The sequence below is a fragment of the Leucoraja erinacea genome, chromosome 13, assembly GCF_028641065.1.
Source record: "Leucoraja erinacea ecotype New England chromosome 13, Leri_hhj_1, whole genome shotgun sequence".
NCBI lineage: Eukaryota > Metazoa > Chordata > Chondrichthyes > Rajiformes > Rajidae > Leucoraja > Leucoraja erinaceus.
In genome coordinates, this window is record NC_073389.1 from 27,286,888 (window position 1) to 27,358,976 (window position 72,089).

General features: G+C 44.2%; 1 protein-coding gene across 3 annotated transcripts; it reads left to right on the top strand.

Moving 5' to 3' along the window:
• The first annotated feature begins 14,073 nt into the window (after positions 1-14,073).
• Positions 14,074-55,212, top strand: mab21l3 (mab-21-like 3). 3 transcript variants are annotated; one of them, XM_055644676.1, is made up of 8 exons: positions 14,077-14,239; positions 16,372-16,519; positions 25,145-25,285; positions 34,605-34,676; positions 37,476-37,767; positions 46,590-46,771; positions 51,262-51,456; positions 54,541-55,212. In XM_055644676.1, the coding sequence occupies exons 2-8, from the start codon at positions 16,472-16,474 to the stop codon at positions 54,772-54,774; spliced, it is 1,164 nt and encodes a 387-aa protein (XP_055500651.1). In that variant the 5' UTR covers positions 14,077-14,239; positions 16,372-16,471; the 3' UTR covers positions 54,775-55,212. The 3 variants fall into 3 exon arrangements, with proteins under 3 accessions (XP_055500653.1, XP_055500652.1, XP_055500651.1); XM_055644678.1 differs by lacking the exon at positions 25,145-25,285 and having other exon boundaries at positions 14,074-14,239; XM_055644677.1 differs by lacking the exon at positions 34,605-34,676 and having other exon boundaries at positions 14,075-14,239.
• Positions 55,213-72,089: the final 16,877 nt, after the last annotated feature.

Genomic DNA, 72,089 nt, shown 5'->3' on the forward strand with positions numbered 1-72,089 from the left:
TCAGGAGAATTGAAGGGGGAAAGAGAAATTTAAGAGGATGACTGTCCAGAGGGTTTCCGTGACCAAGTGGTGCCCTCTACCAGGTGTGTTCCTTGCTAGGTTGTATAGGAAATGTACACTTTAGTGTTGGTTTAAATATAGTTTTGTCCAAAGTTGTTTTGAATTGCCAGATTGATGAAAACCTTAAGGGCCTGTCCCACTATACGAGGTAATTCAAGAGTTCTCCCGAGTTCTCCCCTGATTCGAGCTCGTGTAATGTACGTAGCGGGTACGTAGGAGCTCGTAGGAGTAAAAAGTAACCAATTTTTTTAAATCACAAGTATTTTTTTTACTCGTGGACATTTTTCACAGTGTTGAAAAAATGTCATGAGTTTACCGGATTTCCTGAGTACCTACCGTTACTGGTACGAGCCGCTACGTGACATCCACAAGCACCTACGTACCCGCTATGTACATTACACGAGCTCGAATCAGGGGAGAACTCTTGAATTACCTCGTACAGTGGGACAGGCCACCCACAGCAATATATTTGCTTGAGCAAGACGTTGCAAATAAGAGATTGATGCGGATAGGAATTTCTCAATCCAAACTTTACTTTAGAGGTACAGTGTGGAATCAGGCCCTTCAGCCCACCAAGTCTGTGCCGACCAGCAATCACCATGTACACTAGCACTATCCTACACACTAGGGACAAATGTTTACAACTTACCAAAGCCAATTAACCTACAAACGTGCACGTCTTTGCAGTGTGGGAGGAAGTCAAGGCAAGTCACCGGAGGTCTTCCCGGTGATTCCAGGTACAGTACCTGTGATCCTTTGTCGGGTCGGGTGCTCTCCAGCGATCGAGGGAACGCTTGCAGTCGGGGCCACTAGCAGCTTGTCCGTTACGGCGCCGATTTCTGCCGCTTTTCTGATCCAGGTGAGTCGATTGAAGCTGTAAATAATCCTCTTCCGTTGAGCTACTGGCAAAATGTCGCCACAGGCAGGCGCCATCTTTAGAGGATGTACCTGGAGAAAATCCACGTGGTCACAGAGAGAACGTACAAACTCCGTACAGACAGCACCCTTGGGTCCAACTCGGGTATCTGGCTCTGTGAGGCAGCAACTCTACTGTTGCGCCACTATGTAAATCACAGTGCAATGAACGCCTTAACACGTCCAATGTTAACAGCACACGACAGTTGTTTCCCAAGCAAAACACAAGTGCTGGAGGAACTCAGTGGGTCAGGCAGCATCTGTGGAGGGCATAGACAGGCGACGTTTCAGGTCGGAACTTCTTCAGACTGAAATGCCATCCGTCCATTTCCCTCCACATGGAGGCTGCCTGAACTGCTGAGCATTTATATTAATTTTTAAGTCAGTTATGAAGTTCACTCCAGCACCTTGTGTTTTGCTCAAGATTACAGCATCTGCAGTTCCTTGCTTGTGATCCCAGTCTCAGTGTGCTTGTCCACAAATATTCCCCAGTGGTGTCTGATTCTCTTTAACTTAATTATTTTAAAGTAAACACATGCTTACTGAGCTGATAAAGGATATTGATCCAACTGTTCATGTGACTTAGCCCATTAGTGACAAATAGTTTATGCTTTAAAACTTTGTCAAATATAATTAATGCACAGTGAATGTTTTTAAATGACCCAGTTATATACACAGATGCTTAAGATTGTGGTTGACTTTCTCTTCACTTCAGTAGTTTTAGACTTTCAGGTAGAGATAACAGAGCTATCCACAAGGATTAAAAAAAACAACAAAACCTAGCCAGCAAGATATGGTGAGATATGGTTCAGTAGCCTCTGAGAAAGGAGAGAAACCTTCAGGCAAGGTAATAATTAACAGTTTAGTTAGGAATACTGACAAATTGTGGGAGAATTCTGATTACGGTAGGTTAGACTGGAAGCTGCCTGAATGAGACTTGTTGGATGGAATCAACGCTTAAATACTAAGGATTTAAAAAAGAAGTGTGTCGGAAGGAACTGCAGATGCTGGTTTACACCGAAGATAGACACAAAATGCTGGAGTAACTCAGAGGGTCAGGCAACATCTCTGGAGAAAAGAAATAGGTGACGTTTCGGGTTGAGACCCTTCTTCAGCTCCCAGAAAAGGGTCTTATGGCCTTATGAGCATAGAACTGGACAGGTCCTTCGGCCCACAATGTCTGTGCTGAACATAAACTAATCTCCTCTGTCTGCATTTGATCTATATTCCACCATTCCCTGCATATCCATGTGCCTATCCAAAAGCCTCTCAAATGCCACTCTTATATCCGCCTCCACCACCACCCCTGGCAGCACATTCCAGGCCCCCACCACCCTCTGTGTATATAAAAATAACTTGCCAGATTATCAAGTGATTAAAGGCTCATTTTAACACTCTCAGGAACTCAGGAAGCCATTTGTCCAATGATTTTGTGGGTATGTGAAAAGTATGTCAAAAGTAGTTTGTTTGGAGGCTGCTTGTTCATTGTTAGTGAACTTGATGATCAGAGCTGTTAATTCACTGTGACGCTAAAAAATCCATTACCTTCACCCCTCTGGATACGACAGTCACATCGATCAATTATGTGTTCTCAGCGCTCTCCAATAAGAGAAAACTCACCACAGGACAGATAACCGTCGGTAAAATTATGCTATGTTTGTTTTGGGGAATATAGAGAAAGCACCCAATTCACAATGCACAAGCTCACTTGTAAAACATACTACACAGTATATGCTGCTTTAGACTGAAGATAGACAGTTTTCTACATAGTTTGAAGAAGGGTTCAGTCCCGAAACGTCACCCATTCATTTTCTCCAGAGATGCTGCCTGACCCTTTGAGTTACTCCAGCACTTTGTGTCTTTTTTTAGACACAATATACACAAACATGCTGACCAATGATCACCGGTTCACACTAGGTCTATGTTATACCTCTTTCCCCACACCTTAGGAGCAATTTACAGAGGGTCAATTAACCTACAAAGCCGCAAGTCTTTGAAATGTGGGAAGAAATCAGAGCACCTGGAAGAAACCCACACGGCCCTAGAAAGAACGTGCAAACTCCACACAGACAACACCCGAGATCAGGATCGAACCCGGGTCTCCAGCACTGTGAAACAGCAGCTCTACTGTGCCACCCGCATTAGAGAAAAATGATCTGTTAAGTAAAGGGCCTGTCCCAGGAGCATGCGACTCCATGCGGCAAACATGACCTAAAGGGCCGGTCCCACCAGCATGCATCTGCATAATAATAATAATAATAATAATAAATTTTATTTGCGGGCGCCTTTCAAAGTCTCAAGGACACCTTACAGAAAATTAACAAGAGAGAAAAAACATATAGTCGGAGTAAAATAAATAATAAGGACATCACCAATACACAAATTAAAGACAGAATTCGCTCCAAAGACAAAAAATCAAAAACACAATGTGAAGAGAGAGCAGCGGCAGCTAAAGCGCGCCAGCGTCCACTCTCCCTTCCGACAGCCATCTTGGACACAAACTAACATATTCACATTACACACAAAAAATCATCCCCCCACAATGGATACCACTGTGGGGGAAGGCACAATGTCCAATCCCCATCCCCGGTTCGCCCAAAGTCAGGCCTATTGAGGCTTCCGCTATTGCCTCTACGGAGGCCCGATGTTCCTGGCCGTTCTGGCCGGGTGCTGTTGCCCCGGCGTCGGGAGAGTCCTTTCAGCGGCTGGGCCACCTGGAACGGCCGCTTCCTAACTGGGGACCGCGGCTTCCGAAGCCGACAAGGCCGCGCTGGTTTGGAGCTCCCAGGCTCCCGATGTTAAAGTCGGCGCCGCCCGCTCCGCTCTGCTCCGCAGCCCCGCAGTGTTGATCTCGGCGGTCACAGCTCACCGGAGCTCCAGCGCGTCGATCCAGCGCGGCGACCCAGGCAAGGCATCGCCCGCTCCGCTCCGCGATAGCGCTCCAGCGCTGTGCCGCCACCGAAGCCGAGGTGCTGGGCGGTCCCCGCCAGGAAACGGCGCTCCACGCCCGCTGACGAGGACGGGTCAACGGGGCAGCCCAGAGAAAAAGCTGCCTCACCAACCAGGTAGGGACCTAGAAATATTATTACCCCCTACCCCCCTACATTAAAAAGACTATCTCTCCCACAAACAGGGCACAGGACTAACTCAAACTGCAAAAAAAAAAGTGAATTAAACGGATGGCTGCTGGTTAGCAGCCGTTCCCCAAGATGGCTCCTCCCACTCTAACGTGGTCACTTGAGCCGTACGGCCTCGCGGGGCCGGTCCCACTTCGATCGCCGGAGCCGTATGGAGTTGTGCGGAGCTGGTACCGACATCGCGCGGGGCTCCAAAAAACTGACCGTGTTTAAAAATTCCGCGCGGGGACGGCCTGCCGGCCCACGGCCGCCTCGACACCGTGTCACCAACTCGACCTCCGAGCGGCTCCCGCTTCTGGTTTGGTCGCGCTTGCCGCATGCAGGCGCATGCTGGTGGGACTGGCCCTTTAGGTTGCGCTTGCCGCATGCAGGTCGCATGCTCGTGGGACAGGCCTTTAAGTCAGGAACAACTTCTTCCCTTCTGTTATAGGGCTTACAGGTGGAAAGAAACCGTCCCTGAATCTGGAGGTGTGCGTTTTCACATCTTCTATAGCTTTTGTCTAGGGGAGAAGAGGGAGTGGCCACAGTGCAACTCGTCCTTGATTATGCTGCTGTCCTTTCCGAGGCAGCGCGAGGTATAAATGGAGTCAATGGAAAGGACTTTGGTTTGTGTGATGGTCTGGGCTGTGTCCACAATTTTCTGCAATTTCTTGCAGGCTTGAATGGAGATGTTCCCAAACCAAGCTGCGCTGCATCCCGATAAAATTATTTCTCTGGCGCATCTGTAGAAGTGGCTGAGAGTTGTTGGGGTCCTAAGCCTCCTAAGGAAGTAAAGATATTGGTGTGCTTTCTCCAGAGATGCTGCCTGACACGCAGTGTTATTGTAGCACTTCCTGTACTTTTTGTTGTAAACCAGCATCTGCAGTTCCTTGTGTCTACATGTTGCTGCTCCACTGTAAATTCTCCTCAAAAAAGAATTAGCGTTGAACAGCTTCATCTCAAATCCACTTCCCTTGAATGAATTTTTTTTGGGAGGAAGAGAAATTATGCTTTAGCCACCTGTGTTGAGACATAAGCACAAATATTGGCCACCTGTTACATTTATGCCCATGCTCTTAAATCCCTAAAGCAGAATGTGATTGAAAAAGCAATATTTACCAGTTAGCTGCTTGTTAAATTTCCATCACATCACAAGTAGTGTTATGGTGGCGCAGCGGTAGAGTTGCTGCCTCACAGCTCCAGAACTCCAAACCTAAGCTTGGATATTGTCTGTACAGAGATTGCACATTCTCCCCGTGACCACGTGGGCTTTCTCTGGGTGCGCTGGTTTCCTCCCACATCCCAGGTTAATTGGCGTTGGTTAAAACAAAATTAGCTGCCCCCAGTGTGTGGGGTAGACCTAGTGTACGAGGTGATCGTTGGTCAGCGTGGACTCGGTGGGTCAAAGGGCCTGTTTCCGTGCTGCATTCTTAAAATAAAATAAGGGCCAAAAGTGGGCAAATGGTTTAAGATGGGGAATTTTGGTAGGCATGGACGAGTTGTGCTGAAGGGCCTGTATGGCTGTATGTATGGTCTTGTCAGTTGTGACAACATGTCCACACTACTGTTCTCATAATGGGTTGTAGGAATTCAATCATCCTTGCCCTAAATCATCCTTGCAGGGGCTCCTAACGTACATATCTTCAGCCAGATCACTATATCCTCTTTTGTAGATTTTTTAATCAGTGACTCTAATTATAACAACTCTTGAGAAATCAACAAAGTTGCACATTAGATTTGAATTCACAATTCTCTGTTTTTAACATTGTAGTTCCTTGATATTAAATAAACCCTCCTACTCACCAAATTTAATTCAAACTCAAGTTTTATTGGCAGGAGAGGACAAAAACAATACTTGTCTCGGGGTCCAGTTTTACACAGCACATCTCTCTCTCTCTCTCTCTCTCTCTCTCCCTCTTTCTGCCGCCATCCGGGCCGCTGATCGTGACTCAGCCCGTCGGTGAAACCCTATGGTACATGTACTTGAACTGACTTCTGGCTTACTGGCGCCTGCCTTTACACAGGTAAGAAATCAGGTGTTGAAATAACCGCCAGTAAGTCCTGGCCAATAGTGCTGCTCCCAAATTTAAACTATAACCAATAGCATCCCAGCAAGCCCCCCCACCCACCCCACCGCCCACTTTTGCGAATGAAGCGCTATCAGCCACAAACTGGCGCGTAAAGCAATACACAGTGACAGACATGGGGCACAAATCAATACGCACAGCGCTACAGACTTGGCACGTAAAGGTAATACACACAGCGCTGCCGGTTTGGCATGCAAAGGTTTTAACTGCGCTGTCGGCTTTAAACACAGCACTATGGCCGCAGCGCTATGGGCTTTAAACACAGCGCTATAAACACAGCGCTATGGGCTTTAAACACAGCGCTATAAACACAGCGCTATGGGCTTTAAACACCGCTATAAACACAGCACTATGGGCTTTAAACACAGCGCTATAAACACAGCGCTATGGGCTTTAAACACAGCGCTATAAACACAGCGCTATGGGCTTTAAACACAGCGCTATAAACACAGCGCTATGGGCTTTAAACACAGCACGATGGTCGCAGCGCTATGGGTAACAGACTGTTCGGGAAATTTCTCGTATAACAGTGGGGTTTTAGTTTTAGAAATGCAGCGCAGAAACAGGCCCATCGGCCCACTGAGACTGCACCGACCAGCGATCCCCGTACATTAACACTACCCTACACACGTTAGGGACAATTTACTCGTACACCAAGCAAATTAACCTACAAACCTATACGTCTTTGGAGTGTAGGAGGAAACTGAAGATTTTGGAGAAAACCCACGTGGTCACGGGGTGAACGTACAAACTCCATACAGACAGCACTCGTAGTCGGGATCTAATCCGGGTCTCTGGCGCCGTAACGCAGCAACTACCGCTGCGCCACCATGGCCCACCGAGTCATAGTTATAAACGTGGAAACAAGCCCTAAGCCGACCAGGATGCCTCATCTACACTAGTGCCACCTGCCTGTGTTTGGCCTACATCGCTCTAAACCCATCTTATCTATGTACCATAGAGTCATGTCAAGTCAAGTCAAGTCAAGTTTATTTGTCACATACACATACGAGATGTGCAGTGAAATAAAAGTGGCAATGCTCGCAGACTTTTGTGCAAAAGACAAACAACCAAACAACTATAAACACAATCATAACACACATTTTCTTTTACATAATAAATAATGGAAGGAAAAACGTTCAGTAGAGTTAGTCCCTGGTGAGATAGGCGTTTACAGTCCGAATGGCCTCTGGGAAGAAACTCCTTCTCAACCTCTCCGTTCTCACCGTATGGCAACGGAGGCGTTTGCCTGACCGTAGCAGCTGGAACAGTCTGTTGCAGTGGTGGAAGGGGTCTATCATGATATTGTTTGCTCTGGAGTTGCACCTCCTGATGTATAGTTCCTGCAGGGGGGCAAGTGAAGTTCCCATAGTGCGTTCGGCCGAACGCACTACTCTCTGCAGAGCCTTCTTGTCCTTGGCAGAGCAATTCCCAAACCAGATGTTCCCGGACAAGATGCTTTCCACCGCCGCTGCGCAGAAGCACTGGAGGATCCTCGGAGACACTGTGAATTTCCTCAATTGCCTGAGGTGGTAAAGGCGCTGCCTTGCCTTACGAGTGCTGAGGCGTGTGATGCCCATGTCATACCCTCGGAGATGTGGACTCCCAGATATTTAAAACAGTTCACCCTATCCACAGGATCCCCATTTATCCTCAATGGAGTGTACGTCCTCGGATGCCCTCCTAAAGTCCATGCTCCTTCGTTTTTTTGATGTTCAAGAGGAGGCTGTTATCCTGGCACCAGAGTGCTAGACCAGCCACCTCCTCCCGGTAGGCCTTCTCATCATTGTCTGAGATCAGGCCCACCACCACAGTGTCATCAGCAAACTTAATTATTGAGTTGGAGCTGAACCTAGCCACACAGTCATGTGTGTACAGGGAGTACAATAGGGGGCTGAGGACGCAACCCTGGGGCGATCCTGTGCTCAGGGCGAGGGATTTCGATGTATTCCCTCTCATCTTGACTACCTGGGGCCTGGCGGTGAGAAAGTCCAGGACCCAGGCACACAGGGAGGTGTTGAGCCCCAATTCCATTAGCTTCCCGGCCAGTCTGGTGGGGACTATCGTGTTGAAGGCTGAACTGTAGTCTATGAACAGCATCCTCACGTAGCCCCCCTTCTGGCTGTCCAGATGGGAGAGAGCGGTGTGCAAGACCTGGGAGACCGCATCGTCCGTGGATCTGTTCGGACGGTATGCGAACTGCAACGGGTCCATGTTCCGAGGGAGGAAGGCGCAGATGTGATTCTTCACCAGCCTCTCAAAGCATTTCATGACTACCGAGGTAAGGGCCACCGGACGGTAGTCATTCAGACAGGCTGGGGAGGCATTTTTTGGTACCGGTACAATGATGGATTTTTTGAAGCAGGCAGGGACCACGGACTTGTCCAGGGAGAGGTTGAATAATGTAGTGAGCACTGGAGCTAGCTGCGTAGCACAGGACTTGAGTACTCGCCCCGAGATGCCATCGGGGCCTGCAGCTTTTCTCGTGTTCACCCGTGTCAGAACCCTCCTCACGTCGTGCTCGGACAGTGAGAATGTGTGCACATTCCTCCCTTCAGCTTCGGTAGCCAGCCCGCTGGCGGTATTGTCGATAGTCGGCAGACCTGGAGTGGTATTGCCCCTCTCGAAACGAGCGTAAAAGGAGTTCAGGTCATCAGCTAGGGAGGTGCCGGCACTTGCGGATGAGGGAGGGGTGCTCCGGTAGTTGGTTACAATCCGTAGCCCCTGCCACAGGCTTCTGGTGTCCTGCTGCTCCATCTGTAACTCCATCTTGTCTCTGTACCTTCTCTTTGCGTCCTTCACCGCCCTTCGCAGTCGGTACGACTCTGCCTTGTAGACGTCCATGTTTCCTGATGCCAGGCCCGAGTTGTAGGCAGCGGTGCGAGCATTCAAGGCCACACGAACAGACCTGTCTACCCAGGGTTTTTGGTTCGGAAAGATGCTTACCCTTACCGTGGGGACGATGCAGCGTGGAAACAGGGCCTTCGGTTCAACTTGCCCACACTGATCAATGTGCCCATCTACACTTGCCCCACCACACTGTTTTTGGCCATATCCCTCTTAACCCATCCTATTCATGCACCTGTCCAAATGTTTTTAAATGTTGGCTTTAACGTTATTTAATTTAACACAAACAATTTTACATCTGACAAAATTATTTCTCCCTCTGACCCTTCTTCAGACTGTTAGAAAAGAAGTCTTTCTTTAAGCTTGTTGGGGGAAGAGGATCACAGAGAGAGTGCTGTGATCACAAACTGTATATAAGTTCATATCTTCATCAGTTCGTAAGTTCTAGGAGCAGAATTAGGCCATTCAGCCCATCAAGTCTACTCTGCCATTCAATCATGGTTGATCTACCTATCCCTCTCACCCTATTCTTCAGCCTTCTCCCCATAACCCCTGACACTAATCAAGAATCTGTCAATCTCTGCTTTAAAAATATACACAGCCTTTTATGGCAATGAATTCCACAGATTCACCACACTCTGACTAAAGAAATCCGTCCTCATCTGCTTTCTAATGCCCCTGTCCCACTTAGGAAACCTGAACGGAAACCTCTGGAGACTTTGCGCCCCACCCAAGGTTTCCTTGCGGTTCCCGGAGGTTTTTGTCAGTCTGCCTACCTGCTTCTACTACCTGCAACCTCCAGCAACCACCTGCAACCTCCGGGAATGTTTTATTCTCTCACGTTCCATTAGAAAACTAAAATCCTTATGCCCCTGTCCCACTTAGAAAACCTGAACGAAACCTCTGGAGACTTTGCGCCCCACCCAAGGTTTCCGTGCGGTTCCCGGAGATTCCCGGAGCTTTTTGTCAGTCTCCCTACCTGCTTCCACTACCTGCAACCTCCGGCAACCACCTGCAACCTCCAGGAACCGCACGGAAACCTTGGCTGGGGCGCAAAGTCTCCAGAGGTTTCTATTCACGTTTCCCAAGTGGGATAGGGGCATTACTTGCAGCAGCACAACAGAATATGTAAACATAGTACACTGTTAACAATGTTATAAATGAGAAAACAAAACAGTGTATATTTATATATGAATTTATAACTGTATAAATATAAATATATATGTGTGTGTGTGTAAATATAAGTATAAATATAATATAACTATTTATAAATGTATAAATATAAATATATATGTGTGTGTGTGTATAATATATATATACCCACACACACGCACACACAATTTCCCTCCTGGGATTAAGAAAGTTCTATCCTATAGCATGTGTGTAGGAAGGAACTGCAGATGCTTGTTTAAACCGAAGATAGACACAAAAAGCTGGAGTAACTCAACAGGTCAGACAGAATCTCTGGACAAAAGGAAAATATTATGTTTTGGGTTGGATCTGAAAAAGGTTCCTGCACACCTTTGTAATGTGGAAGGAAACAAGAGCACCCGGAGAAAACCCATGCGATCAAAGGGAAAAGGAGCAAACTCCATACAGACAGCACTCATATTCAGGATCAATTCCGGGTCTCTGGCACTTTTAGGCAGCAACTTTATGTCCAATGTACTGCCCCATAGTTTTGAACTGAATTAAAACATACAGTAGCTGTAAATGGATAAGTTTTTTTTAGTAACCAAAGTTATCAACGTATAATATTTTGTGTGTTGGAAAACAAAATATAGTTGCACAGCTGGTAGACTTGCTGCCTCGCACGCCAAAGATCTGTGTTCGATCCTGTCCTCGGGCACTCGGGTATTGAATTTGCACATTCTCCCTGCAAGCGTGTGGATTTCCTCCCACATCGAAAAGATGCATTGACTTTGTAGGTTAACTTGTCTCTGAAAAATTGCCCCTAATGTGTAGGGAGTGGGTGAGGAAAGTGGGATAACAGAACTTGTGTGAATGGACGGTAGACAAAAAAGCTGGAGAAAATCAGCGGGTGAGGCAGCATTTATGGAGCGAAGGAATAGGCAACGTTTCAGATCGAGACCCTTCTTCAGACTGATGTCGGGAGGGGGGGGGGGGGGGGGGGCGGCCAGGAAAAAGAAAGGAAGAGGCTGTGGGAGAGCTGGGAATGGGAGGGAAAGGGGAGAAAGCAAGTACTACCTGAAATTGTAGAAGCCGATGTTCATAACGTTGGGGTGTAAACTACCCAAGCGAAATATGAGGTGCTGTTCCTCCAATTTGCAGTGGGCCTCACTGCCCATGGAGGAGGCCCAGGACAGAAAGGTCGGATTTGGAATGGGAGGGGGAGTTGAAGTGCTGAGCCACCGGGAGATCAGGTTGGTTAATGCGAACTGAGAGGAGGTGTTGTGCGAAGCGATCCCTAAGCCTGCACTTGGTCTCACCGAGGTTGATCATACGCTGAATAATCCAACCACATTTTTGTTTGGAAGTGGAAAGAAATAATAGAAATTGCATTCATTGCAACGTGTAACAAGAGTTGAGATACTGTATTGTAATTTTGCTGCATGTCATTGTGGTATATATCATGTCTTGATTGGTGAATATGTTTAGTTTGTGACTTTATTTGAAGGAGAAACAATATGTGAATGCTTCATTGAGCTTAATTCCGACTGGTAGCTACGCACTTCATCCGAGCACATTATCGCACGTGTCATGCAAGCCGTCTTAAATGACCACCTAAACTGTCATTTGGCAACCTAAAAAGCTGCCTAGGTTGCCAGGCTGGCATCAGGGAAAAAGCCCTAGTCTACACCTCGGACATGAGATATAACTCAGACTCCTGCCAACTGTGGAAGTTCTTGCATGACTGCAATAGTGGGCTGCATTAGTGAGGGGAGGGAAGCTGAATACAGGTGTAGTCAACGACTTTGTTGAGGGGTGAGGGTTAAATCACTTGCAGCTCAACACCAATAAGAGTAAGGAGTTAGTGGTGGACTTTAGGAGGAGATGAACACCCCTGTCCCCTGTCTCCATCAATGGTGTGGATGTGCAGTTTACCAAGGAGTACAAATATCTTGGAGTGTACCTGGACAGTAAACTGGACTGATCTAGGAATGCTGAGGCCTTGTACAAGAAGGGACAGAGCCGGCTGTATTTTTTGAGAAGGCTCCGCTCCTTCAACGTCTACAGTAAGATGCTGCAGATGTTCTACTAATCAGTGGTAGCCAGTGCCATCTACTTTGCTGTCGTGTGCTGGGGCAGCAGGGCAAAGGACGCAGACGCCAACATGATTAACATGCTCATCAAGAAGGCTGACTCCGTCCTTGGAGCGGAGTTTGATTCATGGGAGGTGGTCTTGGAGGGGAGGGTGCTTCTCAAACTTCAGAGCATCTTAGACAATACAGCTCACCGCCTCCATGACACACTGGTTAACCTGTGGAGCACCTTCAGCAACAGACTGGTTCCACCAAGATGCAGGACAGAACACCATAGGAAATCCCTTTATCCTGTGGCTATCAAACTACAACTCCTCGCCCTTCTGCCGTGGGGTAGACTGACTTCCCCCACCCCCTCCCCCCAATCTTTGCACATCCCCAATCCTTGCTACTCGTTACTTTAATTTCATGTATTTTTTGTTTCATGACTGTTGGTAGATCAATTTCCCTCCTGCAATTAGTAAAGATCTATTGTATTGCATCAGTATGGTATACAGTGGATCTTAGCTTCATGCAAACAAGGAATTTAATTGCACCTGTTGTATGTGACAATAAACTAAACTGAACTGATCAGAATGCTGGAGAATTCTGTTTGCTTACCTTCTGTTCTGCACACTGAGTAGAGATTTACATTTCAAATGTATATTTTGTTCTTTCAATCTGATTTGTCGGTAATGCATTCATTTCTAAGTAAACACTTAGCTTTAGGTGATAGGGGCAAAGTTTAAAGGAGATGTGCGGGTGAATTTGTTTACACTGAGGGTGGTGAGTGCCTGGAACGCGCTGCCCGGGGTGGTGGTGGAGGCAGGTACAATAGTGGCATTTAAAAGACTTGGATAGACGGAATGGAGGCTTGTGGGTTATGTGCAGGTGGATAAGTGATGGGCTTGCTATCATGTTTGGTGCATATTGTGGACAGATGGACGGACCTGTTCTTGAGCTCTACTGTTCTATATACTTAGCTTTAAATACATTCCAAGTAAGAAATTACTGAAGAACTGGCCCAAAATGTCATCAATCCACTTTCTCCAGAAATGCTGCCTGACCCGCTGCATTACTCCAGCACTCTGTGTCTTTTTTTGATCACCAGCATCTGCAGTTTCTTGTGTCTACTTCTCTAAGAAATATACTTTTTTTTTGCAAATGTTTACACAAAATGACTATACAGTGAGGATTATTTTAATAGGCTGCTGACGAATAAATACTTTTTTTTGTTGAATAAATACAGAAAATAAAATTTGCTATTTTATAATGAATGGATAAGCCAACCCAAAGTTTGTAAAATCATAATATGACCAAGAAACTGGAAGAACTTATACCTTACCATAGATTAAATAATTTTGCTTAATTTTTGAAACTCTTGATCAAACCTCCGAAAATGAAAATTTTAAAAGGTTTTCAGGTGACTGTATTTGAATGAAATTAATCTTATTGACTGACCTGGTGGTATGTAATTCATGGAAGGGCGGTTCCTGACACTGAGATCCCGGCACTAGAGATAAAGTGGTGCGTTATCAAAATACGAGCTGGGCGGTTTCCCCTGTTCAAAAGAGGCAAGTGCAGAAATTAATTCCTGGAGAAGTTTAAAATTATGAAAAACGGTGCAGTTAAAACACACACTGTTTAATATGGATCATCAAACCCACTTTATTTTTAAATTAATCTGCAGGAATTTAGAGTTTAAAGGGCATTCTGAGAACCTGGGGATTTGCAGAAGTGACGGCACGTCGGATTAATCCGTTAACTGCCCATACCCCCCCCCCCCCCCCCCCCCCATCCCGATGCACCGCAGCCAGGGTGGAAAGTGTTTATTGCTTGCAGCGACCCTTCGTGTTTATTGCTGATATTGGCCGGGCGCTAGGACCCGGCGGAACTCGATGGCCAGAGTTCTGTCAGTCAAAGTGGTCGGGGCTTTATGCGTTGTAGTCTTTGGTGGTGAAAGATACTCGGGTGGAGGGTAGAGTAACTCCAAATACCCACAGCATTCACGGTAAGACTGCATTTTGTCCAACGGCACGGGAGATTAAACTCCAAGAGATAAGTTCTTTGCATTTATAGAGGGAAGGGCAGGGGATCACAGTAACATAACCTTACACGGTGGAGTTGGATTATAATGATAGCGGAATGATGAATATCAAAGTTAACGTGATCAGACATTGCAGGAAGGATGCACAGACTTGGGAGAGGGTGCAGAGGAGGTTTACCAGAATGCTGGCTGAATTAGGGGGTATTAGCTACAAAGTTGGACAGACTTGGATTGTTTTCTCTGGAATGCTGGCGGCTGAGGGGAGACCTTTATATTACTGAGTGAACTATATAAAACATATGAGAGGCATAGAGAGGGTAGACACAGAAACTTTCCCCCTGGAAATATAAACTACCAGAGGGCATAGCTTGAAGGTGAGATGAGCAAAGTTTAATACAGATGTGCGGGGCAAGTTTTTTAGCACAGAGGGTGGAGGGTGCCTGGAATGTGCTGCTGTGGTGTCGGTGGAGGCAGATATGATAGTGGTGTCTAAGAGACTTTAGATATGCACATGGATATGCAGGAAATGGAGAATATATGGATGATGTGCAGGCAGGTAAGAGTTATCTTGGCATCATGTTCGGCACAGACATTGTGGGCTGAAGGGCCTGTTCTCGTGATGTACTGTTCTATGTTCTGCTTTAAAAAGGTAGAAAGCAGTAGAGGGGTATTACATGGTATGGTGAAATGGAATGGAGAGATAACAATGGAGAAACAACAGGACGAACAGTGAAATTGTTATAAAACAGAAAGGCCAAGTGAAGAATCTTAACTAAAAACTGAGTTGCTGCCTTACAGTGCCCTAGTAACCCGAGTTCAATCCTGACTATGGGTGTTGTCTGTACTGCGTTTGTATGTTCTCCCTGTGACTTGCGTGGGGGGGGGATTTCTCCCGGAAGCTCCGGTTTCCTTCCACATTCCAAAGACATGCATGTTTGTAGGTTGATACGTTTCTGTAAATTGTCCGTAGTGTGTAGGTGGGCCGAAGGGCCTGATTCCACGCTGCATCTCCAACCTACACTAAACTAAGGAGCATTTTTATAGCATCTCCCAGGATGTGAATAGGAGAGGAATTGAATGATGTTTGTAAGTTCTAGGAGCAGAATTAGGCCATTCTGCTCATCAAGTCTACTCCGCCATTCAATCATGGCTGATCTATCTATCCCCCTTAGCCCCATTCTCCTGCCTTCTCCCCATAACCCCTGATACCCTTACCAATACATTTAGTTTAGTTTAGAGATACAGTGCGGAAACAGATCCTTCAGTCCACCAAGTCTGCGCTGACCAGCGATCCCCGCACACTTAATACAATACAATACAATTTATTTGTTATCATTTGAACCTCGAGGTTCAAACGAAATTTGGTTTCTGCAGTCATACACACAAGAAAAAAAACCAAGACACAACTCAATTTACAAAAACATCCATCACAGTGAATCTTCTCCTCACTGTGATGGAAGGCAAAGTCTTATCTCTCCCCTGCACTCCTCCCGATGTCAGAGTCAAAGCCCCCGGCGGGCGATGGTAAGTGTCCCGCGGCCATTAAAGCAGCGCCGGGCGATGCAAGGCCACGCTCCGGGTCTTGGTGTTGGAGCCCCCAGCGGGCGCTAACAAGTCCCACGGCCGTTAAAGCCGCGCCGGGCGATGTAAGGCCCTGCTCCAGGTACTTTTCAACCCCGCAACTCGGGCGGGAGAAGTCGCCATTGCGGAAACCCCGAAAAGCGGTCTCCCACCAGGGACGCGGCCGTGGGCTCCAACACTATCCTTTACATACTAGGAACAATTTACAATTATACCAAGCCAATTAACCTACAAACCTGTATGTCTTTGGAGTGTGGGAGAAAACTCACGCAGGTTACGGGGGGAACGTACAAACTCCGTACATCTAGCACCTGTAGTCAGGATCGAACCCAGTTCTCTGGCACTGTAAGGCAGCAACTCTACCACTGCACCACTGAGGTGCTATTTATATTGTGTATAATACAATATAAATTTGCAGATAAGCTTAAATGATAGAGGAAAAAATTATACTGGAACAAGGAAGTATACAAACTAGACCAAGGAAACTATAACAGCTTGGGTTTTTATTTCTAAAGGGGCACTCAGTGAGAGTGGAGCTACCTGGGACATGGGCTATGGACTACAAGTATAAAGGCCGACTATACTGAGCAGCAGGAGTGAAGAGCTCTGACGGAAATGGTTGAACTTACAGAAGAGGATCTTGCCTTTTACCTCCAGAATCAGGTTGGTGGAGAATTCTGTGGGAAGTCAACACAAAAAGCACCACCAGATATTCATGGTTGAAAGGGAAAGATTTTTAAGAGCCATGTCATAAGTGATAGGAGCAGAATTAGGCCATTTGGCCCATCAAGTCTACTCCGCCATTCAATCAAGACTGATCTATCTCTCTCTCTCCTGACCCCATTCTCCTGCCTTCTCCCCACAACCCCTGACACCCGTACTTATCAAGGATCTGTCATTCTCTGCCTTAAAAATATCCATTGACTTGGTCTCCACAGACTCATCACCCTCTGACTAAAGAAATCCCTCCTCATCTCCTTCCTAAAGAAACGTCTTTTAATTCTGAGGCAACGACCTAGACATTCCCACCAGTGGAAACATTCTCTCCACATCCACTCTATCCATGCCTTTCACTATTCGGCATGTTTCAATGAGGTCCCCCCTTCATTCTAAACTCCAGCGAGTACAGGCCCAGTGCCGTCAAACACTCATCATATGTTAAACCAATCACCCCCAGGATCATTCTCGTAAACCTCCTCTGGACCCTCTCCAGAGCCAGCACATTCTTCAGATGTGGTGGCCAAAATTGCTTACGATACTCCAAATGCGGCCTGACTAGCACCTTATAGAGAATCGGCATTTCATCTCCGTTTTTATATTGTAGCCCTCTTAAACTAAATGATAGCATTTACTCTATGAATTGCTTTTGTTTTAGGTGTATATGATCATGAGGGGAATAGATGTAAATACAGAATCAGAGGTGGGCAACTGCTGTCTTTCTCTGACTTGGACATTGCAGCAGGAGGAGGGAGAGAGAGGAAGGATGAAGCTATAGAAGGATTGATCAAGTGCATGATGAAGATAGACACAAAGTGCTGAAATAACTCAGCGGGTCAGGTAGCATCACTGGAGAAAAAGAATGGGCGATGTTTTTCGGGTCATGTCCTTTCTTCAGACGCTCATGAACAAGCCCTGAGGAAGCTGAAGAGCTGAGACTAATATAGATCAGCAAGCTTTGGCTGAGAAAATTAGGTGTATGTCAGGACCAGGGGAGCAGACATTATAAATGATTTGTTAATGGAAAGGTTTAGACAGGATGCTGGCTAGCAGAGTTAAGGAATAACCAAGTGGCGGGCTGGTGCAAGGACACAGACCAATGAGACCGGCTACGGGTCAATTTATTTTACACAGAGGGCGGTGTGTGCCTGGAACTTGCTGCCAGGGGTGGTGGTGGAGGCAGATATTGCTCTTGTTTCCTTCCACATTCCAAAGGTGTGCAGGAACCTTTTTCAGACCCAACCCAAAATGTAATATTTTCCTTTTGTCTAGAGATTTTGTCTGACCTGTTGAGTTACTCCAGCTTTTTGTGACTATCTTCAGTTTAAACCAGCATCTGCAGTTCCTTCCTACACACACAATACTATACGATAGAACTGTCTTAATCCCAGGAGGGAAATTGTGCCCGCCTGGGACTTGGACATCGGGAGAGACATGGAGAACAGGGGAGAGAAAAGACTTTGCCTTCCATCACAGTGGGTTCACTGTGATGGATGTTTGTGTGAATTAAATTGTGTGTATGTCTGTAGGAAATTGTCTTTGTTTGTATGGCTGTGGAAACGGTATTTTGTTTGAGCCTCACTGAGGCTCAAATGACAATAAATGGTATTGTATTGTATTGTGTGTGTGGGTATATATATTATACACATTCATTTGGGTGATCGGTGGTCAGCGTAGACTAGGTGGGCCGAAGGCCCTGTTTCCACGCTGTATCTTTAAATTAAACTAAAAACACTAAATCCAGATGGAGTCTAAAGAAGGATCTCTACCCAAACCGTCACCCAATTTCTTCTATCCAGAGATGCTGGCTGCTCCATGGAGTTCCCCCACAGAATTAAAGCATGGAATAGTCTTCATCCTACCATAGTTACCCAACCAGACGGAACTAAATTGAAGGTAGCTCTTTTTTCCCCCCCAAGAACCCTTTTTTGCTTAAGTCCAAGTCAAGAGTCAAGAGGGTTTTATTGTCATGTGTCCCAGATAGGACAATGAAATTCTTGCTTGCTGCAGCACAACAGAATATGTAAACATAATACAGAACAGGAGATAAAAGTTCAGTGTGTCTATATATCATAGACCATATATATACACACAATAAATACACAGATAACGTGCAATAGACTGTTATTGTTCAGAGTTTGGAGTTTGGTGGTGGACCCTCCACCATCTCCAGTTTAAATTCCATTTAGAATATTTTTGGAGGACCAGGAAACCAAGAAGCAAGAGTTACTCCAGGGAGTTACTCCAGCTCCAGGGAGTGATCCTGCGTTGGTTTTCAGCGGTCGCGGCGAGGTGGCGACCGGACAGCAATGGCATCCAGATATCCCACCATGCAAAGGGAGGGAGAAAGTGCCCAGCGCCAACCAGTTGCCGTGGCAGTGCGCATGTGCAGGGCGGCCGATGATGTGCTGGCCATGGTTGTGCAGGGGAGGATGTGCAGGCCATGGCAGAGCGCATGTGCAAAGCGACCGGCCATGCCGGTGGATGAGGAGCGGCGGAGAGCGGAGACCCGGCGGCCCGGACACGGATGGTGGGCGGAAACGGAGAGTGACAGAGAGAGAGATAGAGAGGGGGGCAGCTCAGAGTTGAACGGCAACCGTTAATTTTGAGCCCTGTCATACCTGACTAATCTTGGCTTTTTGTATAGGTGGCCAAAGTAATGATCTGATATCTAACAAAATTACTTGTATGGACTTCCAGAGAATATTTGATATCACCTTTATAAGACACTATTGACAAAAATAGATAAAAGGAGAAATTTACTGTTCCTTGAAATCTGGTGTAATAATGGTAGTTGGGTAACTACATCTGTGGAGAGATAAACCATTGATGTTTCAGGTTATGGTCCATGTTAGGCAAGCAACTGTCCATGTTGGGTATTTGGTTGAGTCAGAGATAGCTCGAAGTAGAGAGGGACACAAAGTGCTGGAGTAACGCAAGGGGTCAGGCAGCATCTCTGGAGATGAATTGATTTGTGATCTGCACGAAAAATCTCCATGAAAACCTTGACTATTTAATGCAAGTACTAATAACTTGGATTTTTGGGAAAAACTGTGGAAAAATTCCATACATTGTCTATGCCTTCAGTTGTGTTATACTCAGTAGTGTTCACACCTGTCTTTAAACAAGACACCCTGGTCATTCGTTGCCCCCCTGGGGTGATATTCCATCCCCTATTGTCGTGTTTCTCGTAAGGTCAGCGTTTAACATCCATCGCAAACAATTCTTCAGCTGAGTAGCTTGACATGTTCCTTTGTCACATAAAGGCTGAACTGGGTAAGGATGTCAAATTTCCTTTCCTGCAGTGTATTAGTGAAACTGTGGGATATTTTATGACAATCAATTGAGGCGGCACAGTGATGCTGCGGTAGGGATGCTGCCTTACAGAGCTGGAGACCCGGGTTTGATCCGGACTACGGGAGCTGTCTGTATGGATTTTGGACGTTCTTCCCCGTGACCGCATTAGGTTTTCTCCGGGTGCTCCGGATTCCCTCCCACATTCCAAAGACGTGCAGGTTTGTAGGTTAATTGGCTTCAATAAATTGTCCCTAGTGTGTAGGATTGAACTAATGTACGGGTGATTGTTGGTCGGCACGGACTTGGTGGGCTGAAGGGCCTGTTTCCGCGCTCTATGTCTAAAACTAAAACTAAAAACGGAGTACGGGAGCTGTCTGTACAAAGTTTGTACATTCCCCTTGTGACCGCATGGGTTTTCTCCAGGTGCTCCGGTTTCCCCCACCACATTCCACATTCCAGTTTGTAGGTTAATTGGCCTGGGTAGATTGTCCCTAATGTGTAGGATTTAAGTAGTGTACGGATGATCATTGTTGTGTGGACTCGTTGGTCCGAATGGCCTGTTTCTGCCCTGTGTCTCTAAACTAAACTAACGTGAAAAAACAATAAAAGGTTGAATTATGACATTTATTGTCAATCTATGTGTCGCAGATTAGCCTTGCAATATCTCATTTGGTGTTAATGCATAAACAAGCTGTGACTTTTGACACAGCTCTTTTAACTCGTAGAGTGAGACGATTGAGATTTTTGCGTTGAATGAAATTGTTCATAGTAACTTATTAACAGTGTAAAATGTTACTCATTTAAACCCCTCCGAGACAACTGATTTTGAGCTTGCTCTGCCCAATGAACCTCAGACATGCAGGTACAAACATACAAGATGGTGAGTACGTTTGTCTCTGCCTTACAATAGTGCCGTGTATTTTTTATAAAGCATCATTTGTACTGAAAAAATATACTTTTCAAACACGAAGGAGATCGATTTAAAAAAATATTTTGATCGGTATTTTGCATGTGGATATAGAGCTCCTTTAAAGGCAGCAGTCATATGATCACCCTCAAAGATGCCAGTCAGTTAGTGATATGTAACATGTAAAAAATTCATAGAGACACAAAGAACTGCAGATGCTTTTTTAAAACTAAAAAACAAGATACAACGTGCTGGGGTAACTCAACGGTCAGGCAGCATCTTTGGAGAGAAAGGAATAGGTAACATTTCGGGTCGAGATCCTTCTTGACCGGTTCCAATCTCTTTTCCAACAAATGCTTAAACAAAGTCCTTTCAAACGCACTGCTGCCCCCTTCCTATGCTCCCTATAAATGCAGTGGTCCCTGTATTAGCAAGCTTCACTTAAACTCAAGTAAGGCACAAAGTGCTGGAGAATTCAGCTGCTCAGGCAGCATCTGTGAAGGGCAACAGACAGACAACGTTTTGGAATGGGACTCTTCTTCAGTTCCGTGATTGGCAGGGGAAGCAGGACACTGAGACCTTGGTGCACGGAAGCTGAGAGGAGGATGCTGGAGGTGATGGACAGTGTGTTTGCGGTGGTCACGGGTGGTGGTGTTGACGGAGATGGCCGGGGGAGGCCCTACAGTAGCTGGGTGAGCGAGCGGATTGAGCGCAGCTTGCGGCAGGTGCACGGAGCGGCGGTGGAAGTAGCCAGCAGCACCACGCTGGGCCAGGCGACCCCCACTTCATTGATCCAGTGCCGCCCAGACACCAGGTCTTAAAGTGAGATATATAGTAAACTAGACTAAGTGGGACCCGTTGGATCCCATGTTCACACGGGAGGGCTGGTCCCCCAACGCAATATTCTACCTCTCCACCAATTCCAATATTGGTGGCCGGTGGGGTGGGGGCGCTTTGTGGAGCGCTAGTATGGGTGTTCTGGGCTGAAGGGACTGGTTTCCGGAGGGCTAGTATAGACATTGTTGGCCAAATGGATTCTTGGGGTGGCAGCTCAGTCACTCAAGCCTGATGTGCTGGCAGCTCACTCACGGCTGGTGGGCTGGCAGTTGACTCACGGCTATGCCTTGAAATTCCATTTCAAGCAAGGTGCAAGGCCACCAAATTCAAGTGCAGTTTCCTACCACTTCAAGCAGGGTGCAAGGCCACCAAATTCAAGTGCAGTTTCATACCACTTCAAGCAGTGTGCAGGACAACGAAATTCAAGTGCAGTTTCATACCAAGCAGGGTGCAAGGCCACCTAATTCAAGTGTAGTTTCTGACCACATCAAGCAGTGTGCAAGGCCGCCAAATTCAAGTGCAGTTTTATACCACTTCAAGCAGGGTGCAAGTCCACCAAATTCAAGTGCAGTTTCATACCATTTCAAGCAGGGTGCAAGGCCACCAAATTCAAGTGCAGTTTCATACCATTTCATGCAGGGTGCAAGGCCACCACGTTCAAATGCAGTTTCATACCATTTCAAGCAGGGTGAAACCACCATAAAACCACACAAAACACCATAAAAACACCACACTCACAGTTCAGTAGACATTCAGTGTGTTCAGTTGATTCACAGCTCAGACAGTCGTGACCTCTCCCTCCCCCATCTTGCAGAGACAGCCACACCCACACTTCTGGGTTTTATAATTCCCTCCCCCTCCCACCAGAAAGGGCGTGGCCTTCATGGCGTGATTGACAGGGGAGAAATTCTCAACATTTTTTAAACACTAATAACACTTTTATTTTTCATTGATGGGAAGAATCCTTTGCACCTGATGAGCAGAGGGGACTGAGTAAGATGGCCAAAAATCACAGCCGTAAGTGGTAGCGTTTTATCTAAAATCAATATACAGTGCAAACAGGAAGTTGTCAAGTTTAGACTTTTAATCGTGCTTCAGTTCAAACCAACCACCACCAACCATTTGCTGTGCTTTTTTCAAATCAACCACATTTTCATTTTCAAACCACATTAAGGGCACTCAAAGTCAGTAAAATCATACTCACAGTTTAGTAGACATGTGTTCAGCGTTATTCACAGCACAGACTGAGATGTGACCCTCTCGCTTCCCCCATCTTGCACCACTGACTGACGCACTCAACACTTTTGGGTTTTATAGTCCCTCCGGAAGGGGCGTGGCCTTCAGGAGAGAGAATGTTAACATTTTGTAAACACTAATAACTTTTTTATTTTTCATCGATGGGAAAAATCCTCTTGTCCTGCGCAACGTAGGGGGACTCTGAGTAAGATGGCCAAAAATCACAGCCGTAAGTGGCAGCATTTTTTCTAAAATCAATATACAGAACAACAGGAAGTGGTCAAGATCAGACTTTTAGTAATATAGATTACACATCTCCTTGGCCCAATATCAAGCTTTTACATAGAAAATAGGTGCAGATGTAGGCCATTCCGCCCTTCGCGCCAGCAGTGCCATTCAATATGATCATGGCTGATCATCCAAAATCCGTACCCCATTTCGATTTTTCCCCATATCCCTTGATTCCCTTAGCCCTAAAGTTAGAGTCTTGGAGCGGCACAGTGATAGAGTTGCTGTTTCACAGGCAGCAATTCTACTACTATGTTAGATCCCGACTATGGCTGCTCTATGTACGAAGTTTGTACATTCTCCGTGTGACTGCATGGGTTTTCTCCAGGTGCTCCAGTTTCTTCCTACACTCCAAAAACATGCTGGTTTGTAAGTTAATTGGCTTCATTAAATAGTGTAAATTGTCCATAGTGTGTAGGATAGTGCTAGTGTTGGGGTGATCGCTGGTCAACGCTGTCTCGGTGGGTCGAAAGGGCCTGTTTCCACACTGTATCCCTAAAGTTTAAAGTAAATAGTAGATTACACTGAAGTACACATGAGTCGCCACATTTCTAACGCCACCTTGTATACTTCAAGTTTCAAAATCCTTAAAAATGTAGAGTCCTGACATTTTCTTAAAGGCCTATAAGCGAGTTCGGTATAACAACTGCACATGCCCAGGTCATGGGTCATTCGGGATAAACACTCTCGCCAGCTGAGCTACTGTGTGTATACGGACCTGCGTATTCATTTCAATGAGATTTATAAATAAATGTATCCGTCAAATATGTCAGTGGTAGGCCACAGCGTACTGCAGGCTGCACAAATCCACAATTGTATCTATTTAAATTATTGCCTTAACGCAAGAATGTCTGGATCCAACCTATCAATTTTCAAATCCCTGGCATTAGCCTGAGTCACAGCCATTCAAAATCAATATTGATTTACACAAATTAAAAGTTGTGTGGTCAACCAATTTGAGACGGTCCTTACATTCCTATCTAAACAACCTTCCTGGATTGAAGGAAACGAAGAGAATGTGCTGTGTGGGGATAGGTTGGAAAGTTCAAATTGGATTTGAACAGGCCGGTTAAACTTTCGAGGTGGGTTGAATTAAATAAAGATGCTGTTGTTTTAACCTCTGAGGTTGGTTCCAGTCTGTCAGGGGACACAGTTGGGAGCCGGGTCCGGGTGACCGGGCGGTGATAATTATGAGAATTTGCACCATTTGAATCGCAGCCAAACTAGAGGCTTCACTCAGGAGTGGGTCGCAGCTCCCCAGCTGACGGGACCTGTTCTTGCTCTCCTTGAAGGTGGTGCCTCCCACCCCAGCGAGTGGACAAACGCGGAGCCAACCCGTAATATGAGTGGGAGCATTTTGTCAGTCAGACTTTGTCGACAGTTGGGGTGGGGGATCTGGGAGAGAGAGCTGGTGATGCTGCACAGACGGAACAGTTTAATAGTGACCCATTAAAATCCGTCCTTCGTCCACTCGGCAACCTGGGCTGATCTAATCGCTAGCTCGCTGTGTGCCGGATCCTAACGCAGAACCTCTACAAAACATTTGGGTTTCGGGTAACACCTCTGCTAACAAAGGCTGGCGAACTGTGCTGGTCAACGTGCACTGGGCGAGATGGCCGGGGGAAGCGCACCGCAAACTTGGAACAGCACAGACCCTCCGCTCAATCTATCCAATACTGAAGGGCAGGCTTTTTGCAGTTAAATGTCTTGTATCAGATTGGCGGCTCATTTCACAGGTCCAATCCTCTACTCAGTTTTCCTCGGAGATGAATCTTTGCCTTAACGGTACATTCACACCACCTGTAGGTAAAGCATCAGCCCACATCACATGGATACAGTCGCTGCCTGCCTCAGATTAAATATATTTTTACAGATAAATTATGAATAAAGATAAGAAAATGTTTTAAACACAAGTAATATCTCCATGTCCACCGATATATTTTGATTCAGGACGTGTTCGTGAGTTCGGGGGGGAGTTAGAATCATCTCACGTCTTTCCATGACAGGTGGACATGCGTCGCCGAAAGGTTTCAAAGATCGAGGAAGAAGTTTACAACATCGTTCAGGAATTGACTTTGGTGATCAGTGGAGAGGACAGCCGTTTCCAGCCTATTTCCCACTCGGGGATTAATAATGACAACACCAAGGTAAATCCCGCTAGTTTTATGGTTGGCTCTGCTATCTGTGAAATTAAAAGCTTCATATAGTATTATAATTGGAACAAGAACGTTGAATACCAGTAAAACGGTGCAGCTGGTAGAGCCGCTGCCTCACACCGCCAGAGATCTCGGGTGCTGTCTGTGTGTCTGGACTTTGCACGTTCTCCCTGTGACTGCGTGGGTTTCCTTCGGTTTCCACACACATCTCAAACACGTGCGGGTTTGTAAGTTAATTGATCTGAGTAAATTGCCACCTAATGTGTAGGGAGCGGATGAGAAGGTGGGATAAATTAGAACTTGTGTGAACGGGTGAAGTCCTGTGTGGACTCAGTGGGCCGAAGGGCCTGTTTCCATGCTGTATATCCCAACTGAACTGCGCGAAACCTAGAAACAATGTGTGGCAAATATCCATGCTATTATCTCCAAACTAAACAAAACTAATCAGTGAACAGTCTCTGTGTACATTTACTGAGTGAGCAGAAATCTATCTATATACTTATAAAACTCTGATCTTGGATGTGTAAACATAGAAACATAGAAAGCCTGTGTAGGTGTGTATGGCTTGTGTATGTGTGTATAATCATACTGCTCGAAAAGACGATGCGTTAATGGTGAAATTTTATATTCCGATAGAGATTTACGCCATGGTCAAAAATCGCCTTATCTGAATATTTCAACCATTATTTCTCGAGTTATTTATGAAAATGTTCACAAATTTCAAATCTTAGCAATTGAAAACCGCTGGCTTTGGCTGATGACGTGATGATGTCACAATGGCTGCACGTTATGTTCACGCGCTGCGAGTCACGTCGCCCGGCTGCACCGCTTGCAAGACCTTTGAAAAAACCACACTCTTCTTGCTCACGCTGCGAGTCATTTGGTCGCCGTCCGCCCCGCTCGCTGAGTTCAAGTCCACCCCCTCCCCTCTCTCTACCCCCTCCCCCCTCCCCTCTCTCTCCCCCCTCTCTCTCTCCTGCCCGCCGCTCGCAAGCCCGGCCGCTGCCGACCACTCCCTGGAGCCTGAAACCTGGAACCGGGAGCTTGAAGCCTGCAGCCTGAAGCCGCCAGTGGGAGCGTTCGGGTACAAGCCCTCCGCTGTGTCGATCCCTCCCCCACCCTCCTGGCTCTGGATTGAAGCCCTTGAACACGCAGTCCTATGGTTGACGCGCGCCCCGCTGTCTGCTCCCTTCCTCCTCTCCCCTCCTCCTCATCTTCCCTCCCCCTCCTTTTTACATATTTCGGTAGGGATTTACCTTATGAGTTCAGAAATCTCTAAATTTGGTCAATTATTTCCCCAAATTTTGTATAAAATTGTTCACAAAACTCACTTTAAAATAAATAATCGCCGCTTGCTAGCTGCTGACGTCACAATGCCCACATGCCCACCTATCGAGGCCAGTCTTCCTCCTGGCCCCGCCCCCCCGCTGTGGACTAAAGCATTGTTTATTTCTTTTATTCATAGCATTGAATTTTATTGTTTCTCTGTGTCTGAGTCCCTCTCCATGACCCTCTCCATGTCCCTCCCCCCCCCGGCCCGGCTCAGCCCTGGATTAAACATCTGCTGTTTTGCACGAGTTAAGTCCCCCCCCCCCCCCCCCCCCCGTTCAATAAAAGGTGCGGAAAGAACGAGCAGGTTCTTCAGATCCCGAGGACACCTGGTTTCTTTTGCGAAGTCACGCCCCTCCCCGCACCCCGCCCAAGTACGCTCGCGCCACGCGCTTCCCGCAGCTGGACTCCCACGCCCGCCCGCCCACTCCAACCCCCCCCACCCGTTCTTCAAAATGCGCAGAAAGAGCGAGCGTTCTGCAGATCCGGAGGTCACCGGAGGTCACAGCAGGTTACAGCCGGCCACCAGAGGCCTCTCCGTCTCCCTCGCCCGATGGTAGAACATGACGGCGGCGGCGACCGTTATCGTCGCACGGGGCACGCAATGAGAAGGTGGCCCTCGCGGCCATTACTCCCTCTGGGAAACCCAGTGCAGCGAATAATGTCACGCCCCTCCCTCCCGCTGTAAACCCAACGCGCTGCGCTGCCAGTCACGACGCTCGCAAATCCTTTGTAAAAAACCTTGCGACCCCACCCCCTCTCTCTCTCTCTCTCTCTCTCTCTCTCTCTCTCTGAAACTAAGGCTGGTGGAAAGTCGGTGGTGGGCCTGTATAAACAAGTTGTTAGAACCAAGAGGTTTTCAGCAAATTATTATTGACTTCTACATTGACCTGGTCATAACTCCTTTATTGGAGTGAAGTTGACATTTCTACTTCTGTTACCTTCTTCCTTTGCGTCACTTGTTGGGCCTGAAATAAGGTGTTGGAACTCTTTGGGAGTTAGAATGGGATAGATTTGGGTGCAAATGTCTGTTTTTAATTATCTCTTTGCACTGCTTTCAGTCCAATCTTGCTGACATTTGTTGCGAATGCAGGTAAACTTTCTCTGTCTCTCCCGTCATTAAGTTGCAGCCCTGAAGTTGTGGTTTTGTAAGAATTGATATCTGAAAATGGCAGGCAATATGTTTATTGCACCATTTTTTCTCCCTGTACCATAAATGTGTAGGAATTTGCAAGACGTTCGCAAAAACCTACATGTTGAACAAGGTTGGGCAAAGTTCAAAGGAGATGTTTTTAGTTTTTACACAGGGGGTGGTGGGTGCTTGGAATGCGCTGTCAGGGGTGGTAATGGCGTTTAAGAGGCTTTTTGATCGGCACGTGGATGTGCAGGATCATGTGCATAAACTAATCAGAGGAACACAAAAATGCTGGAGGAACTCAGCGGGTGCAGCAGCATCTATGGAGCGAAGGAATTCCTTCGCTCCATAGATGCTGCTGCACCCGCTGTGTTTCTGCAGCATTTTTGTGTACCTTTGATTTTTCGGCATCTGCAGTTCCTTCTTAAACAACTAATCAGAGGAGATTAGCTTAACTTGGCATCATGTTTGGCACAGGCATTGCTGATGGGCCTGTTCCTCTGCTGTACCGTTCTATGTACAGTGGCTTGGATCTTTCTGCTTAGCTAGTTTACCACTGAAAAAAGCAAAACCACACTTCTGTCTGGCAATAGTGAACTAGTCAAAACATTCCTTAGACAGCGGCCTTGCTGAGAGAATTTGTGGGTTCTGGCACCCTTCCAGATCCCAGTTTGAGGTGAAGTCCAGTGAGCTCATTTGCAGTATGTACTTATACTGAATAAGCCTGCACTACCTCGCTAATATGTACACAACAGTCAACAATGTTTTCTTAGACTAGGTATGGGAACAGGAATTATTTACTTGAGCTAATCCCAATGTCTCTGGGAAGGAAAGTTTGTCTCGTCTACTTCCCTTTGGCCTTGAGGCTGCATTTTCTGAAACCTCAGGATTTATTCTTCCAAAGTAAGCAAGATTATTTTTCTCAGCACTAATTATTTTTCTAAGCGAGCCACCTTATTCGATGAATTCTGTTAGCAGAGGACTCCATTTTAGCTGAGAAGCCTATTTTAACTACATTAAACCTGTTGAAAAGATAACCAGAAACAGGTTATAACCTTAAAAGGTTTATATATACTTAAAATTAATATCAAAGGTTATATAACATTAACCTATTATATATTAAATAGGTTCAATATATATAACATATTTATAACCTATTAGGTTATATTGTGTTGCTAGTTAGACTTTACATTTAGAGTTACAACGCAGAAACAGGCCCGTCAGCCCACTTAATCCACGACGACCAGTTTGCCCCGTACACGAGCACTATCTTGCACACAAGGGACAATTTACAAAGTTACCAAAGCCAATTTACCTATGAACCTGTACGTCTTTGGAGTGTGGGAGGAAACCAGAGCTTTCGAAGAAAACCCACGCGGTCACAAGGAGAACATACAAACTCCGTACAAACAGCACCTGTAGTCGGGATTGAACTTGGGTCTCTGGTGCTGTAATGACGCGACTCTACCGCTGCTCCACCATGCTGCTGTGCTGCATAACAATAGGTTCGATCGTGTTGCTATGTTCTGCAATAAGCAACTTTTACTTCACCACATTGAAAAAACTACAGCAATACCTTAACAGCATTTTATTCTCTCACTAGTATTCAGAGAGAGGGGGAGACTTATATGTGCTTCCGTTCCCTGGTCTTAGACTTATCCCATTAAGGAATTCCATTCTATATGTTGCCAAGAATGGTCTCAACCCGAAACGTCACCTACCCATGTTTTCCAGTGATGCTGCCTGACCTGCGGAGTTACACCAGCACTTTGTGTATTGACTAGCATCTGCAGTTCCTTGTTTCTACCTGATGCAATACTATCTCCCTTCAGTATTACTGGTCCATTCGTGGTAGAGTAAAGAGTTGAGACATGGTGTTGGTGATATTCCATCCTTGTGGCAAAACTCTCTCTAGTTCCTCACAATCTCCAGCTATTTGTAAGATCAGCAGGGACACAAGATTCAAAGGGGGTTCAAGTAAGAGCTAGGAATCTGATACAAAAACATTTTTTTTCTGGAGCGTTTTTGCGAAAGATACGAAGCATGCAATGGAGGAATTACAGCACAATGGAGCCAAAGGCATTACTCGGTTTTTGAAGAGGAGAGGTAAATGTCAAGGAATGGAGTTCGTTATTTAAGGAAACTTTGAAGTCCTAAATACTAGCTCGATATAGTTCAGTTATTTATGGTCTCAACCAAGGGCAAATCATTCCTTTTTCTGTGGGTTTTTTTCTGAATTCATTTGAACTCCCAGAGCCATGAGAATGATGCTGAAAGCACATGTGATGAAAATTGCTACAATTTAATTTAAATTGGCATGACAATTGAAAAATAACTTGGAACATTGTTATTTCCTATTCCTTCCAGAGTCACGTGATTTTTATTTTGACCAGCATTGAGCTGCTAGGAACAGAATAGGACCAAAAGACTTAGGAGCAGAATTAGGCCATTCAGCCCATCGTAGCTCATCCACAGTGCCCTCCATAATGCTTGGGACAAAGACCCATCATTTAATTATTTGCCTCTGTACTCCACAATTTGAGATTTGTAATAGAAAAAAATCACATGTGGTTAAAGTGCACAAGGCCATTTTTATACATTTTGGTTTCACCATGTAGAAATGACAGCAGTGTTTATACATAGTTCCCCCATTTCAGAGTACCATAATGTTTGGGACACAGCAATGTCATGTAAATGAAAGTAGTCATGTTTAGTATTTTGTTGCATATCCTTTGCATTGCAATGACTGCTTGAAGTCTGCGATTCATGGACATCACCAGTTGCTGGGCGTCTTCTCTGGTGATGCTTTGCCAGGCCTGTATTGCAGCCATCTTTAGCTTATGCTTGTTTTGGGGACTAGTTCTCTTCAGTTTTCTCTTCAGCATATAAAAAGCGTGCTCAATTGGGTTCAGATCGGGTGATTGACTTGGCCACTCAAGAATTGACCAGTTTTTAGCTCCTTTGCTGCTTTAGCGGTATGTTTGGGAACATTGTCTTGCTCTAGAATGAACCGCCGGCCAATGAGATGGAGGCATTTGTTTGGACTCGAGCACATAGGATGTGTCTATACACTTCAGAATTAATTATGCTACTACATCAGCAGTTGTATTATCAATGAAGGTAAGTGAGCCAGTACCTTCAGCAGCCATACATGCCCAGGCCATAACACCCCCACCACCGTGTTTCACAGATGAGGTGGTATGCTTTGGATCTTGGGCAGTTCCTTCTCCATACTTTGCTCTTGCCATCACTCTGATATGTTAATCTTCATCTCATCTGTCCACAAGACCTTTTTCCAGAACTGTGGTTGCTCTTAAGTACTTCTTGGCAAACTGTAACTTGGCCACCTATTTTTGTGGCTAACCAGTGGTTTGCATCTTGCAGTGTAGCCTCTGTATTTCTGTACATGAAGGCTTCTGCGGACAGTGGTCATTGACAAATCCACACCTGACTCCTGAAGAGTGTTTGGGGATTTTTCTTTATTATAGAGAGAATTCGCTGTGCAGCTGTACTTGGCCTGCCAGTTCCTTTGTGATTGGTAAGCTCACCAGTGCTCTCTTATTGATGTTCCAAACAGTTGATTTTGGTAAGCCTACGGTTTTATTCTTGTTCCTCAGTCTCATAATAGCTTCTTTGACTTTCATTGGCACATCTTTGGTCCCCAGTAAAATCTTCCAAAGGTGATGGAAAGACTGGAGTAAAGACTAGGTGCTGAGAGCTCTCTTGTACCTGCATGAAGGAGACAATTAAACACACCTGAGCAATTACAACACCTGTGAAGCCATGTGTCCCAAACATTATGGTGCCCTGAAATGGGGGGACCATGTATAAACACAGCTGTAATTTCTACATGGTGAAACCAAAATGTATGAAAGTGGCCTTTAATAAAATCTGACAATGTGCACTTTAACCACATGTGAATTTTTCTATTACAAATCTCAAATTGTGGAGTACTGAGGCAAATAAATAAATGATGGGTCTTTGTCCCAAACATTATGGAGGGCACTGTATTTTCCCCCACTCAACCCCAATTCTCCTGCCTTCTCCTTGTAACCTTTGACACCCTTACTAATCAAGAACCTATCAATCTCTGCTTAAAAAATATCTAATTACATGGCCTCCACTGCTGTCTATGACAGTGAATTCCACAGATTTGCCACCCAAATTCCTTCTCATCTCCATTTTCAAGACATGTCCTTTTATTCTGTGGTTGGGCCTCTGGTCCTGGACTGGCCCACTACTGGAAACAACAATGAAGAAATGAAGTTGTTTTTTGGTCCCATTAATGTCTACCTAGTATCTATTGGAAGAAGATATCTGTCTGAAGAAGGGTCCTGACCCAACCAAACGTTGCCTACCCATTCCATTCATGATCCATTGAGTTACTTGAGCACTTTGTGTTTTATGTATGATTTCAGCGTCTGTGTCTCTAATATCTGAGTGTTGAGCACAGTTCAAGTCTGTTTGATGTCTGAGTTGATGTGGAAATAATAGCTTGGTATTTCAAAATGTTCTCTTTATGTAATTATTTTTCATCAATTGGAATGTTTGTTATTTTATACAGTTGGCTTGTGATTATTCTAGCACAATAGTTTAAAATCTGACAGAGTCATAGAGTGATACAGTGTGGAAACAGGCCCTTTGTCCCTACTCGCCCACACCGGCCAACAATGGCCCAGCTACCCTAGTCCCACTTGCCTGCGCTTGGTCCATAACCCTCCAAACCTGTCCTATCCATGTACCTGTCCAACTGTTTCTTAAACAATGGGATAGTCCCAGCCTCAACTACTTCCTCTGGCAGCTTGTTCCATACACCCACCACCCTTTGTGTGAAAACGTTACCCCTCGGATTCCTATTATATCCTCTTCACCTTGAACCTATGTCCTCTGATCCTCGATTCCCCTACTCTGGGCAAAAGACTCTGTGCATCTACCCGATCTATTCCTCTCATGATTTTGTATACCTCTATAAGATCTCCCCTCATCCTCCTACGCTCAATGGAATAGAGACCCAGCCTACTCAATCTCTCCCTATAGCTCACACCCCTCTAGTCCTGGCAACATCCTCGTAAATCTTTTCTGAACCCTTTCAAGCTTGACAATATCTTTCCAATATCATGGTGCCCAGCACTGAACACAATATTCTAAATGCGGTCTCACCAACATCTTAAACAACTGCAACATGACCTCCCAACTTCTATACTCATACTCTGACTGATGAAGGCTAAAGTGCCAAAAGCCTTTTTGACCACCTTATCTACCTGCGACTCGACCTTCAAGGAACCATGCACTTCTACTCTTAGATCCCTCTGCTCTACAACACTACCCAAAGGCCTACCATTGACTGTGTAGGTCCTGACCTTGTTCGACGTCCCAAAATGCAACATCTTACACTTCTCTGTATTAAATTCCATCAACATTTCCTCCGCTCACCTGGCCAATCGATCCAGATCCTGCTGCAATCGTTCACAACCATCTTCACTATCTGCAAAACCACTAACTTTTGTATCATCAGCAAACTTGCTAATCTTGCCCTGTATGTTCTCATCCAAATTATTGATGTAGATGACAAACAGTAACGGGCCCAGCACTGAACCCTGAGGCACACCAGTCTGAGAAGCAACCCTCCACCATCACCCTCTGCTTCCTTCCATGGAGCCAATTTGCTATCCATTCAGTTATCTCTCCTTGGATCCCATGAGATCTAACTTTCTAGAGCAGCCTACCATGCGGCACCTTGTTGAACACCTACTAAAGTCCATGTATACAACATCTACAGCACTGCCCTCATCAAAAAACTCAATCAGATTTGTGAGACACGACTTCCCACATAGAAAACCATGTGACTGTCCCTAATCAGCCCTTGCCCATCCAAATGCCTGTATCTCCTATCCCTCAGAATATTCTCCCGTAACTTACCAACTACAGATGTTAAGCTCACCGGCCTATAGTTCCCAGCATTTTCCCAGCAGCCCTTCTTGAAACGAGGCACAACATTTGCCACCCTCCAATCGTCCAGCACCTCTCCTGTATTTAAGGACAACTCGTAACTTTCAATCAGGGCTCCCGCAATTTCCTCTCTAGTTTCCCGCAATGTCCTTGGATATATCTGATCAGGCCCTGGAGATTTGTCTACCTTCAAACCCGTACCTTCAGTACTTCCTCGACGCTAACCCTGACTGCTCTCAAGACACTTCCAGTGACTGCTCCAATTTCCTCCGCCCGACTGTCTTTCTCCTCGGTAAATACAGAGGAGAAATTCTCATTGAGGACCTTGCCCATCTCCTGTGGCTCCACACAGAGGTGACCGCTTTTATTCCTGACAGGTCCCACTCTCTCTCTAGTTACCCTTTTCCCCCTTATGTATTTAAAAAACCTTTTGGGATTGTCTTTTATGCTACCCACCAGAGCTATCTCCTGGCCCCTTTTTGCCCTTCTGATCTCCTGTTTTAGTTTGCTCTTTTTTAAATTCAAATACCATCCAATTATTTGAATTAAAAATGAATAACAATTGGATAAAGTGAATTGGGCAATGTTGAATTGAAGGTATATTGTACAAAGATTTGAAGAAGGAGTTATATGTACATTTGTGCACGTATTTTTGTACATTTTACATAACTATGAGAGATACATTGTTCCGTGTATTAAGTTGTATTGTTTTACTTCGTACATGTGAAGAAAAATTCCATGTTCTCAGTCTCACTGATTTTCTCCCAACACATATAATTTTTCTCTGAATTAATACTACTATTGCTGTTCTGAATTCTCTGATTTTCTTTTCTTTTGAATGCATGGTTTATGTCGACTTTTCTTTCTCTAAACATTATGATTCATTTGTTTTGCTAGGACCAGCTGGCTGTAGTTGCTAAATGGTCAGCTATTCTGTCAGGGAAACGAGTACAGAATGCCTCCATCCAGGTACGTCTCTGGTGATTGCTTCCCATAGCTCTACCCTCTCATCCCAACACTTTCCCACTCTCTCAACTCCAATCCATTATGTGATGCCCTGGAATATTTCCACCTCCTGCCGTCTCTAGATAATACCATCTCTCCCTTGTTTTATCCATATTTCAAGACTTTTTCCACGTCCATATTGTCCAACTATGTTTAAAAAAAACCCACCAAGTGTGCCTGAGTAACTCAGCGATTCAGGCAGCACCTCTGAAGAACGTAGATAGGTGACGTTTCGGGTTGGGAACGTTCTTCAGACCCGAAACGTCACATATCCACGTCCTCTAGAAATGTTGCCTGACCAGCTGATTTACTCCAGCACTTTGTGTATTTTTTTTGTAAACCAGCATCTGCAATTCCTTGTGTCCGTGTTAACAATGCATATCCTACCATTTGTGACAATATTACTTATTTTGGCTGATCTGGTGCTGTTTCCAAAACCCCTTAGATATTTTCAGGTAACAAAACCAATTTCAAAGATAACAGTGATGATAGAAAACAATTATTTATTCACAATGTTCTGCTGGTTTTTCTTTCCCCCCCATTGTGTTTCTGCATGGTTTGACATTAGATTCACAGAGATTGAAGTGAGCATTTCCCAGTACTCATGACATCAAGTTTAGCAGCCAAAATGCTAATTTTAATAGAGCTTTTCAATATGTTTGATGACAGTCCATGCCAACAATAGAGGGATTAGAACAGGGGTGTGACAGCAAAAATAATTTGGCAGCAAAATTGAACACATCTGACGTACATAAAATAAATGCTTAGCAACAAGAACAAAGCGAGATAAGAACAACGTCCGAACAGACTGTGAATAAAACCAAACTTACATTGTCAGCACTGTGGAAACTCCACAACACACGGCTCCTTGTACTCAGTCTCACTGAAACCATCCCGTGCAGGGCTCATTGTAGAGAAGGGTCTACATTCAAAGGAAGTGGGGTACAAAATAATTGTTGCATAATAATGGTATTTTTCCCAATACAAATTTGTCTGTTCACCAGACCTAATTCGATCAGCTGGGTTCTATCAATATAGATAAGCATCTACAACTGAAAGTTGGCTTTACCAACCCTCATTAGATTTAAACACGTTTTGGAAGAATGCTACACAAGACTTAAGGGCCTGTCCCACTTGGGCGTCATTTGCACGTCATGCAGGTGGCACACGAAGATTTTGTGAATCACAAAACCCTGGGGCGCCGCGCGCGACCGCGCGTGACTGCCTACACCACCACGCCTCACCACACGTCATGCGTGTGTAATGCACGCCATGCGAGCGTGACGCGTAAATGATGTCATGTCGTGCGTCGTGACGCGTAAATGATGTAGCGTAAATGATGCACAAATAACGCCCAAGTGGGACAGGCCCTTTATTCTTAACAAGTCCTCAGAGCGGCACAGTGGCGCAGCAGTAGAGTTGCTGCCTCACAGTGCCAGAGACCCGAGTTCGATCCCGACTTCGGGTGAAGTCTGTAGGGAGTTTGTACTTTCTCCCTGTGACCGTGTGGATTTTCACCGGGTGCCCCGGTTTCCTCCCACACTCCAAAGATGTGCAGGTTTGTAGGCTAATTGGCTTCGGTAAGTTGTAAAATAGTCCCTTGTATGTAGGATAGCGCTTGCGCATAGGGTGATTGCTGTTCGGCACGGGCTCGGTGGGCTAAAGGGCCTGTTTCCGCGCTGTATCTCTAGTCTAAAGTCAATCCTGTCAATCAGGACCTAACTACAAGTGGTGTTCAACATGGTTGATTGTCACACCTGAGTCAACGAATAATGGCTACTTAGGTGTGATATCTGGAGGTAGTGACACTCAGTAAAGACTCAGTGATTGGTGAAAGGGTGAATGCAAATTGAAATTCTATTTACATGTGCAGGGAGAATATTGTTAATTTACAGATAGTAATTTATTTTAAAACTATCTCCATGTACTGATCTCCTACTTAACACTCCACTGGCTTACTCTCTCAAACAAGCTAACTATTGATTATTAATGACTACTGACCCAATATCAGTGATATAGAGAGCAAACCCAGACTCACTTCAAACTATTTAGGTCAGATGACTTCTAGTCATTGATGATCAAATTGGGTATAGTCTTTACTAAAACATTTCTGTTTTAATCCTGGTATTATTTCAGACATAAAGTGATGGAGTAACTGAGCAGGTCAGGCAGCATTTCTGGAGAACATGGATAGATGATATGTCGGGTTGGGCTGTTCCGAAGGAGGGTCCCGACACAGAACGTCACCTATCCATGTTTTTCAGGGATGCTGCCTGACCTGCTCAGTTACTCCAGTACTTTGTGTATTAACTAACATCTACAGTTCCTTGTTTTGGACTGTATTGATCAGTTGACTTTTAGTCATTGATGATCTAATTGGACATGGTCTTTACAAAAGCATTTCTGCTAAAATCAAAGTATTATTTAAGGAATAGTTTGTAGTACTGGCCTACTGCCACGTGTGGTGGGTAGGCAGTAGATGGGACTGTTTGGTGAATTTTTGTAACTTTGTCAGTGCTAAAAGTGGCGGCACTTGTGTACTGCTTATGTGAGGTCTGCTATATGATTTTTACTAGGATGCATGCAAAACAAAGCATTTCACTGTACCTAGATACATGTGACAATAAAATATAATTGAATCATTGATTGAATCATTGGTCGTACCCCAACAACAAATCCCTGTGTTAGTATTTCAAATGTCCATGTGGATTGAAACGTTGGAGGGATATCGTAGTTTCCAAGTGGTGTCCTGCTCTCTCTTAGGTTCAGTCACCATCTCAGCTCGTCATCATGGTCCCGGTGAGAGGTCTGGCAGCCTACATGGAACGGAGGGTGCGGCAATGGCGTTATTATACGCTGAGCGGCTCCAAGCTGATCTTGCCGGTCCGAGAGCCCGAGAAGCTGCACCAGTGGCTGGAGGTGGATCAGTTCCTGAAGAGTTCTCCAGAATGGCATCAACCAGATGTCACTATTGAAGGTGACATTGTCCCCTCAAAGGTCATTGGCATCTTCAAAGCCTTGCTTGAGAACACAATCCAGTCTTCGAAATTTCAAGGTAGGCAATCTATCTATATTATTTAATTTAGTTTAGTATTTAGTTTAGTGATGCAGCACGGACATAGGCTCTTTGGCCCACCGAGACCGTGCCGACCAGCAATTGCCACACACTTAAATTATCCTACACACTAGGGACAATTTACAATTTTAACAAGCCAATTAGCCTACAAACCTGTACGTCTTTGGAGTGTGGGTTGAAACCGGAGTACCCGGAGAAAACCCAAGCAAGTCACGGGAGAACGTATAAACTCTGTACAGACAGCACCCGTAGTCAGAATCGAGGCCGGGTCTCTGGCACTGCAAAGGCAACTACTTTACCGCTGAGCCACCGTGCCGCCTACTATTATCATTTGCTTACACATTGACTCTGTAACGCAGGCATTCTTGAGATGAATGATACTCAACAAATGGTTTGATTGTGTCTAAATTCAAATGATCCCCATTGGGTCCACTTGCAAATGAAGCTCGCTTAGCTGAGATGCTGTTGCAGCCACATACCACACTGAGTCCCAGGACATTTCACAGTGAAGAAAGTTGCTAAAATGAAGTTTCAATGGTTTTGTTGGCAGACTTCACTGAAATGCTAATGGATCATCGAATGTTCAGACAGTCATTGTTCTTTGACATTGTGTGGGTGACCTGTCATTTATGTGATCTTTGCTATTCATCGCTAACTTTTCTTTAGTCAAAATTAGTTAGGAAAGTTTTTGAAATGGGATGAGGTGCATTTTTTTTACCTGCTGCAATTTAATTTGAACGTGCCCTGAAATACATGGATCTTGTGTCCTAGTTGGTAACTTCATCTTATCTTTCAGTGTGGTACGCAGTGCCAACTCTGGTACTAATCACAATTTCAAAGTGGGGACACATGATGTCCAGCTGGAAAGGATGCAGAGAAGATTTATGAGGATGTTGCCAGGACTCGAGGGCCTGATCTGTAGGGAGAGGTTGAGTAGGCTAGGACTGTATTCCTTGGAGCACAGGAGGATGAGGGGTGAACTTATAGAGGTGTACAAAATCTGGAGAGGAATAGATCGGGTAAACGCAGTATCTTGCCTAGAGTAGGGGAATCAAGTAGCAGAGGACATAAGTTTAAGGTGAGGAGAGAAACATTTAATAGGAACCTGAGGGGTAACTTTTTTACACAAAGGGTGTTGGGTGTCGGGAATGAGCTGCTGGAGGAGATAGATGTGGCAGGTACTATCACAACGTTTAAGAAACATTTGGACAGGTACATGGATAGGATAGGTTTAGAGGGACATAGGCCAAACACAGGCAGGTGGGACTTATGTAGATGGGCATGTTGGTCGATGTGGGCAAGTTGGGCCGAAGGGTCTGTTTCCATGCTGTATGACTCTATGACGAGGAATTGCAAACACTTAATGGGTCCATCAAATGTAATTTAACATTAGCATGGTCTGCACTTTAGGCAGAAGTCTGACGATAGGTCCCGACTTGAAACATCACTTTATGTCAATTTTTAAATGTTATTTTAAACAGGTTTTACAGAAATATTGGACAACCCTGCCCTGACATCCTTTTACACGTGTTGGAGACACGTATGTGTATGTAGACCTTGAGATTCCCTGAGAAAGCTGGTGCTAAGAAGGTTAGCGATTACCCAGACTGGATGGTGAGGAAATAGACCCACCTTCCTGATTTAAGGGCCTGATTTGAATGCTTGCCCTCTCAGAGGAAGGAGACGTATGAACAAATAGTTTTTTAAAAACAAAAAACTGTCTAGCATTTGTGTATTTTTTTTTCAAATGGCCTTAAAGTATTTCGTTCAGAAGTAAACTCTGAATGTAAATGTGCACAGTTTGAGGCTAGCGATACATTTAAAACATAGTCAGAATTCAGGAGTGAGTAATAGGCAGATCTCTTATATTTTCTTTCTCTGCGTTAATTATTAACATGATTTCACTTAATGTCCAGTGACGGGAGCCCCCTTTGCACTACTGACCCTGTGCTGCTCCTTGCACGTGTTGGAGACACATACATGTATGACAGCCTGGACATGTATAAACATTCTGAAGAAGGGGCTCGACCCGAAACATCACCCATTCCTTCTCTCCAGAGATGCTGCCTGTCCTACTGAGTTACTCTAGCATTTTGTGTCTATCTGTTCCTTACATCTGTTATACATGGCTTGATGTTCCTCTATCCAGAAATCTTTACCATATTGCTACAATATAATATTGTCTGCTCTAGCTGGAAGTATTGTCTTTTGGGTAAACCGTTGTTCAAAGACCACTAAAGGGCTACCAACTCCATAAGTGTTTAATGGTTGGCGTGGTTGAATGGCCTAGTTTTGTGCTGTATCTCTCAATGACACAAGTGGCACTCTTGCGTAGATGTTCTGGATCCCATATCATTTCTTTAAAAGCTCCCAGGAAATGGTAGAGCCCTGGGGAACGTTGTAGAACAGAGTGAACAAGAGATTCAGGTACATGGTTCCAGGAACATGCTGACACAGGTGGGCAGAGAGGTGAAGAAGGTATTTGGCACACTTACTTTCATTGGTCATGGTATTGAGTTCAGGAGTTGGGACATCATGCTGCAGCTATCTAGCCAAGTACTAAAGACCTGTGCTGACCAACTAGCTGGAATATTCAAGGACATTTTCAACATATCACTTCTGCGGTCTGAACCTTCCCACCTGGTTGGCATCTATCGTACCAGTGCCTAAGAAGAGCAAGTGACCTGCCTCAATGACTAATGTCCAGCAGACCTGTCAGGGACCATTCATCAGACTGAAGAAGGAGCAGTCTGAAGAAAGGTCCCAACCTGAAACGTCGCGTCATTTCCCTCCACAGACGCTACCTGACCTGCTGAGTTCCTCCAGCACTCAAGATTCCAGCATCTGCAGTTCCTTGTGTCTACAAAGGTTTGGAGGGATTGGGTCAGGCGTAGGCAAGTAGCATTTGCTCGGTTAGGGATATTGGTTGGCATGGACGAGTTGGGCCGAGGGGCCTGTTTCCGTGCTGTGTTTCTCTATGATACTAAGCAGAGCATTGGCTGTAGCATGCTACAGGATCACCAGAGGTCATGAACAATGTTGTATAAATGCTTTAACAATGAGGTGGTGACCAGTGTATGCACAAGTCAATTATGTACCGTTGGGCTTTTAATGAAGTAATTTAATGGTAGGCTGTAATTAAAGGAATGCTCTGCAGGTAATGTATGTTCAGTATCAAAGATATCATCAGTTAACTGGGAAATAAATTAATATATGTGATCGCAATGTGAGCTGAGGATTTTTTAAATGTTAAATGTTACTGTAATTTGTCAGAGCATTCAAGTAGCCATGTTCAACATGGGAAAGTTTATGCAAATACAGTAAATAATATGAAAAAGTGGAGACAGCATGTACTGTAGTGGAGCAAAGGCTGGTATTCTTAAATGTTGTGTACCCTGATACTTGCGCCCCAATTTATGTGTTAGTAAAGAGTTATGTAGGATGAATTTATTGAAACAGATTGAGGATTGTTCTTCATTATAGCATAATGGCTGCCACGTTACAATATATAGTTCTATAATGGGTGATCAATTACCTCCACTTTACTGGCATGAATGCATAATCCTGAGTGGTTTAAAATTATTTATATACCTTCAATCATCCATTTGTACATGTGGTTCCATCAATACTTTCCATTAATTGTAAATTGCACCATGTTCTACAAATGTAGTTGGTTGTTTGGGAAATCTTCCTATCGATCTTTGTGATCGCTTGTGTTTTACTGCCCTTAGTGTGCCATGACCTTAAGAAGGAATTGGCAGGAGAAGTCAGTATGTGGAACAGATTAATGTGTACTTTGTACTAAAGTAGCATTCAGTGAACACTGAAATTACTGTGACAAAGTATAAATTGCAGTAGTGCCCTCTGTTAACTAAATCTCAGTCATAGAGTGATACAGCGTGGAAACAGGCCCTTCAGCTCAACTTGCCCAAACCGACCAATATGTTCCAGCTATACTAGTCCTACTTGCCTGCATTCGGCCCATATCCTTCGACACCAATCCTATCTATGTACCATCTAATTGTTTCTTAAACATTGCAATAGTCCCTGCCTCAACGACCTCCTCCGGCAGCTCGTTCCATACACCCACCAGCCTTTGTGTTACCCCTCAGATTCCTATAAAATCTTTCCACATTCACCTCAAACCTATGCCCTCTGGTTCTCAATTCCCCTACTCTGGGCAAGAGACTCTGTGTGACCATTCGATCTATTCCTCTCACAATTTTATCACCCCTCATCCTCCTGCGCTCCAGGGAACAGAGTCCGAGCCTGCTCAACCTCTCCCTGTTGGTCAGACCCTCAAGTCCTGGCAACATCCTTGTAAATATTCTCAGTACCCTTTCTAACTTATATGTTTGCTATAACATGGTGCCCACAAATGAACACAATATTCTAAATACAGCCTCAGCAACGTCTTACATAAGACTACATGTTGTCTTGGCTGCTGCCAATTACAGCATCAGGGCAAAATCTGTGTGTACAATAGAAACAAGAAAAAAAAGGACACAAAGTGCTGGAGTAACTCAGCGGGTCTGGCAGCATCCCTGGAGAACATTTATGATGAAGGGTCTTGAACTGAAACATCACCTATCCATGTTCTCCAGAGATGCTGCCTGGCCCGCTGAGTTATAACCATATAACCATATAACAATTACAGCACGGAAACAGGCCATCTCGACCCTTCTAGTCCGTGCCGAACACATAATCTCCCCTAGTCCCATATACCTGCGCTCAGACCATAACCCTCCATTCCCTTCCCATCCATATAACTATCCAATTTATTTTTAAATGATAAAAACGAACTTGCCTCCACCACCTTCACTGGAAGCTCATTCTATACAGCTACCACTGTTATTCCAGTTATTTCCAGCCTTTGTGTCTTTTTTTTTAAATTTTACATATGTTCTGTCTTAAACATGATCTCTGAACAGGTATAAATCTTAAATTTTAAAAAGTGCTGGAGGAAACTCATCAGGTCAGACAGCATCTGTTGAGGGAATGGACAGATCATATTTCAGGTCAGGACCCTCTTTCAGTCTGAAGAAGGGTTACAACCTAAAATATTGAATGTTTAGTTTAGTTTAGAGATACAGCGTGGAAACAGGCCCTTCGGCCCACCAAGTCTGCTCTGACCATCCATCACCCATTCACTAGTTCTATGTTATCCCGCTCTCGCATCCTACAGTTCTGCAATTTACAGAAACTAATTGGTCTATAAACCTACACATCTTTGTGATGTGGGCGGAAACCGGGGCTCCCGTGGAAAACCCACGTGGTCACAGGGAGAACGTACAAACTCTGTACAGACCGCACCCGTAGTCAGGCAAGAGCCTGGGTCTCTGGCGCTGTATAATGCCCCTGTCCCACTTAGGAAACCTGAACGGAAACTTCTGGAGACTTTGCGCCCCACCCAAGGTTTCCGTGCGGCTCCCGGAGGTTTTTGTCAGTCTCCCTACCTGCTTCCACTACCTGCAACCTCCGGCAACCACCTGCAACCTCCGGGAACCGCACGGAAACCTTGGGTGGGGCACAAAGTCTCCAGAGGTTTCCGTTCAGGTTTCTTAAGTGGGACAGGGGCATAAAGGCTGCAGCTCTACCACTATGCCACTGTGCCACCCTCAATGCAGCTGGGAAAATGCTGCTAAACAGCAGTCTGCAAGTTCAGGGTTTTACTTTGGTATGGTACAGTAGTGCCTATGTTTCCCAATAACTTTCTCCACACCCTGATATCATTTTTGATAATAGACTGAATTTTACTTGTCGTTGGTTAGTTCTGATCTGTTCCCCATTCAGTCCACTTGATATATTGTTTCTGATTAGAACAACTGAAAGTGAAATGACTGAGTGAAGCCTGTGCCCACTTTGGTGCGTTTAGTTGCTATGACAACTGCGTTAACTAGGTAAAGGTAAAGCTGAGCTTTGGAAAGGACGGGTCCAAAACAAGAAATCTTCTTCAGATACTAGATATACATTAATGGGACCAAAAAACAACTTCAGTTTTTCATTGTTGTTTCCAGGAGTGGGAGCGTCTAGGACCCGAGGGCACAGCCTCAGAATAAAAGGACGTATCCTTAGAATGGAAATGAGGAGTTTCTTTAGCCAAGGGCGATGAATCTGTGGAATTCATTGTCACAGGTAGCTATGGAGGCCAAGTTAATGAGTATTTTTAAAGCAGAGATTGATAGGTTCTTGATTAGTGAGTGTGTTAAAGTTTACGGGGAGAAGGCAGGAGAATGGGTTTGAGAGGGGAAAATAAATCGGCCATGATTGAATGGTGGAGCAGACGTGATGGGCCGAATGGCCTAATTCTGCTCCTATATGTTTTTGATTACAGGAAATAAAAGTTTATTTTCAGCCGTCTTGTGTTTCAAGCCTTTTTGTTTGAGTAATAGCCTGGCAACGTTGCCGTGAGCACACCAGCGAGCATCTCCAGAAGGAACTTCCAATGGAAATGCTGCCAATTACAGAATGACAGATGGAAATTCATTCCGCCTGTGCGTCTATGCATGGGGGGGCCAGACTGTTTGGCAACTCGCAGATCTCTATTAGTCACCTGTGGTGAGAACTTTGATAATACATAAATGTTGCGCTGGATTAGTTTCTTGTCAGCATCATACACTTATGTTTAATATCATCACCGCTACTGAGCGAGTAGCGATCAGAGGCAAATTGTAACTGATGTAAATTACGCTGAAGATGCGCACAAAGTGCTAGAGCAACTCAGCAGGTCAGGCAGCATCTCTGCAGAAAAGGAACAAGAAAATGTGCCGTCTGAAGAAGGGATCTGACTTGAAACGTCACCTGTTCCTTTTCTCCAGAGATGCTGGCAGACCCGCTGAGTTGCTCCAGCACTTTGTGTCTATTTACCATTATAAATCAGGAACTGCAGTTCCTTCCTACTTAAATTAAGCTGAAGATAGATTAAGCTGTGTTGTTTCGCATTGTAAAAATCCCAGTTTTGCTAAATATGAGCTATTTTGGATTGGGCTCAATGGTCCTGTTATTTTTAATTTCATCAGCTTGCACAACGAGGAAAATTGCATAGCTGCGTAGTCGGAAGAAGGGTCACGACCCAAAATGTCGCTTATCCATTTTCTCCAGAGTTGCTGCCAGACATGCTGAGTTACACCAACATTTTGTGTCTATCATTTGCACAGACACAACTGTTTTGGCACATTTACACCTGTAAAACTTTTGTCTGGGATGAAAAGGAAAGGTAGGCTCTCTAGCTGTCTGCAGGTGAAAATAATTATTAATGTGGCACTGTGTTCGAGTGGCTTGTTTAATTCAAGAGCATGGGAGAGTGGTGTTCTGATGTGCATGTTGAATGCTATAGCGAATGCTTTTAAAGTGCCAGTTTTGGGTACTTGGGGCAGGTTCTATCTCCCCCCCCCCTCCCCACCACCACTCTGGTGTGCACCCCTCTTTCCCCCCATCATGCCCTTCCACCTGCATTCCTTCCTGGTTTTAAATTACTCCTCTCCTCATCTAAACACATTTTTGTCTTATTTTCATCTCTAACAGTTGTCCAGCCATCTGCCATTCAATACCTCTCTCACCTGTATCCACCTATCACTTGCCAGGCTTTGTCCTGGCCCCACCTCTCTTCCATCAGGCTGAAGATGGGTCCCAACCCAAAACGTTGTCCATTCACTCCCTGCGCAGATGCTGCCTGACCGGCTGAGTTCCTCTAGCACTTTTGGTTTTGCACCTGACAGATTAATGTTCTGATTAGTTTAAACCACCTTGAAATAATAATGTATACATCCCTATCTCTTGTGCCAAGTGCAAACAAAAAGATGATTCTGTATATTTCTTTCCTCTAGCTTCACAATTCACAACCTTCAATCCTGTTGTCTCACACCTTCTGTCTTTTCTTCTCTGACTATTGTCCAACTATCTGCCTATCAAAGATCACTCCTCACCTATATCAACCTATTCTACCTAATCTAGACACAAAGTACTGGAGTAACTCAGTGGGACAGGCAGTATCTCTGGAGAAATAAGGATGGGTGATGTTTCGGGTCAGGACCCTTCTCCAGACTGCTGAGTTACACCGGCGCTTTGTGTCTATCTTTGGTAAAAATCCAGCATCTGCAGTTTGTTTCATCAACCTATCACCCGCCAGGCTTTGTCTAACCCCTCCTCTCTTCCATCTTCTCCCTTATCTGTCAACCACCCCCCACCCCCCCCCCCTCTCCTCCACTACAATCTCCTTCACTCCACTGTGGGTGGTCTCGACCCGAAACATCACCTTATCAGTGTTCTCCAAAGATGCTGCCTGCCTGTGTTACTCCAACACATTGCGTCTTCTCACTAAACATTAGCCTACTTAACTGTTAAGAAAATTGGAGGAGCAGCACCTCATATTTCGCTTGCACAGTTTACAGCCCAGCAGTGTTAACGTTGATTTTTCTAATTTCAATGTACTCCTGCATTCTTTCCCCCACTCTCTTCCTGCTCCCCCACCCTAGTCGCCCTATTAGTTCCACTGCTCGCATCCTTGTATCCTTGTCATTAGCACACATTCCCAGCCAACAATGGCCCATTATGAACTCCACCCTTCCTGAGTCCTCTGTTGCTGGCCCTGATTTGTTCTGGCCTTTCCTCGCCTCCAGTCCCCCCCTCCACCTCTATCTTTCAGTCTGACGAAGAGTCCTGACCCGAAACGTCACCTATCCATGTTCTCCAGAGATGCTGCCTGACCCGCTGAGTTACTCCAGCATTTTGTTTCTATCGTCGATATGAACCGACATCTGCAGTTCCTTCCTACACAAGAACATTTCTGTTCTGGCCCACAGGAAAAGTCAATGTCCTGGAGTGTGTCGGCCCCACCATTCGACTTGCTGTGGAAACCACAGAACAACATGTGGAAGCGGAACTGGTACCAGCCATCGAAATCACCAACCACTGGCCGAAAAAGGCACGCTGGCCGCGATTCCTGAAACGATGGCCATCAAAAGAAAAGGCTCGCACTGTTAAGGTATGAAACACCAAAAGCAACGTTCAATAATAATACGATGATGAAAAGTTAAATGGTAAATTGAGTACGAGTTACATAATCAAGAAAGTGGGTGGCACGGTTGCTCAGCGTTAGAGTTGCGGCCTAACAGCGCCAAAGGCCCAGGTTCCATCCTGACTTTGGGTGCTGTCTATACGGAGTTTGTACGTTCTCTCTGTTACTGCATGGATTTACTCCGGGTGCTCCGTTTCCTCCCATATCCTGAAAACTTAAAGGGTTTGTGGGTTTATCTCCCTTCCGTAAATTGTAAATTGTCCCTAGTTTGTAGGATCGGGCTAGTGCACAGGGTGATCGCTGGTCAGCGTGGACTTGGTGGACCAAAGGCCTTGTTTCTCCAAACTAAATTTAAAAAGCTTAGAGTGGATGTGGAGAAGATGTTTCCAGTAGTGGGAGAGTCTAGGACCTGAAGGCACAGCCTCAGATATAAAAGGACATCTTTAGAATGGAGATGAGGAGGAATTTCTTTAGCCAGAGAGTGGTGAATCTGTGGACTTCATTGCTACAGACGGCTGTGGAGGACAAGTCATTGGGTATTTTAAAAGCAGAGATTGATTTAAAGTGGAGAATTTTGATTATAAAGGGCAACAAAGGTTACAGCAGGAGAATGGGGTTGAGAGGGAAAATAGATCGGCCATGATCGAATGGCCTAATTCTGCTCCAATGTGTTACGATCTTATGAACCTAAAGGCATTTTTAATAGTATATGTTTGTGATGTTGGGTTTATGGTGCTTTTGGGAAGGTGGAAGATATTGTTTTGTAAAGAACAAGCTGTGTGAGTTCTCTGATAAGGTTACATCTGTGGCCTATCATTAGTAATCAGGAGAGGTGTTGATGCAAAGGTTCATGAGAGGGGGAACCTAAACAAAGACAAGGGTAAAGCAGGAGGGGGGAGGGATATTTGTAGTGAAATATTCCTACGTTAGGAAGGGACCAGGTATAGGAAGATATAAAGACCAGGTGTAGGTCTGAAATAGGGTCCTGATCTGAAATGTCATCTATGCTTTTTCTCCACAGATGCTGCCTGACCCACTGAGTTACTCCAACATTTTGTGTCTATCTTAAATAATTATTATGTTGGATTATGAATTACTATTGTTATTGGAATGAGGGTCATGTCTTGCAAGTGGGGCAGAATATACCAAAGGAATGTGTTGGAGGAGTCTGGGACAATATCTGTAATATGTGATTTTGACTTTATCGTGATTTTGTTCGACGGCTCACCTTTCTCAATCTGGATAGCAGTGTCCATGTATAAAGGAGGAGGACTTTGCAGAGTAGACTGGACTGGGAATGACCAACTGTCTAAAATTGATGCTTAGTTGATGCTGGTGGGTGTGACCCCTTTTATCTTTTCCATTTTAAAAACATGGAAAATAGGTGCAGGAGTAGGTTCGAGCCTGCACCGCCATTCAATATGCTCATGGCTGATCATCCAACTCAGTATCCTGTACCTGCCTCTCCATACCCCCTGATCCCTTTAGCCCTTTAGCCACATCTAACTCCCTCTTAAATATAGCCAATGTACTGGCCTCAACTACCTTCTGTGGCAGAGAATTCCAGAGATTCACCACTCTCTGTGAAAAATGTTTTCCTCATCTCGGTCCTAAAAGATTTCCCCCTTATCCTTAAACTGTGACCCCTTGTTCTGGACTTCCCCAACATCGGGAACAATCTTCCTGCATTAAGCCTGTCCAACCCCTTAAGAATTTTGTAAGTTTCTATAAGATCCCCCCTCAATCTTCTAAATTCTAGCGAGTACAAGCCGAGTCTATCCAGTCTTTCTTCATTTGGTCTTGATTATTTTATTATTGTCACATGTACCCAGTTACAGTAACGGCTGTTGTATGTGTGCTATCCAATTGCATAACACAAATTTTGAATACAATCGAGCCATCCTTTTAGTCTTCCCTCTGAATCCTTTCTCCACTTTCTCTCCTTTCTCCACTTTCTCTCCTTTCACCACTTTCTCTCCTTTCACCACTTTCTCTCCTTCTCCCTTTCCACTTATCCCGTTCCTTCCAATCCTCTTCTCCCTTCTCCCAAATCTTTCACGGCCTTCTCCCCCTTCCAGTTACTTTTTCCTCTTTCTCCAGCTCACCCCAATCTATGAAGCTCCTCCCATGCCTTGCTTTACAATTCATATCGATCCTGACCATCTGCACTCCGGGAGGTAAGGTATTATGTACAAAAGATGTCTCGGAGCTAAAGGGTACATAGAACCCAGGAAAGATCAGAAGGCAAGATACATCTATCTAGGGATCAGAAAGGCAAATATTGATTACATTTAACTCGGGGTGTTCCGTCGTCACCCATCTCCCATCTGGCAAGAGGTGCATAAATCTGTAAACACACACCTCCAGATTCCGGGTCAATTTCTTCCCAGCTGTTATCAGGCAACTGAACCATCCTCTCACCAGCTCCAGTGTGGTCCTGTCCTCCCATCTACCTCAATGGAGGCATATGAACTATTTTTTACCAGACTTTATACCTTGCTAAATGTTATAAAAATGGCTTGATGGTAATCACGTGTAGTCTTTTCTTTGACTGGATAGCATCAACGGAAAGTTTTTTGCTGAACCACAGTACATGTGACAATAATAAACTAAACTAAACTAATATATATGCCGTAGGTTTGTGGTTCCTAACTTCAGTGCACCATCCAAATTGCACTTGGGATGAGAAAGGTCCCACCCAAAATGTCAGTCTGAAGAAGGGTCCCGACTCGAAATGTCACCTATCCATGTTCTCTAGTGATGCTGCCTGACCCACTGAGTTACTCCAACAATTTGTGTCATTATTGTAGTACATTAGCACATGCAGTTCCTTATTTCTACATTCCAGTTGAGTTGGTAGGGAAGGGACAATTGTCGGTGATTTTAGGAGGTTATGAGTCTTTAATAATATTGCAGTTATTTAGTTAGCAAGTCAACAAAAATAAGTGATGTAATTGCAGACACATGCGACCAGTTTACCTAGGACATCATGACCATCATGATCATGGAGCTAAAGAGCTTGTTTCTGGGCCGTATAATTCTATACTCGCAGGCTAGCCTAAAGGATGGAGAGCAGCCCTCCTAGTTTCCAAAATCTCTCCTCTTGGTCGGCATGAATGATTTGGGCCGAACGACCTGTATAGCTGTATGACTCCGTGATATTAGCATGCTGTTAGTGCTGAGGTAGGAGAGAGAGAGAGAGAATAAGTATTTTTTCAAGTGTGAATAAGTGATTAAAAAAGATTACAAGTCACGCTGATAATGCCAGGAAACACTATGTACAGGTCCACCACTGATTTTCCAGCACCATTGTTTCAAGAGCCTATCTGTTTTGCCGGACCAACAGAGGTCACGGCCTCCGAGAGGAGTTGGATGGGAGGGGGGGGGCAGAGGTACTGGCCTGCAAGGTCAGCCTCGGAAGTCGGCTGTGGGAGCGGATCTGCCGGCTGGGATAGAGTTCCAGAACCCCGGCCTCAAGAGGCAAATTCGACCCACCAATTGGCTGCAGAATTCCCGATAAGGTTGAGATCGGCCGCTTCACCCGGCCTAGGCGCACATTTTTGATAATGTGTCTTTTAAGACACTTGGACAGGTAGACGGACAGGAAAGGTTTAGAGAGACGACACAAGGAACTGCAGATTCTGGTTTACAAAAAAAGACACAAAGTGCCGGAGTGATTCAGCGGATCAAGCAGCATCTCTGAAGAACATGGACAGGTGACGTTTTGGGTTGGGGAAGGTTTAGAGAGATGGGCCAAACTTTGTTAAATGGGACTACCTTAGATTGAACATAGGAATAGAAATACTTTATTGTCGCATGTGACCAGGCACAGTGAGATTGTTTGCTTGCATACATAATGTATACAAATAGCAACCACCTACGGCACTGACAAAAATACAAAGCACTCCGGCTCCCCCTTTTTTTACCCCCCCCCCCCCCCCCCCCCCACCAGTTCCCCCATGTTGGTCAGCATGGATAAGTTGGGTCGAAGGGCCTATTTCTGTCCTGTATGAGTCTATAAGACATTTAGTTTTAGAGATGCAGCATAGCAACAGACCGTTCCGCCACCGAGTCCACGTCAACCAGCGATCCCCACACATTAACACTATCCCATACACGTACTAGGGACAATTTACAATTTTCCCGAAGCCAATTAATCTACAAACCTGTACATTGGAGTGTGGGAGGAACCGGAGCACCGGAGAAAACACACGCAGGTCACGGGGAGAACGTACAAACTTTGTACAGACAAGCACCCTTAGTCAGGATCAAACCTGGGTCTCTGGCACACTAAGGCAACAACAGTACTGCTGTACCACCGTGCCTCCCTTGTTTGTTATGCAACTGCTTATTTTTTGCCAAAGAGTGGAAGGAATTGTTAATATCTGCGTGCCAGACAGTTCCACGGACTGTATTATCTGTATTAACTCAATCCCCATTACTTTCTGTTCTGGCAGTCTTTTGGATTCAATTTATTGGCACGATCAAACTACCACTGGCAGCTCTCGTTCACCCGTGCGGAGCAGGAGCTATTGGAGGATATGGATGAAGATGGTGGCTGCCGTCTAAAGTGTTTACAAGTCATACGAAAGCTGAAGGAAGACCACTGGTGTCCTGGAAATAAACCCGTCATCACTTCCTATCATCTCCAGGTAATCTGGAAGCAGCTTCCAGTTATTCAATGTGCATGTCTTCAACAGCCTCTGTCTTATTCTCACACGTGGATTTAGAGCAAAATGGGGAGCAGTAGAGTCATAAAGCACGGAAACGGGCCCATAGGACTGTTTGGTGAACTTTTGTAACGTTGTCGGTGCCAGAAAGGTGCCGACACACTTGTGTACTGCCTGGGTGAGGTCTGCTGTCTGATATTACCGGGTCGTATGCAAAACAAAGCATTTTACTGTACATGTGACAATAAAGTATAATTGAATCATTGAATTGGTCCAACTTGCCCACGCCGACTAAGATGCCCCATCTACACACTAGTGTCTTAGCTTAACCATAATATTAATAGCTACTAGAGTCACAAGGAGCTGCAGATGCTGGTTTACAAAAATAAAGACACAAAGTGCTGGAGTAATTCAAAGGGTCCTGCTGAGCTACTCCAACACTTGATCTTTTCTATTACTAGTAGATGGTAGATCCCTATTGATGGGTCATGTTTATAAGAATTATTGACCAATTTATATCATCATCACGAGTGGTGGTGGAGGCAGACACAATAGTGGCGTTTACGATATGCACATGGATACGGGGGCATATGGATCACATGCAACCAGAGGAGATTAGTTTAACTTGGCTCATGTTCGACACGGACATTGTAGGCTGAAGGACCTGTTCCTGTGCTGTACTGTTCTATGTTTTACCACTGCCATGAATTATTTCAACTTTTACCATTCAATATTCCAACACGACATTTGGTGCCCTCAAGTGGAAGACTGAATATCTCCTTCATACTTTGTTCATGACTGTCTATGGTCAGGATTACCTTCTTGCATTTGCCAGTGACATTTGGTTTTGTGAGTCATTATCTTTCCTTTGTGCTGATAATCTACTTGTGACCAAAGTTTTAACCTCAATCTGCCTTTTAAGATCCTTGTAGGTTGTTCTACCTCATTGGGAGAATAAAACACAAGGCAAACTAAAGAAAGACGCTGGAGTAACTCAGGGGGGTCAGGCAGCATCTGCGGAGAACAAGGATAGGTGACGTTTCGGATCTGGACCTTTCTTCAGACTGATTGCAGGGAAATGGGAAAGGAAGCTGCAAAACAGGAGGGGCAGGAGAAAGCAGGAGAAATACGTGAATAAGAGACAAACAAGTTCCTTTTACACACTGTACTCACTAACCTGTACAGTGGCTGTCAGTCAAGCATCATTTTCCACTCATTCTCAAGTAAGTCGCAGGCAGACTTGTACGCTCCAGTAGTCTTGAGCTCTGCCGCTGTAAGCAGCTAATAGGAAGCAAGGTCAGGGGTAGACGGGAAGAACTGCAGATGCTGGATTCTTGAGCAAAAAACAAAAATGTGCTGGAGTAACTCAGCGGGTCAGGCAGCATCTGTGGAGAACATGGACAAGTAACGCTTCAGGTTGGGACCCTTCTTCAGGTTGGAGGGAAGAGAGATGTGGGCGGGCCAAAACCATTCAAGTGATAGGTGGATACATGTGAGGGGGTTGATCGTCTCGCCCCCGAAACGTCACCCATTCCTTCTCTCCAGAGATGCTGCCTGAGTTACTCCACCATTTTGCGTCTACCTGCGGGTTGATTAGCAGATAGGTGGACAAACGGCAGAGTTGAAAAGGAGACAAAAAGGCTGCAAAAAATGGAGAATTTATGTGAATTGTGAGGCCAATGATGGAGTCTCATCACCTGTATAAACTGTTGAGGATCTGTAATAGTTCGAAAGTATTTTTGAGATTCAGTTTTGTATAAATTAAGAATGTTGCAAATTTTCTGAATTTTTTTTTTTTTTAATCAAAATTAAATATAAATGCACCGAGCTGAGAAATAAATACAAATTGAAAACAGGGGTAAATGTTGAAAAGTAATTAACAAAATTTGCCCTGCTTGCCTCTCTCTGGCTAACTTATTAGGCCAGAAATTGGCTTTGAAACCAGTGGGGTCTCTGCATTCCCCCATGGGGAGTGGATTGACTTGCGTCTGTCACTCAGCATATCTCAGTCCAGAACCACAATGGGTTCATCTAAGTTGCGGCTTACTGCTATAACGGGAGCTGCATGCCAGCATGATTCGACCCAGTAAATTGAATGTGTGGCTGTCAGGCCTCCCTGTGACTCATTTAGTATTGGTGCCCAGAGACAAATTTCTCCTTGACCTAAAACATTGACACTGTTTCTCTGCCCTTTGATGCTGCCCCTGGCTGTTCTACCCCAGTATGATTGTTTTAGTGTGAGATGAGACGATAGCCCAGAAATGCATCCCCAGTTAATTAAATTGCATTAAATATACTTTACCATTGCTGCTGTGCATCCTATATTACTAGCTATGTATTAATTAACTACAATTATTGCCAATGTAGCCGTCTATTGCACAAAAATAATCAATGTTCAGTCAAATATTTTACTGCTCAGAGATTTGGATTGGAAAGGCTGAATATAGCATTTGGCCATTGGTTTACTGTCATGTGTATCAAGGTAAAGTGAAAACCAATAATACAATCAAGTCAAACTCAAGTACAATAGATAGTTTTGTTTAGGGGTGGCACAGCTGGTAGAGCCACTGCCTCACAGCGCCGGAGACCTGATTTCAATCCAGACCTTGGGTGCTATCTGTACGAAGTTTGTACATTCTCCCTATGACCGTGTGGGTTTACTCCAGACCTTCCTCATTCCAAAGACATGCAGGTTTGTAGTTTAATTGGTTGCAATGTGTAGGATGCAAAACTGGGATAACATAGACCTAACTTGAATGGGTGATCGTTGATTGCTGCAGACTCCCTGGGCTGAAGGGTCATTCTGTATCTGTATCCACTCTGTCTCTCTAAACTAAACTAAACGAAAAACTAAACCCAAAGGTGGACAAGAGAAGATACAGAGTGCAGAAAATAGTTCTCACTAATGTAGCGCATCAGTTCCAGAGACAAAGTCTAATATTGGCAATGGGGTAGAGGTGAATTGGACAGTACTCTCGCTTATGGAAGGACCGTTCAGAGGCCTAAATGTAGGTCGGCAACGCCAGTAAATGAAGAAGTGACAACCAACTACTTTTCTCTTTGCAGACGCTACTATTTTGGACCTGTGAGAAATATCCACGCCCTAAGGATTGGAAAAGGTTCCAGAAAAGTTTTCTGCGGTTGGTGAAGAAACTTCAGAAATGTGTGCTGCAAAGATACCTCCGCCATTACTTTGTAAAGAGCTACAACCTGCTTAAATACGCTAACACAAATGAACTAGATATAACATCTCAGAAAATTAATAACTTCTTAATGAACCCCAGCGTGTTCGTCCATTGAATCCAATAGCGTTTTGGATAGCGTCAAACAAGTGATAGGTTCCACTGCACTAACTGTTAAAATGTTTTAAAACCCCAACGTTTTACCAATCTTATAATTTCATTATTTTTAATACTGGGACAAGCGTGCTAGTAGATTTTAGCCAAATACAAAGTTATTGTACAAATACTTGGGCAAAATCTTTTCCTATATTTGATGAAGATCTGTACCTTCATTAATATTTGAGAGAGAAGCTTAAAGGTTCCTGTTATGCGTTTATTCATTTACATTGCCGCTCACTTTGTTCTGTAAAGTGCCAAAAGATTTAAATGTCTCTGCTTATAATGATTCTTTGCTCTGAACTATTGTTCTTTGAAGAATAACCAGTCATTTCAGATTACGATTTTTATATTTGCTCTTACTGTGTGATGCTCTTTAAAAATAAAAGTATTACTTGCAGCCATTGTTTAGTGTTTAATGAATTGTTCTTTTCCAGGAGCCACCATTTGCCATTTAGATCATGAAATATATAATGTAAATCGAATTAAAGACACATTCTGCACCTCATTCCATAATAAATATTTCTATTCAGCAAAACTTATTGTTTAGCCCAAAGACTTGGATTCTTCCTTGATTATAAAAATGTACCAGTGGTATTGGGCAAAAACAAAGTGCTGAAGGAAGTCAGCGGATTCTTGTGGAGGGAACAAACAGACTTGGGTCAGGGACCCTTCTTCAGACTAACACTTCTTCATTCCCCACACAGATGCTACCTGATCTGCTGAGTTCCTCCTGCAATTGGTGCTTTCATTTAGTTTAACTTCAAGATAGAGCACCCATTCGGCCTACCGAGACCACACTGACCGTTAGTCACCCGTTCGCACTAGGGGAATTTAAAGAGGTCAATTAACCTACAAACCTGCATGTCATGCATGTCTTGACCTCTTGCAGGTTTGTAGGTTAATTGACTTATTTGATGTGGGAGGAAACCCACACGGTCACAATTCCAGCAACTACAGTCTCTTGTGTCACCACTGGCATTGGCATTGGTTTGTTACTGTCCCGTGTAACATGAAACACTGATAAGCTTTTGTTTGTGTGCTCTGCAGTCAATCAAATCATACTATAAGAGTTAAACCACTCACAAGTACAACAGGTAATGCAAAGAGAATAATACCAGGGTGCAGAGTATGGTGTTACAACATTCTTATGTTACAGCCACAAAGAAAAAGTCCAAGGTCCACAATCAGGTAGGTTGGGAGAGCATTAGTATTAAATAATTAATTGAATTTACAAAACTAAAATCAATTGACACTGCTTCTTAAACTGGTATATACCTCTAACTAGCAAAGTAGTTAATGATGAAACGTTGACTGCACTGCAACTCTGGAAGGTTCAGTATTGCTACTATTGTGTTCCACTGTTGGATTCAATGTTCTTTCAGTGGAGAACAAGGGCAATCTCAATGTTTCGAGATTTTTCAAAAGATTTTAGATGTTTTTATGTTTAGTTTAGAGATACAGTGCGGTAACAGGCCCTCCTCCGGCCCAGCGGGTCCACACCGACCAGCGATCCCCACATTAACGCTATCCTACACACACTAAGGACAATTTACACTTATATGAAGCCAATTAACCTACAAAACTGTACGTCTTTGGAGTGTTGGAGGAAACCGAAGATCTCAGGGAAAACCAACGCGGTCACGAGGAGAACGTACAAACTGTACAGACAGCACCCGGATCTCCGGCGCTGCAAGGCAGCAACTTTTCCACTGCGTCACTGTGCCGTCACTGAAAACAAAAAGCATTGTTGTTTAAATGTTGATAATTTGTGGTGCATTTTCATTCTTTCATTCAGTTAAAAGTTTGTGAATGTTACAGGCAGGTTTGGCAGCTGACTAATCCAAAGGAATGCAGTTAAACCTGTCCAGGAACTTATCAGGGAGATCTCTCAACCAGATCCTGTCACGGGATCTGAGAGACCCTCTCTAACTGCCCTCCCTCTGATTTTCAACCATGACCGGGCACAGTCACTTGCCTCTGCCACCATTTTATGCCGTGTGGCTTCCAGCTCCCATTACCAGGCCTCTCAATGTGCACTCAATCAGGATCGAAGGGGCTCAAACAGTCACCCACGTTATTGTGATGCAAGTTTGTGCGTTGCCTCCAGAATTCCCACCCCACCACCCTGAGGGTAAAACAAAGTCCTCCACTCCCTTCCTATCTATTGACTAATTTGTTTAATCCACACTTTTCAATAAATGTCTCTGCTACAGGAAACTGAAAAACTTCCTATTGATGCTGTATCTGTGTCTCATAATTTTAAATGCTTCAGTTATTTTGTACGTGTCCTGTGCCCAAACAAACAAAAGCCAAAGTAATTCAGCCTTGTTAATATCTTCAAAAGGCTCATCTGCAATGTGAGAAGCTTTGTCACATTGTGCCTATGTTCAACACATTAAATGTTCTTCACATACTTATTAAATGTCCCGTCTGACCGGTCTGAAGAATGTTCCAGAAACGTCACCAATCCATGCCCTCCAGAGATGCTGCCTGACCCGCTGACTTTGTGTTAGATCTAATTCATCTTGTCTTGTCATAGGTTTATGTCACCAAACCAGTCGGTGCTTGCATTTGCTGTCCTCTTTATGGCAATAAATGTTCTCATTAATGGATAATAAATGCTTTGAATTTTTATTTTATGCCGATCAATACAGTTTTGGTGTCACAACATATCAAAATAAATAGCCTAAGATCCAAAGCAGGAAAGTACCTTTGTACAAGAAAGGGTCTCATCCTGAAACGTCAGCCATCCATGTTCTCCAGAGATGCTGCCTGACTTACTCCAGCACACTGCGTCCTTCTGTATATTACCAGCATCTGCAGTTTTGTGTTTTTATGCCTGCACGATAATTCCTGGAGAAACTCACTAGGTTGAACATTGCTTTGTTGCCAGTGGTTCTGATTGGAATGGCTAGGACCTTCTAATGAATCAGTCAGAGGCAGCGCTATTATGGCGATTGCAAGCAAGGACTCAAGGATGGTGGAGGCCAGTAAAGTGGCTCCCCTGCATCTCTATAGCTTTGAGTTTAGAGATACACCATGGAAACGGGCACTTGGGTCCATCAAATCCACGCTGACCATCGATTCACACTAGTTCCACGTTATCCCACTTTCTCATCCACTCCCTACACATTAGGTGCAATTTACAGAGGGCCAATTAACCCACAAACCTCCATGCCTTTTTTTTTTCCATACAAAATGATTTTATTCAGAACAAACAAAAATACAAATTAGTAACACAATCAAAGAATGCCCATATTGGCATTCTACAAACAAAGTTATCAAATTAAAATGTTAACATTGTTATCAATAATACACTCGACCTCCTGCGGCGACCAGCGTTCACAGAAGGCCTCCAGAGTCCCCGTGAACCTCCATGCCTTGGGAGTGTGGGTGGAAACCAGAACATCCGGAGGAATCCCATGCAGTTACAGGGGAAACGTGCAAGGAAAACACCCGGGATGAGGATCGAACCTGGGTCTCGGGCGCTGTGATGCAGCAGCTCTATTCCCTTTCCATTTTGGTGCCATTGTGTCCAATGTTTAGTACTGCTAACCATAGGCACATTTTCACTGGTTCTTCATAGTGTTCAGTGGCCCAGACACATGCAACAACAGGAGGGGCATGGTGAAAATGTCATGTCAACAGTCATGGTATAAGGGTCTACAGTTACAATGAGAGACTGAGACTGCTTTGCTTCAAGAAGCCTGAAAGGTCCTTGACAACAGCTTATAACATGAACAGGAGCCAGTACAGAGTGTGCAGGTAGAGGCTTTTCCCATTGATGGCGGGGTTGCAGACTAGTAGACCCAGGTATCACAGGTATAAAATCTATATAATTAAAAGTCTCATCTTGACCACTTCCTGCCTGTTGACTTTAGAAAAGGCGCTACCATATATCGCTATGATTTTTGGCCATCTTACTCACAGTCCTCCTCCGCTGAGCAGGCCCCGATGATTTTTCCCATCGATGAAAAATGAAAAAGTTATGAGTGTTTAAAAAACCTTGAGTGTGCGTGAGTGTGTGTGTATGTGTATGTGTGTGAGTGAGCGAGTAAGTGTGTGTGAGTGGTCTCAGTGACTGAGCTGCCAGCCCAAGAATCCATTCAGCCCACAATGTCCATACTAGCCCTCTGGAAACCAGTCCCTTCGGCCCACAACACCATGCTAGCAGTCCAGAAAGCCCCCCCTCCTCCGCTGGCCAGCAATATTGGAATTGGTGGAGAGGTGGAATATTGCATTGGGGGACCAGCCCTCCCGTGTAATCCTGGGATCCAATGGGTCCCACTTAGTCCAGTAGAGAATTAAGAGTGACACAATGAAAGATCTTTCAATGCAGTCCGTGATTGGCATCTGGATGTATTGTCTGCAAGGATGCAGCAGGTTCTATTGCATTCTATCCATTCTCTTCCTTCAAGTGGGAATTGGATAAACAGATGGCGAGGAAATTTTCACAAAGCAACATATAAGGAGCCGGCAGAGGGATTTAGTCAGTTGCTCTGGCAGAGAGCTTGCATTGATGTGATGGGCTGAATGGTCACCTCTTCCCCTGTCATAACCATTCATTGGTTCTGTAATCTTTCAACACTAACACAGTAGTGGCTTTAGCGCGACTGATCTGCCTGAGCCGCCGCTCAATGCCCCAAGGACAAAATATGGATAAGCACATCGTCACAATTTGTTCCCATGTTCCTTGTATTCTCTCTCTAAACATACCTTGTAATGTAATCTCAAATTATGACATAGGGGGATATTTTTAACCCTATGGATTTAGGGCAAATAATCAGTTAAAATCATCTGGAAGAAGATTTGATGACTTTCCCAGAATTGACAATTGAATTACTGAGTGTTGGTCGAGCAGAAATAAAATACTTCCCTGTTCAGATTACAGCATCCTGTACGTAGAACATGACAAGCTTCCTTTTATACGATTATTAAGATTCAATTATTTTCCCATAAGAATAATAAAACCAGCTATTTGCTTAAGCAATACGCTTCTATTTCAACATCTCCTTCTCTGTTGCAGCTGATGCGTTACCGTGAGAAAATTTAGTGAGTTGCAAAAGTTGGAAAACAAGACTGGATCAAGAAACAACTTGTTTTTATCTTTATGCTATTATGAGCGGCTGCACATTCGAAGGATGTTCCCAGCTGTCACAAAGGCAAGAAACCAGAACGCTTTCAAACCACACCATACTTACACATCCAAAAATGAGACTGAGGTGGTCCCACTAAAATAAGACAAGCCTAATCCATAGGGTTTTTATTTTAGACATTGTGTATCTGCTGGTCCATGTTCAATCCCCGATCTAAAATTAATCCAGGTAATCTAATTTAACAGCTTGGTAACATTGGTTTTGGCAAACTGCGTCATTCATGAAAACATGACTAAACTTGTGACACGGTCTGTTTGACATCCACAGCGGGACACATTTTAATGGGTTATTTTCTCTTTGCCAGTAATGAAGATGAGTTATCAAGATCAATGTAGATCACAATCTTAACGCTGGAGGTGCCTAATAACTTCCAATGAAATAATACAGCTTTTATAGTTTGCTGAACAAAGCGTTGAACCAGAGTGATGACCTCGAAAAGATCATCCACACATTTATCTCCTCCCGCCTAGATTACTGCAACTCTCTTTACACAGGCATCAGCCAATCTTCCCTGTCCCGCCTGCAACTGGTCCAAAACGCCGCAGCGAGACTCCTGACGGGCACCCGAAAAAGGGACCACATCACCCCGATCCTGGCCTCTCTCCACTGGCCCTACAAAGCCCTCAATGGGCTTGCCCCCTCCTACATTAAAAGTCTTCTCACCCACCACTCCACCTCCAGGTCCCTCAGATCGTCCAACTTGGGGCTGCTGAATATCCCGCGGTCTAGGCATAAGCTAAGGGGCGACCACGCCTTTGCGGTTGCAGCTCCTAGACTGTGGAAAAGCATCTCCCTTCCCATCAGAACTGCCCCCTCCATCGGCTCCTTTAAGTCAAGACTAAAAACTTATCTATACTCCCAAGCCTTTCCTGACGTCCACTGAGCGAGGGCTATATATATATATGGATGTAGTTTGTTTGTTTATATTATTCTTATAACAAATGTAAAGCATTTTGGCCAACGAGAGTTGTTTTTTAAATGTGCTATATAAATAAATGTGACTTGACTTGACTTGTGACTTGACCATAAAGAAAATGAGGAAACTAAAGTTGACTCTTAATTGACAGCAGCCTGTGTCGGTCCAAGGTGTTAATACCAAAGAGAGGGACACTTTTAGTCTTTGACATTTCAAACAGCTTTCAATGACTTTTGTATCAACACCCAAAGGGAAAAAAAAAGAAAGATAATACACTTAAGGGTACAGGTATAGTATTAAATAAGCAAAGACCTTAAATAAGCTGGAACCTTGAGCAGGACACAAAGAGATGGAGGAACTCAATAGGTCAGGCAGGATCTGTGGAGGAAATGGACAGGTGACATTTTGGGTCGAGACACTTGTTCAGACTGATTGTAATGGGGGGAGAAAGCTGAAAGAGAGGTGGGGGGCACGGGACAAAGCCTGGCCTATAATAGGTGGTTGCAGTGGCGGACTGGCCAGGGTGTCAGCTTGCCCGATGGCAAGTGGGTCCCTGATGAAGTGGGCCGCCTTTGTCTCCTGGCAACCAATATCTTTAGACCCAGTCCGCCACTGGGTGGTTGGATACAGGTGAGGAGGGTTGGATCGGCAAATGCATGGAGTAAGTAACAAAGGAGACAAAAGAGAGTCAGATAATTATGATAAAAATGAGAAATTAAATAAATGACTGTCTTATGACCAAACCTAAACCCAAACAGAAGTGAAACCCCAATTTATAATCTTATTCTTTTTCAACTTTAATCTGTGCAGATAGCAAATTGTCTGCCTGACTCCAACTATGTCTTTACTTAACAATGAAGATAGATGTCTGATCATAGTTTCCTGGCCAGAAAAGATGCTGGGATAAGGATCTGAGACCAAACTGGTCACAAAGAAATAACATTTAAATAGCTCCATCTTCAAAATGGGCTAGATCTCCCACTGCCCCATGTATTCTTCTACTCACTCACCCAGTTTAGTACTTTAGTTTAGTTTAGTTTATTTCTGTTACGTGTACCGAGGTACAGTGAAAAGCTTTCTTGTTGCGTGCTATCCAGTCAGCGGAAAGACTATATACGATTACAATCTAGCCATCCACAGTGTACAGATGCAGGATGAAGGGAATAACGTTTCGTGCAAGATACATATCCAGTGAAGTCCAACTAAAGAGAGTCCGAGGGTCTCGAATGAGGTAGGTGGTTGCTCAGGGCCACTTACCATCCAAGTAGAACTGCTCCTGCCAAAGATGAGATGAACAAAATCTTTATTGATGGAATACTCTTCAGTATTAGTCTCAGAAACTGGATCTATGGATGTGGAGTTGTTTAACTGGAAGGAACACTTTTCTTTCACAACAAACTGCTTTGCTCCATCTGTCCAGTGGGTGGTGCTTTAAGCATGGGTATAGGCATGCATAGGCTGGTTTACTGGAGAATCTATATAAATTCATGACAATGCATAGACTGTCAGATTAGAGAATGTCTCAAAGATATATACGTTGTGAAGGAGTCACATTCAATTTCTGCCAGTGTTGTATTCACGACCGGCATGTGGACTGACATGCGTGACATACGGCATGACAGTCCGACTTTGGGCTTTTCCCTTTTTCCTTTTCCTTTCTCTTTTGTAAATGGCAGCAAGAATTTATCAGTGCCGTGCATATGTGACAATAATGACCCTTTGAACCATATTTCACAGTTTTTTTCACTGCGCAACCAATTCCCATTCCGGAGGCAGCAGTCAGTCTGCATGGGATATTTTGGACACAAATAGTCACACCTAAGGCCCTCAACAGGTGCGTTTGATAGCAATCACAAATCATTACCTCTACCTCTCTTAAATCAAGCCATTCTCTAAGCATTTAATAAGAAATGATTAGTTGGAAGAAGGTTTTTGAATTACATGTGGAGTATTATTCTGAGTGCATTTACATTTTTGATTTCCCAATGCAGTGGAATATATTGGAGATTTGAGCCGGCTTAAAGGTTTTCTGGTAATCATTCCACACTTTGAGGGGTGAATATGATGTCAGTATCAGGATAATATGGTTGTCAGAAAGGTTTAGATATAGATAACTTGCAACATGGGCGGCACAGTGGCGCAGCGGTAAAGTTGCTGCCTTGCAGCGCCAGAGACCCAGGTTTGATTCTGACTATAGGTGCTGGCTGTATGGAGTTTGTTCGTTTCCCCTATGACCGCATGGGCTTTCTACAGGTGCTCCGGTTTACTCCCACATTCCAAAGACATACAAATTTGTAGGTTAAATGTAAATTGTCCCTAGTGTGTAGAATAGAACTAGTGTACGGGGTGATCACTGGTTGGTGCAGACTCAGTGGGACAAAAGGTCTGTTTTCATGATGTATCTCTAAACTAAAACAACTGGTAAAATGGATTCAAGAAGACTGGTCTGACCTAGGTACCTGGAGAAAACAGGGATCTCATCAGGGAATTTCAGTTTGACCAGTTTTGAAACAGGCAAAAAGTTGTACTTTATATCATGGCGAAAATGTGCAAAACATGTATTCTTCCAGGGCCTTGTGTTTTACATGCTCTTTAGTTTGATCATTTGGGGGTGGGGTGGTGTGGATGATAGGAAGGGGCCTTCCTACTCAGGGCTTTTGCACATGTTGGTGAGAAATCCATAACTCAGCTGAAATGTGGAACTCTCCATCAAATACTTTGACTTCCAAATATGCTTTTGATAAATGAATGCACAAAAGGCCCCAAGCCGTGGGTAAAAACTTGACAAGTTGGCAAAAGAGAGTCACAATACGGATTGGTTGCATCTGCCAATAAGTTGGAGTTGAAGGTGAGGGATGGGGAGGCAGGCAATGTTTAGATTATTTTAGTTTAATGTAGAGATACAGCATGGAAACAGGCCCTTCCATCGACCAAACCCACACTGGCCATTAATCACCCACACACTAGTTCCACATTATCCCACTTTTTCATTCACTCCCTACACACAAGGGAAAATTATTTTAGAGGCCCATTAACCTACAAACCCACACTTCTTTGGGACATGGAAGGAAACCAGAGGCTCCGGAGAAAACTGATGTGGTCACACGGAGAAAGTGCGAACTGCACACGGGCAGCACCCGAGGTTAGGATCGAACCCAGGTCTCTGGTGCTGTGACTGAGGCAGTGGCCCCAACAACTGTGCGACTGTGTCGCCAATGGAAATGTTGGGGAAACAATTGTGAAATTACTAATATCAGTAGAAAGAAATGTCTATATGGGCAGACAAAATGGAGAAGGGCAAACTAAAGAAAAGCCACAACATTTTACTTAAATTAGAAAGCAAAATACTGTGGGTGATGGAAATATGAAGTAAAAGCTGAAATTGCTGCAAGTACTCAGGAAGCATCTCCACACAGAGAAACAGAGTGAATATTCCAGACTGATATCCTTGCATCAGACTAAAAGGTCAACCACCTGAAACTTTAACTCTTTGTCTTTCCATGGATGATGCCTGGTCTTCAATGTTTCCAGTATTTTCTGTTTTTGTTTCAGCTGATGTTAAAAATGTACAACTTCAGTAACAACAAAAAAAACTAACTGCTGGAGGAACTACAACAGGGTGTGTTTCGATGCCATAGTAATTAGAAACATAGAAACATAGACATAGAAATTAGTTGCAGGAGTAGGCCATTCGGCCCTTCAAGCCTGCACCGCCATTCAATATGATCATGGCTGACCATCCAACTCAGTATCCCGTACCTGCCTTCTCTCCATACCCCCTGATCCCCTTAGCCACAAGGGCCACATCTAACTCCCTCTTAAATATAGCCAATGAACTGGCCTCAACTACCCTCTGTGGCAGAGAATTCCAGAGATTCACCACTCTCTGGGTGAAAAAAGTTCTTCTCATCTCGGTTTTAAAGGATTTCCCCTTTATCCTTAAGCTGTGACCCCTTGTCCTGGACTTCCCTAACATCGGGAACAATCTTCCTGCATCTAGCCTGTCCAACCCCTTAAGAATTTTGTAAGTTTCTATAAGATCCCCTCTCAATCTTCTAAATTCTAGAGAGTATAAACCAAGTCTATCCAGTCTTTCTTCATAAGACAGTCCTGACATCCCAGGAATCAGTCTGGTGAACCGTCTCTGCACTCCCTCTATGGCAATAATGTCCTTCCTCAGATTTGGAGACCAAAACTGTACGCAATACTCCAGGTGTGGTCTCACCAAGACCCTGTACAACTGCAGTAGAACCTCTCTGCTCCTATACTCAAATCCTTTTGCAATGAAAGCTAACATACCATTCGCTTTCTTTACTGCCTGCTGCACCTGCATGCCTACCTTCAATGACTGGTGTACCATGACACCCAGGTCTCGCTGCATCTCCCCCTTTCCCAATCGGCCACCATTTAGATAATTGACAGCACATAGCACTTATCTATCAGGATTGTGGGATATAGATTTTCTGCACCGTTGAGATGAATGGAAGTGGTGCAGCTGTGGAGAAGGCTGGAAAGCAGGAATGACCCTGCAAGAACTGAGTTTTGATTGAATGATACAACATGGAAACAGACCCGTCGGCCCACTGAATCCATGCCAACCATCGATCACCCATTCACACAAGTTCTATGTTATCCCACTTTCTCATCCACTGCCTACATTAGGGACAATTTACAGAGAGCCAATAAACCTACAAACCCGCATGCATTTGGGTTGTGGGAGGAAACCGGAGCACCTGGAGGAAACCCATGCGATCACAGGGAGAACGTGCAAACTCCACACAAGCAGCATCTGAGGTTAGAGATCGAACCCGAGTCTCTGGCACAGAGATAGTGGCTCTCCCAGTTGCACCACACAGCTGCCTAAAGTTCAGAAAATGACACAAAGTGCTCGCGTAACTCAGTGGATCAGGCAGCATCTCTGGAGAACATGGATAGGTGATGTTTTGGGTCGGGACCTTTCTTGAGACTTCTGCCTAGTGTTCAGATCATGCTAATGTTAAATTACATCTGATGGACCCGGGTAGAGACATTAACTGAATGATAATTCATTGAGAAACAAGCATTATTTATTTGTTGCAGACTGGAACCACAATTGCAGTGTCATCATTCGCAATTAACTGACATCACATGGTCGGTTGCAGTTTTAATAACACAGGAAAAGTACATCAGCAGCTTTTTAAAGCTACAAGGAAAGGAGAAAATTATTGAGAGCAAAAAGCCGCATGTGGGTGGCATAAAATCTTATTCCGGTAAGCAACTGACCAAGAATTGAGAACCCTGCATTACTGAATCTTCCCATCATAAGCACCTTCTTAACCTGAGCTGTAAAATATGTTAATCTGATAGATTTTCAGTTGATTTGCTCGCTGGTATTCATGTCAGTTTGCATTTTCTGCAGAAGGACGACATGTCCAACAACCTCAGTCCCCGTGAAAATAAAACAAAACCTTAAATGATTCTTTGCAATAGATAGGAACTCACCATTCATTTATGTTTTCTGAATTACAGTGTAATTGGTTTAGACTGACAGGAATGGTTGATGTGCCACATTGTTCTTCACCCGCAAATGTAAATTGTATTCTGTTTATAGAAACAAATACAAAGGGTAAATACATTTGGGTGTTTTATTTACAAACTTGACATTTATCTTGAAAAAAATTAACACTTTCAGGTGAAGGATAGGACCATGTTCAACAAATATCCCATTCATCTTTTGCATTTGTTGATCATTTGGAACCTGATGCTATGCTTTCATTTCAAAGAGAAACTTTCACTTATTCTGGTTTTCATGTGGAAAAGTATATTTTGAAAGGTTTCCCCATTCAGAACAGGGTTGATAAGATTCTGAAGCCTCAGGCACGATGAGATGACACTAGAAATACTATTATGTTAGTCCTGGAGCATGAAGTAATAACTAGAAAGAACTATTTCCAATTTTTGTCTTAGAGATAACAGCATGGAAACAGGCCCTTCAGCCCACCGAATCCATGCTGACCATCGATCACCCGTTCACACTAGTTCTATGTTTCCCACCTTCTCATCCACTCCCGACACAAGAGTCCAATTAACCTACACACCCACACATCTTTGGGATGTGGCAGGAAATCGGAGCACCGGGACGAAACCCATGCAGTCCCAGGGAGAACATGCAAACTCCACACAAACAGCACCCGAGGTCAGGATCTGTTCTGGGTCTCCAGCGCCATGAGGCAGCAGCTCTACCAACTGCACCATTGTGATGCCCACAATTAAAGACCCTTTACTCAAAATGTCAACCCATTGCCTCTCCCTTGAATATTCTCAATATTTTCTTTTAGATATATGAGAATGAACAGGCCGTAACTTAGTTCCGTGCAGAATGTTGACAAAATCTTATTTCGATAAAGAAAAAATCTTTACTCCATTACAGGCACGGAGACATATTAATAAAATAGATGTGGAAAATAAATCTCAGCTCATAACTTCCCTACACTACGTTATACTAAGTCTTTACCACTGCCTTATATAGTGATTTTAGGATTAAATATGCAGGAAATTAGACTCTCAGAAATGATGCCAGACAGATGAACTATAGATGAATAGGGCACATGAGAATAATGAACAAACTGCTGGAGGAACTCAATATGAATATGAATATTGATTTCTCTAACTGCAATTAACTCCCTACATTCCCTCCCTCTCCATCCCTCCCCCACCCATTACACCAGCATCTCCTTCTCACCCGAAACAGTTGTTTCCTTTATCATCATTACTTTTTTGCATATCTTTCATTCATTGTTCTTTATATCTCAACATCATCGTCAATATCTCTCATTTCCCCTTCCCCTGACTTTCAGTCTGAAGAAGGGTCTCGACCCGAAATGTCATCCATTCCTCTCCAGAGAAGATGCCTGACTGTCCCGCTGAGTTACTCCAGCTTTTTACGTCTATCTGCTGGAGGAACTCAGCAGGTCAGGCAGCATTTGGGAAGGGAATAGACAGATGACATTTCTGTTTGAGGTGCAGATTCAGACTCACTAAAGGATCCCAACCTGAAACTTTGTCTGTTCATTCCCTCCACAGTTGACCTGCTGAGTTCTACCAGCATTTTGTGTTGTGTTTAAGATTCCAGCATCTGCAGTACCTTGTGTCTCCTCTTTCCTATTGCCATATTGGTGGCAACTACTATTGAAACCTCCAGACTCTAATCCTTACGGAAGGACTACTGCAAGGGGTAGGCCATCAACAATGACTGGAAGAAAGCATATGAGATTGAAATATGATTCTAAAGCAAAATGTTGTATATCAAGAGATTCTGACAAAAAGAAACAGGTGCTCTAAATATTCAACATATCGGGTAGCTCGGAGAGAAGCAAGAGTTGACATTCTAGGTTAATGACCTCTTATCAAAAAGTGCATGGCTTAAAGTTTTAACTCCTTTTTTTCACAGATGCAATTTAACCTCTGCATCAGAACTACTTTTGATATAATTAGCCCTTCAAATATTGCATAATTTCTAGTTTAGATGACAGATTTTCTGTTCATAGTGTTGCTTAATAGCAATGTAGTTCAAATTCAGTCCTCGGTTTTGAGTTTTGACAACAAAATCGATAATAATTTTGTAAGTGTTTAGCCCTTTGTTGCAACATTTGATGACCTCAATGGAATATAAATTGAATTTGGCCTCCACAGAGGGCAGTGGAGGCCAAATCACTGGATGGATTTAAGAGAGAGTTAGATAGAGCTCTAGGGGGTGAGTTGAATCTAGGGATATGGGGAGAAGGCAGGCACGGGTTATTGATTGGGGACGATCAGCCATGATCACAATGAATGGCGGTGCTAGCTCGAAGGGCTGAATGGCCTCCTCCTGCAACCTATTTTCTATGTTTCTATGTTTCTAAATCAATCAACTGACATCCATTTTAGTTTAAAGGCTTTTTGTGTTCATGTTTTGACTTTGGGGTTTGTTATAGGACAACTGATTGAGTGCAATGAGATTGTTAAGCTGGTATTTGTCCAGAGAACTTGAAAAGGTACATGAATTTTCTGATTCACCCCATGGGAGATCTGGTGGCGAGATTGCAAATCTGGTAAAAAAACAAAATTATAAATGAATTGAGAACACATACTGTATTTATTCCAATTACAATGAAACATATTTTGTAAATGGGGAAATATCTCGAATGACATATTTCACAATCCTTATTCAATGGCAACACATCAATGCCTCAGAATTTTATATAGACATCTTGTGATTTATGAGTGTTTGATGCATGCGTTTTTGAAATCGAGCTTGTTTAATTTATACCAAAACATAATTTACGTGTGTATTTTTGAAATAACAGGCTCAAATTTATGCCTGCTTAAATGTTTAGATGTGCTCAAATTTATGATAAACTTATATGTTTAATTTATGCATTTTTGAATTACACACTGCTTTTTGAGAACATAGGCCCCATGTAAAACGCAAGATGCCTGTAGTTCTATCAGGTGTCACCACAACTCCAGGCATTCCAGAGAAATCAATCCAAGTTTGTCTAAACTCTATTTATAGGTAATACCCCTCTACTCCCTGGCAGTATTCTGGTAAACTTGCGCCATCTACAAAGACTTCCACCTCCTTCCTGTAAATGGGCCATGCAAAACTGCTCGCAATTTCCCATCTGCATCTACTCTCAGGCCAACATCAAAGCCTGATCATTCTTAACTAACTCCAGTGTACAAACTATCATTTGCATGCCTGATGCCAGATTACCAAAACATCCACCCCAGCATGAGATCTACGAAGGCAAGGGCGTTTCTAGGAACACAGAGAACATGTTTCAAGGACATTATCAGAATTCATTCACAAACACATCACGTTCATAATTGCTCAATATAGAGGATGACAACGGAGGAAGGTATTGATCGCCTCAGGTTTTTTACCATGGCAGTACATAGAAACTAGGTGCAAACAGCAGGAGATGCACATCAAATCTCCAACCACTTACTCATCCCTTCAGGCTCCACTTGCTCTATCAGTGACCTCTGCAGTCACTTCAGAACCTATGAAACTTGAGTCATAGAGTCTTACGGAAACAGGCCCCTTGGGCCAACATGCCCATGTCAACCAAGATCTGCATTAGTCCAATTTGCCCGTGCCTAACCCAAGAATAAACGTCACCGTGAATCTCAAGGGACTGCTAGGAAGAGGTTCAAAGCAAATCCATAACTGTGATGTATAATTGCATGCAAAGTTAACATTTAATGCCCATCTCTAATTGCACGATGTTACTGGTAGAAAGGGTTCTCTATGGTTATAACCCAACTGTTAAGTTGCAATACATTTCCACCTCAGGGCATAGTGGGCTTTGCATGGATTTCTGTAGCCAGTGATATTTATGTGAACCTTCTGTACGTCCTTCTTGATGCTATAAATTGCTAGTTTAGGAGGCATTGTTGGCAAGGTGCTGCACTTCATGAAATTGTGACTTTGGTAGTGGTGGAGGGTGGGAACTGTCGGATGAAAGATTCCCAGTGAAAAAATTCAGCAATGTCTCGGTCAGTATCGGACATTTTGATTGTTATTGAAGTTATGCTAAGTCATGCAGCAACATTGAAACGGTCTTTGTCTACACACTGCCAGGAATGTACATTTGGGTTTACCAACTCATTTTCTCCATTCAGAACAGCCCAACATTGCAAATAAACTTTTGAATCTCTGATAGAGCAAAGATATCCCACAGTTTGTTGTAGACAGGGATCCCTCAACACATTTTTCTGCCTTCCTCCGTACAGCAGTCAATCAATCAAATTCCACCAGAGCATAATCCTCATCTTTTATTTTAGACACTTCTTTTGCATGTGATAAATAGTTTAGTTTAGTTTATTATTGTCACGTGTACCAAGATACAGTGAAAATCTTGTTTGCCAGCCTGCTATCCAGTCAAAGAAATGACTCTGCACTAATACAATCAAGCTGACCACAGTGCACAGACAAAGGAAAAAGGGTACAACATTTAGTATAAAGATATATAATTGAAGTACGATTAAAGATGGTTCAAAGGTCTCCAGTAAGTTACATAAGTCAGGACTGCACTTTAGCAGGGGAAGATGTATACAGTGTATATAGTGTCATCAAACAAGACTACACCTTAAATTTCTAGTCATTAATAATTGGAAGAGCTGTTAACTCTAATAACAGTGGGCCTTGTAGATGTAATTATTTCTGCTTTATAGAAACTAGAAACATAGAAATTAGGTGCAGAGTAGCCCCATTCGGCCCTTCGAGCCTAAACGCCATTCAATATGATCATGGCTGATCATCCAGCAAAGATATCCGTACCTGCCTTCTCTCCATACCCCCTGGGATCCCTTAACCATTTTTCTGCCTTCCTCTTAAATATAGCCAATGAAATGGCCTCAACTACCCTCTGTGGCAGAGAGTTCCTCATCTCTCTGTGTGAAAAAACTTCTTTTCTCGGTTTGATAAATTCCCCCTTATCCTTAGGCTGTGATTATTGTCTGGACTTCCCTAAGATACAGTGAAAATCTTTCCTGCATCTAGCCTGTCTATCCAGTCAAAGAATTTTGTAACTTTGCACTAATCCCCTCTCAATCTCCCAAAGTCTAGAGAGTATAAACCAAGTCTATCCAGTCTTTCTTCATAAGACAGTCCTGACATCCCAGGAATCAGTCTGGTGAACCTTCTCTGCACTCCCTCTATGGCAATAAAGTCCTTCCTCAGATTTGGAGACCAAAACTGTATACAATACTCCAGGTGTGGTCTCACCAATACCCTGTACAACTGCAGTATAACCTCCCTGCTCCTATACTCAAATCCTTTTGCAATGAAAGCTAACATACCATTCGCTCAAATCCTTTTGCAATGAAAGCTAACATAGCATTCGCAATGTTATAATGCAATGAGTTACCCGAGCCTAGTTTTGTTTATTGCTACATGTACAAGCTTTTGGTGCGTGCTAACCAGTCAACGGAAAGACAATACATGATTACAATTGAGCCGTCCACAGTGTACAGATACATGGTGAAGGGCATAATGTTTAGTGCATTAAGGATAGTCAAAGATAGTCCAAGGGTCTCGGATTAGGTAGATAGTAGCTCAGGACAGATCAATGTTTTGATTTTCTTCTTAAGACATTAGAAGTGATATTTATTGCTTGTCCCCAGTTGACTATATCGCACTTGTTTGCACAGCTGTGTGGTTGGTAGGTCACCTCAGCA

Excerpts from the sequence above, each read along its gene's own strand:
- mab21l3 (XM_055644676.1), top strand. The coding sequence starts at position 16,472 with ATGGTTGAACTTACAGAAGAGGATCTTGCCTTTTACCTCCAGAATCAG. Across the intron at positions 16,520-25,144 it reads CCTTTTACCTCCAGAATCAG|GTGGACATGCGTCGCCGAAA; the intron begins GTTGGTGGAGAA and ends TTTCCATGACAG. Across the intron at positions 51,457-54,540 it reads TCACTTCCTATCATCTCCAG|ACGCTACTATTTTGGACCTG; the intron begins GTAATCTGGAAG and ends TTCTCTTTGCAG.